Below are 60948 nucleotides of genomic sequence, written 5' to 3' on the forward strand. Positions count from 1 at the left end.
ATCAGCATCCCCCATGGGAAGATGGGGCCCACTCACTCACCTTAATGATAAAGAGAGCCTCCACGTTGTTCTGGTACCGTCTCAGGATCAGGGTGGCATTTGTTATATACCTGTTCATGCAGGTCCGCAAAGGGTAACAGGAGACTGAACATGGGAGAAATGGATTTCATCACAGCCAGATTGACTTTTTACAAAAGAAAGAAAAAAGAATGTAGGCATCCTTTTTCATTTGCCAAGACCAAGATAAAGTCTGGAAGGAATAGAAGGACAGGCAGCAGTTAAAGCAGGAACACCTCAGTAGGCAGAAGAGTAAAAGAAGGACAAAGGGAAAGAAAAGGAAAAAGAGAAGGAGACTAGAAGGTGACAGGATAGGAAGAGACAGGACAGGGGAGATAAGAGAATGGGAAGGAGAAAGAGGACAGAGATGGAGGAAAAGGACAGAGAAGGAGGAAGAGAAGACAAAAGAAAGAAGAGAGAAGAGCATCCAGAAGAGGCAGCCTAGTGACTATACAGTCACCTCAGTCTTCTCACTCTGGAGCCACACAGGAACAGACTATGGATCTATCACAGCAACATTTTCTTCATAAAAAGCTCACCTGTCATCAGGGGATACACTGTCCTAAGTCAAACAGGAAATGTTTCCACTGTTGTGTAGTAAACAATGCAGAAGGGAAGGAGGGCAGTGTGGAAGAAGGGGAAGAAGAAGCCAGTGTCTTCCTCAATGAGATTTTCACACTCAGAAATTGCCATGAAGCTCCAAGTCTAGCTGTAAACAACCAGGGTCACTGCCAGAACAGCAGTGACAGTACAATAGAGCAGTGTTGTATAATCCTCCACCTTGCCATCCACCTAAACTTTAGAGGGCACATCCATGAGTATTTAAAATTGGGGCCCTAACAAGTCTTTAGCCTCAAAGAACTTTCATAGTAAAATGAAGGACCCAGTAATTCCATGTCATGTAATCCCCAGAAACAGTCCCTCTGCCCAGGATGCCCCATTCCAAGTAATGTACACCTGTTGAAACCCTACCTATCCTTCAAAATTCAACTCCAATGACCCCTACATCTTATCTATTCTTATTCCCCAGGAAAAATTTTGTCTTTCCTTGCCCTGAACTTAGAATCTTGTTGGGAGCTTTCTGTTACTTGTGGTTTTGTCTGATTCATTCACTCTGTTGCCATCACTTACCCAATATGATCTCATTTTGGTCCTGTGACGTATATTTTAACAATGAGCAAACTGTGGAGAATGAAGGTCAGTGACTTGCCCAGACTCATACTACCACAAATGCCTGATGTCAGATTTCAGTTTCGATCTTCCTGATTCTAGGCCCAGATTTGACATGCCAAAGTTGCCTTCAGCCTCAGTTCAAGTTAAATTCCTCCCTAGCATCCTGCACAATGACAGGAACTCAGTGCTGCTTAATCTATGGGTGGATAGATAGATGGAGGGATGGATGGATGAATGGATGGATGGATGGGGGGATGGATTGATGGGTGGGTGATGATTTCAAAGCTAGACTTCTTAGCCCTAACCCTGAATGACCCTGGGGAGCTTTAGACTATCAAAAAGAATCTCACCAGTACAGAAGACCCAGCGAATCTTGTTCTCCATGATCAGTCTCAAAATCAAGATGGTGGTGGTTAGTGTGATCCCCATGTAGGGCATAAATTCCAAAACTCTAAGAGTGACAGTATGAGGTAGAGAAAGTGAGCATGAAGGAATCATCGCCACTGCCTTCCAAACCCCCCAGTCCTCCAGACACACCCCACCAAAAACAGTCTTTGGCTCTTCTGCACTTGGAGGGTTGGGTACTCAAAGAAAGGGAAAAGGTGGGCTATGGTGAGAGAGAGAAGAGAAGCAGATGAGGAAGGGATAGAATCTCTGGAGGAGATAGAAGTTGTTCAAGGAGAGACATGAGAGAGTAGGAGAAGAGGGAAAAGAAGATGGAAAAAATGGCATGTAGAAGGGGTGAAAGGACAAGGGGTAAGACAAAACAGCCTTACCATTATTACTGGCTATATAGGGAAATGTGAGGGAAACATATATCCGTCCATCAGGATCAGTGTTTTGAAATGGTGCTGCAGCTCATACATGGAAGTTTAAAGTGATTTCTGTCCATAGCCCCAGTGTGCCATTGGCCATCTCTCTCAGTAAGCAACTGTCAATCAGCAAAAGAGAAAGATATAAGCTACCACATCACACTAAAAGCAAAGCCTTCTCTGTTCTGTTCCTCCTCTTCCTTGTTGCCCCCTTCTGCCTCTCACTCTTACTCTTTTAGCACTTTGTCTACTCCTTCCTCATCACCTTTCCCCCTTTCCTTCCTTTCTCTCCACCATACACTTTCATACTTTTTCCCCAAGCAACACTGTTCAGCCTCCACCTCCTCCGTCTCCTCCACATCCTCCTCCTCCTCCTCCTCCTCCCTTCCACTTCCTCTACCTCCTCCTCTACTTCTTCTCCCTTTTGACACAGTCTCTCAGGAGTCTCTCACTCTCTTCCAAAAAGTAGTTCTCTACATGAAAACTGTGAGGGTCACCTCCTGTCCTGATGGCATTTCCTGTTACCTTCTACCATTAGAATGGAACCTCCTTGGACTATGAAAAAGAAATCTCATAGGGTAATAGAATAGGGTAATAGCAGAAAGAAAACTTAAGCAAACTGCATGACTCACAGTTACGGTAAGTAGACGGTTTCCAGAAACTTTCAAGAATCTCTCATATAAATAGATTTCTCTCAATGAAGAGAAATAGTGGAAGATGTGAGCATCTACACAGATGGAATCAGTAAGGGAGGAAGAAAAACAATGTCAGAGGAATATAGGCTTAGATCAATGGGTGGAGCAGCTCAATAACATGTTGGAGTCACTGAGGAATGGAATTCATCCACTGGAGGACCCAAGACATCTCATTTAAACCAAGGAGAAGTTAGAATTATGAATCAGCACAATGAGGAGAGGATTCAAGTAGCTATCAATGAAAGGACACCCAACTGCAATGCATGGTAACGTTGAACTGTCCATATATTGTCATCAATTCAAATTCAGTCTGAGAGAGGTAAGATTCCACTAGACCAAGTTGAAAGACACCATGGTTTTTAAAATACCTACATAAATCATGCAACAGTTCTTATCCAGAAGGAGAATGATAGAAATTTGGGCAATACACTGTGAATCCAGAAAATGAGACCTATGTTCTGCACTTATTCTGCTAGAAAATACCACCTGAATTTATAAAACAAAGTCAAATATTACGTCAAGCAAGGAATTCAGATTTTCCCAAAGAGAAAGTCTAATGCATCCAGGATCTTTGATCTACAATTTCAATATAAAATAGTCAACATGTTAAAGTGATTTTCAACCAAGGAACGACTGTTTTCATTTAGGATCTGTTGAGAGCAGTCTTCAATGTCACTCTGATGACCCAGATCGTAACAGCAGCATGCCATAAATGAATGAATAAACGCCATGAAAGAGAAATGAAAACAAATCAGGAACCTAGGGGAAGAGGGAGGAACAGAATAAAGAATGATATGATTACCATAAGAGTGGACCATAGAAATGAAAAGAATTTGTCTTCTGGAGGAGGTAGGAAGAAAATTTCAGCAGGCAATCAAAGGCAAAATAGGAATCCTTTCTGAGACTCTAGGTAGGACAACAAAATGTTGTAAAAAGCTTCTTCAGGAGTAACACAAAGTTGGGAATTGTTGAAGCTTGTTAGGGAGAATTTAGGGTATAGGTATTGAAGCTTTGGCAGGGTTAACTTACAAATAGAATATTTATGCAGCCCATTTTGGAAAAAAAAAACTAGACCCTGATAACCTTGTGGAGATGAGAAGTTCATCCTTGTGAATGAAGACAGAATTTCAAAACTGGTTTAGACAGCAGAGTGAGATTGCTATCATCTGGAATAAATGAAAAGTGCACCCTTGTGATTGGAGAAAGAATTTCAAAACTGGTTTAGAAAGCAGAGTCCAACCAATAGGAAATATACCTGAGTTATTAAGATACCAAAATGTTTAGAACAACGGTCGGCAAATTATAATCATATACGTGAATCCTTCTGAGTTATTCATAGTGACTTAGAACATCTTATATTAACATTATCTATGTTCTTTTGTGTTATATACTTCTCAAATACAGGATCAGCTGTGTGGCAAAGAGGATAGATGATCAGTCTGGGAGTCAGCAGGATCTGAGTCCACATCCAACCATAGACACTGTAGTTGTGTGACTTTGGGGGAAAGTCACTTAACTCTGATTGACTCAACCAAAAAAATTACTCTCTTGTATTTGAGTAATCTATATGTTTGGATCACAAGCTTATCTCCCATTAGGCTTCCTCCAGGGGAATGGAAGCTACCTACAGTCAAGGATTATTTCATTTTTCTTTCAGTCCTCAGCCCCTAAAACAGAGAAAGCTGTAAATCTTACAGAGTATCACACAGCTGCTAGTAGGTGGAATGACCAAGACTTAATCTAGATTTTCTTAACTCTGGGTCCTTCATCTCATTCTATTGAAAAACTATTCCAGGGGCAGAAAGGTGGCACAGTGGATAGAGCACCAGCCCTGGAGTCAGGAGGACTTGAGTTCAATTCCAGCCTCAGACATTTAATAATTACCTATCTTTGTGAGCTTGGGCAAGTCTCTTCACCCAAATGCCTTGCAAAAACCAAAAGAATAAAGAAAAACTACTCCAATTCTTGCACACCTAGAAGAGACTTCTGATAACTATCTATGCAATATCTTAGGAATATTCAGTGGAAGCCCCAAGCACCTGACTAAGAACTTCTGTACATCATCAAGGATCTTGGCCACAAGACAATGGAGACACCAGAACCCCCCACAGGAAGATGGGGCCCAGTCACTCACCTTCATGATAAAGAAGGCCTCCATGTTGTTCTGGTACCGTCCCAGGATCAGGGTGGCGTTTGTCATATACTTGTTCATGCAGGTCCGCAAAGGGCAACAGGAGACTGAGCATGGGACAAATGGATTTCATCACAGCCAGACTGACCTTTCATAAGGAAAGAAAGAAAAAAAGTAGGCATCCTGTTCCATCTGCCAGGACCAAGATAAAGTCTGGAAGGAATAAAAGGACAGGGAGCAGTTAAACAGGAATACCTCATTAGGAAGAAGCATAAAAGAAGGACAAAGGGAAAGAAAAGGAAAAAGAGGAGACAAGAAGGTGACATGATAGGAAGGGAAAGGACAGGGGAGATAAGAGAAAGGGAAGGAGAAAGAGGACAGAGAAGGACGAAAAGGACAGAGAAGGAGGAAGAGAAGACAGAAGAAAGAAGAGAGAAGAGAATCAGGAAGAGGCAGCCTAGTGACTATATAGTCACTTCAGTCTTCTCACTCTGGAGCCACACAGGAAGAAACTATGGATCCATTACAGCAACACTTTCTTCATAAAAAGCTCACCTGTCATCAGGGGATACACACTGTCCTCCCAGTGCTTTAAGTGAAACTGGATCACCTCAGGAAATGTTTCCACTGTTGTGCAGTAAACAAAGCAGAAGGGAAGGAAGGCAGTGAGGAAGAAGTGGAAGATGAAGCCAGGATCTTCCTCAATGTGATTTTCATACTCAGAAATTGCCGTGAAGCTCCAAGTCTAGCTGTAAACAAACAGGGTCACTGCCAGAACAACAATGACAGTATAACAGAACCATATCCTATAACCCTCCACCTTGCTATCCACCTAAACCTTAGAGGGCACATAAATGAGTATTTAATATCAGGGCCCTAAAGAATCTTTACCCTCAAAGAACTTTCATAGTAAAATGAAGGGCACAGTAATTCCATATCATGAAATCTCCAGAGAGTGTCCCTCTGCCCAGGATGCCCCATTCCAAGTAATGTTCACCTATAGAAACCCTGCCTATCCTTCAGAATTCAGCTTCAATGACCCCAACATCACGCAATCTACTCTGATTCCCCAAGAAAGATGTTGTCTTTCCTTGCCCTGAACTTAGAATCTTGTGGTTTTGATTCCCTCATTCTGTTGCCGTCACTTACCCAATATGATCTCATTTTGGTCCTGTGAGGTAAATTTTAACGATGAGCAAACTGTCGAGAATGAAGGTCAGTGACTTGCCAAGACTACCACAAATGCATGATGTCAGATTTCAATTTTGATTTACCTGATTTTAGGTCCAGGTTTGAGGTGCAAAAATTGCCTTCGTCCTCAGTTCAAGTTAAATGTCTCCCAAGCATCGTGCACAATGACAGAATCTCAGTGCTGTTTAATTGATGGATCGATAGATAAATGGAGGGAGGGATGGATGGATGGATGGATGGGGTGATGGATGGATATGTGGGTGATGATTTCAAGGAGAGACTTCTTAGCCCTCACCCTGAATGCCCCTGGCAATGTTTCAGACTATCAAAAAGCAACTCACCACTTCAGAAGACCTGGTGAATCTTGTTCTCGGTGATGAGTTTCAAAATCAAGACAGTGGTGGTTAGTGTGATCCCCATGTAGGGCATAAATTCCAAAATTATGAAAGAGTGATATTATGAGCTAGGGAAAGTGAGCATGAGGGAATTGTCCCCACTGCCTTCCAAAGTCCCCAGTACTCCAGACACACCCTACCAAACGTAGTGTTTGGCTCTTCGGCACTTGGAGGGTTCGGTACTCAAAGAAAGGGAAAGGGTTGGAGATGGTGAGAGAATGATGAGAAACAGAAGAGGAAGGGATAGAGTTTCTGGAAGAGATAGAAGTTTTTAAAGGGGAGACATGAGAGTAGAAGAGGGAAAAGAAGATGGAAAAGATGGCATGTGGAAGGGGTGAAAGGACAAGGGGTAAGAGTAAACAGTCTTACCATTATCACTGGCTACATAGGGAAATGTGAGGAAACATATATCCATCCATCAGGATCAGTGTTTTGAAATGGCGCTGAAGCTCATACATGGAAATTTAGTGATTTCTGTCCATAGCCGCAATGTGCCATTGGCCATCTCTCTCAGTAAGCAACCGTCAATCAGCAAAAGAGAAAGATATAAGCTACCACATCACAGTAAAAGCAAAGCCTTCTGTGTTCTGCTCCTCCTTCTTGTCACCCCCTTCTGCCTCTCACTCTTACTCTTTTTAAAATTAATTAATTAATTAATTCTTATTTTGTACAAATATTTTTTCATTACTAAAATATTTTTGTTTAAGAGTAAACATAATAACCCCTCCCACCAAAAAAAATATAGACCCACAGAAGAGGGTAAAGTAAGGGAGAGAAAAAATTAAAATTAGAAATAATAATAATAATAATAATAATAATAATAATAATAATAATAATAATGATAATAGTAGGTATGGCCAGGTTGAGCAGTGGATGGAGCACCGGCCCTGGAGCCAGGAGCACCCAAGCCTAAATCTGGCCCCAGACACCCAATAATCACCCAATTGTGTGACCCCATGCAAGTCACCCCAATCCCATTGCCCTACAAAAACCAAAAAAACCACCCAAAATAAAAGAATAATAATAATAATAGTAGGGGTAGCTGGATGGCAGACAGATCAACTGGCCCCTGAGCCAGGAGCACCCAGGTCCAAATCTGGCCTCAGACACCCAACAATCACCCAGCTGTGGGGTCTCAGGGAGGCCACCCAGTCCCATTTGCCTTGCAACTCACCCCATAAAATAATAATAATAATAAAAAATATGCTTCAGTCTGTGTTCCAACACCACCAGCCCTGTTGTGGGTGGATCACATTCTTTAGTATAAGTCCATCACAAAAGTTACTTCCATATTTTTCCACCATTGCCATTGCTGATTGCAACTCCTTCTATTCATACTTCTCTACTACCATGAACTATATTTTCTCTCTCCTTTCACTCTTTCTCTGCTGTAGGGTAGTTGAGTGGTGGCACAGCAGACAGATCCCCAGCCCTGGGGCCAAGAGGCCCCGAACCCACATAGCACCTCTTTCCCAGCATCTACCTGGCCCTATAGTTCTGGACAGGCCATCTAATCCTAGCCCCTTGCAAGAAGTAAAAAAGAAAATGTGTTATATCTGACCACTCTCCCCCCATGGTGCATCCTCTCCTCCATCACTCACATAACACCCCCCTTCCCCCTGTCCCCCTTCTCTCCTTCTTACTACAGATGTCTATACCCCATTGAGTATATATGCTGTTTCCTCTCCTAGCCACCTCTGATGAAGGCAAAGATTCCTTTATTCCCCTTGCCTTCCCCCTTCCATATCACTGCAATAGCTCATTGTAATAAAGAAAAATCTTAGTATATGAAATATCTTAGCCTATTCCTCCTCTCCTTTTTCTTTCTCCCATTATATCTCCCTTTTATCTATTGACTCCATTTTTATACCACAATATATCTTCAAATTCAGCTTTCTCTTGTGCTTCAACTATAAAAGCTCCTTCTACCTGCTCTCTTAAATGAGAAGGTTCATATGAGTATTATCAGTGTCATTTTTCTATACAGGAATATATGAAGTTCATCATCATTAAGTCCCTCATATTTTCCTCTTCTCCTCCACTTTCTATACTTTGCCTGAGTCCTGTATTTGAAGATCAAACCTTCTGTTCAGCTCTGGCGATTCCAACAGGAGCATTTGAAATTTCCTTGGTTCATTGAAAGTCCATCTTTGTACCTGCAAGAGGACATTCAGTTTTGCTAGGTAGTTGGTTCTCAGTTGCATTCTAAGCTCTTTTGCCTTCCAGAATATTATATTCCAAGCCCTACGAGCTTTTAATATAATTGCTGCTAAGTCCAGTGTGATCCTGACTACAGCTCCATGATATTTGAATTGTGTCCTTCTGGCTGCTTGTAATATTTTCTCTTTGACTTGGGAGTTCTGGAACTTGGCTATAATATTCCTGGGGGTTGTTTTTTTGGGGGGTCTCTTTCTTGGGGAGATCGATGGATTCTCTCAATGTCTATTTTTGCCCTCTGCTTCTAGGATATCAGGGCAATTTTCCTGTAATAATTCTTTGAAAATAACGTCAAGGATGTTTTCCTGGTCATGAATTTCAGGTATTCCAATAATTTTTAAATTATCTTTCCTAAATCTGTTTTCCATATCAGTTATTTTTTCAATGAAATGTTTCACATTTTCTTCTAATTTTTCATTCTTTTGTTTTGAAGTATTGAGTCCTGATTTCTAGTAAAATCAGCAATCTCCCTAAGTTCTATTCTTTTTCTGAAGGATTTGTTTTCCTCAGAGAGCTTTCTTATCTCCTTTTCCATCTGGCCAATTCTGTTTTTTTTTTTTTTTAGATTTTTCAAGGCAATGGGGTGAAGTGGCTTGACCAAGGCCATACAGCTAGGTAATTATGGAGCTGGATTTGAACCCAGGAACACTCCTGACTCCAAGGCCAGTGCTCTATTCACTGTGCTAGCTAGCCATGCTTAATTCTGATTTTTAAAGCATTCTTCTCCTTCTCAATAACTTTTTGAACTGTTTTATCCATTTGACCTCTGCTGGTTTTTAACATGTTATTTTCTTCAGCATTTTTTTTTTCTGGATCTCCTTGACTAAGGTGCTGACTTCATTTTCATATTTTTCCTGAATCTCTCTCATTTCTTTTACCAATTTTTCCTCTATCTCCCTTACTTGTTTTTCAAAGTCTTTTTTGAACTCTGTCATGGCCTGAGCCCAATTTCTGTTGTTCTTGGAGTCTTTAGATGCAGGAGCTTGTACCTCCTCATCTTCAGATTGAGTATTTTGATCCTTCTTGGGGTCACAGGCAAAGTATCTCTCAGTTGTGTTCCTCTTTTTTCTCTGCTTACTCATTTTCCCAGCCTGAGCCTGGTTTTGGAGTGCATCCTGAGTTTTTGGTACACCCCCCCAACAAGGATCTCAGTGTTTGAGGCTCTGTCCTCCCTCCTGATCTGTGAATGACCATAGTTGTCCCCCTCTGCCATGGGGCTGAGGTGGGGGGGGGGCCCTGCTGTTCTATGGGGGGCCTAGACTGTGATCAGGATCTGAATGTGGTCAGAACCCCAGAGTCTTGTTTTGGGGCAGAGGACAGAGCTCTGCAGTCTCTCTCTCTGCACTCACCTCCCTAGGTTCAATGGGCTCATACCCTGTGGGCTCCTGCTTACCGACTATGCCTGCTTCTGTTTCCTGAATCTGGGCTTCCTTGGCCACTCTGCTTGCTGTGTGCCCTGAGGGCTGGGCTTCACCTGCTCGATCTAGCAGAGGTACCCTCCCCGCCCCGTTCCCCCAAGTTTTGTCTGGTTCTCCCTGGGGTGTATGTCAAGAAACTGTCTGCGTTGCTGTGAGCCAAGGTTCCCAGTGACCTTGGGCTGCCTCTGGGAGGGTGAAGTTCCTTCGCTCTGCGGTCCACCTCTCTGGTGGGCCACCCCTCCAATCCTGTGGAGCTGAGTGTGCTCTTTTCCGGGTTACCTTGGGTTGGAGAATTGCCTCACTGTATCCGTCTGTGGCTTCTGTCTCTAAAAAATCTAGTTAGAGTCCTTAGTTTATAAGTTTTGCTCCAGAGCAACCGAGAGAAGGTCCTCTCCTGTTGCGATCTTGGCTCCCTCACTCTTACTCTTTTAGCACTTCGTATTCCCCTTCCTTTTCTCCTTTCTGCCTTTCCTTTGTTTCTCTCCACCATACACTCTCATCCCTTTTCCCCAAACACCACTGTTCAGCCTCCACCTCCTCCTCCACCTCCTTCTCTTCCTGCTCCTCCTCCTCCTCCTCCCTTCCACTTCCTCTACCTCCTCCTCTACTTCTCCCTTTTGACACAGTCTCTCAGGAGTCCCTCACTCTCTTTCAAAAAGCAGTTCTCTTCATGAACATTGTGAGGATCACCTCCTGTCCTGATGGCATTTCCTGTTACCTTCTACCATTAGAATGGAACCTCCTTGCACTATGAAAAAGAAATCTCATAGAGTAATAGAAAGTAAGACAGCAGAAAGAAACCTTAAGCAAATAGCATGAATCACAATTACAAAAAGGAGACAGTTTCCAGAAACTTTCAAGAATCTGTCATGTAAATAGATTTCTCTTAATGAAGAGAAATAGTTGAAGATGTGAGCATCTACACAGATGGAATCAGTACAGGAGGAAGAAAAACAATTTCAGAGGAATATAGGCATAGATCAGTGGGTGGAGCAGTTCAGCAACATGTTGGAGTCACTGAGGAATGGAATTCATCTACTGGAGGACTGAAGACATCTCCGTGAAACCAAGGAGAAGTTAGAATTATGAATCAGCACAATGAGTAGAGGATTCAAGAAGCTATGAATGAAAGGACAACCAACTGCAATGCATGGTAATGTTGAACTGTCCATATATTGTCATCAAATGCAAATTCAGTCTGAGAGAGGTAAGATTCCATTTGACCAAGTTGATTTTAAAATACCTACCTAAATCATGCAAGATTTCTCATCCAGAAGGAGAATGATAGAAATTTGGGGGATACATTGTAAATCCAGTAAATGAGACCTATGTGCTGCACTTATTCTGCTAGAAAATACCACCTGAATTTATAAAACAATATCAAATATTAGGTCAAGCAAGGAATTCAGATTTTCCTAATGCATCCAGGGTCTTTGATCTACAATTTCAATATAAAATAGTCAACGTCTCAAAGTGATTTTCAACCAATCTTATTGGGAACTTTCTGTTACTTGTGGTTTTGCCTAATTCACTCACTCTGTTGCTGTTACTTAACCAATATTATCTCATTTTGGTCCTGTGAGGTATATTTTAACAATGAGCAAACTGTGGGGAACAGAATATCAGTGTTTTGCCCAGAGTCATATGACCACAAATGCCTGATGTCAGATTTCAATTCTGATCTACCTGATTCTAGGGCCAAGTTTGAGGTGCAAAAGCTGTCTTAGTCCTCAGTTTGAGTTAAATGCCTCCCTAACAACCTGCACAATGACAGAATCTCTATGTTGTTGAATCAATGGATAGATGGATGGGTGGATGATGATTTCAAGGAAAGAGTTCCTACCCCTAACCCTGAATGGTTCAGACTATCAAAAAGAAACTTGCCACTTCAGAAGACCTGGTGAATCTTGTTCTCTGTGATCACTCTCAAAATTGAGATGGTGGTGGTTGATTTTCTTCCCATGCAGGGCATGGAGGAGGAGCAGTAGGATGAGGAGGACGAGGAGGAGGAGGAGGAGGATGATTCTGAAAAGTGATCTTTTGCAAAATGGGATGAGTGTGTCTTTACCTTCAAAGAGCTTTCATAGTAAAATGAAGGACACAGCAATTTCATATCATGTCATCACCAGAGAGGGTCTCTCTGCCCATGATGGCCCATTCCAGGTAATGTTCATCTTCTGAAATCCTCCCAATCCTTCATAATTCAGCTCCAATGACCCCTGCATTACACAGTCTACTCAAATTACCCCAGAAAATATAAAGGAAGTGAGAGAACAAGGAAAATAAGGAAGGAAGAAGGGAGAAAAGGAAGGAGGGAGGAACAGATGAAGAGAAGGAGAAAGGGTGAAACAGTGGAAGAGAATGAGGAAGGAAGGAAGGAAGGGAGGGATGAAAGAAGGATGGAAGGGAGGTAGGAGTGAAGGGTGGGAGGTAGAGAGAATAAAGGAGTGAGAGGGTGGGAAGAAGGAAAAAATTGGGAGGGAGGGAGACCATCAGGGCTGGCCCCAGAATTGTCAAAGTTCCTGTGTTCAAATCACCTCCCTCCATGCTGGCTGTTCTGATGCCATGGACAAATCACTTTCTCCCTTTAGGTCTCTGCATCCCCATCTATCCGACAAGGGGAACTCTCCCATCAGACCCCCAGCCTCCTCTTTCCAGACAAGTTTTCCCCCAGGGCTGTCCTTCATGGACTTCCTCCTACCTGGGGCCAGGTTGCTCAAAGACTCCTTTTGCTTTGGTTGTTGCCTTATCCCACAAGCTTGCTGGTCTCTGGAACACCTAGGCTTTCCTCAGATAAACTGTTGCCTCCCTCCCCCCTTCATCTTTGTCAGGTTATTTAAAAAGAAAAAAACACTTTACTTTCCCCCCCTGAACTTATGTCATTAACAGGGAGAGTTTCTGGTGAATCCCCTCCTTCAACCAAAACAAATGATAAGTGTTATAGTTTATCTAACCTCTTGGTGTCCAGACAACTGTCTCTGTCAACCTTTCACCTAGGGCTTAGCTATCCCCTGATGAAGTATCTCAGATCTGTCAATAGTTAAATTGATAATGCTAAGCAAAAAGGAGAACAATCACAGAGCCCTGGGACACTCCACCAGGCAGCTAGTTGGGGCAGTGCATAGAGTACTGGCCCTGGACGCAGGAGGACCTGAGTTCAAATCTGCCCTCAGAAACTTAATTACTTAGCTTTGTGACATTGGGTAAGTCACACAAACCCCATTGCCTTAAATACATTTTTTTTTAAAAAAACCTGGGACACTCAACTAAAGACCTCCTTCTTAGGAGATATTAAACCATATATGAATTTAGGGTCCTACAATCCAACCAATTCTGAATCTGTCTAACTCTTGTCATCTAGCCCACATCCTCCACAGTGGGAGAGACTTTGTCAAATGATGTTCTAAAACCTTGATAAAGTGACCATTCTAGAAAATCTAGAATGACCTTTTCTTGGTAAAAAATGGAATTCAATAGACTCCTTGTGATCATAACTTCCCTTTGTAAATGGTCACCAGTCATCCCTTTAATCATCTCATCCTTTCTATACACTCTACAGCCTTGTTCTGTGAATCAGCAACAAAAGTTTACAGGGTCAGCTTTTTCCCCCAACTTCTCCACAAATAACCTATATTTTGTTTTGGAAGAGGAAGAATTCCAGAAATTTGTTCTTTAATCCTGTAGTGGCTCAGTCATTCTTCAAGTTCTCCAGTAATCAGCTTCCTCAGTATTCTGGATTGCAAAATGTCTAGACATGGAAAATTAACCTTATCAGATGAACAGACAGACAGACACAAATACAGAGACAGAGAGGTGAGAGAAGGAACCAGAGAGGTAGAGGGAGAAAGAGATACATAAGGGAGACAGATATGCAGAAAAGAAAAGGTGAGAGAGAGAGAGAGAGAGAGAGAGAGAGAGAGAGAGAGAGAGAGAGAGAGAGAGAGAGAGAGAGAAATGAAGGAATGGATGATAAAAGGAATACAAGGAAAGATTCAATCATAAAATATTTCCCAAATAAAAGACAATCAGTTCAGCCATCTAGCATGATAGGCTGGTGGAGATGGTGCTTCCTACTAACCCCCCCACAGCCAACTCCCACTGTTTTATTGGAGAGGAGACCCTCATCTCCTGATTGTCACAAAGCATGTCTTTGTGACTCATTTTCACTCTTGAGCAAATAATGATTTTCTCCTTTTATGGCAGAGGTGGACTATGGGAACTGAAGCCCTGTCAGACTTGGTTAATATGTTAGTTAATTTTAACAACCTGCCCATCTTTATTAAAAGTGATAATTTGCTAGGGAAAGGAAGAGAAGTCATCAGAATTCTAATAACAGCTAGCACTGGAAGATGCTTTGCATATTTCTGCTATTGTATTCACTCCTCACAATATCTCTCTGATGTAGTATTAGGATTTTCCTCATTTTTCAGATGAGGAAATTGAAGTACATGTAGTGTGATATGCTCAGGGTCACAAGGTTTAATAAGTCTATGAGGTAAAATTTGGAAATAAAAGGAATGGCTTTTTAAATTTTTAAAAAATATTTTAATTTACAAAAATTTTCAAAATAACAGTAAAATAAAATGAATGCTCCAATATAATTGGATGGTACAAATAGAATTCAGTCAATTTGGGAAGTTCCCAGCATTTAAGTCTCTTGGAATTCAAGCTTTTTTTCCCCCTTTTTTTGGCAAGGCAATGGGTTTACCCGACTGGCCCAAGGACACACAACTTGATTATTACCAAGTATTGACGCCATATTTAAACTCCTGACTCCAGGCCTGGTGTTCTCTCCACTGTACCACCTAGCTGACCCGACTTCAAGCTCTTTTCAGAATACACACTCCAATTTCTATCTTCATATCTCCACCACTTAGTAGAATGACTGGCACTTAATGAATTACTGTTGGTTGACTGATTCCTTGAGAGGTTCTAAGTGATTGAAAAACATTTCCTCTCCACCAGAATGTTTGGCTTGTGGGCATATAAGCAGGTGTGCCCCCACACACATATAGACACACACACATACACACATGCACACACACACACACACACACATAGACACAGACAGTCACTTCAAACCTAGTAATCTATGAAACTTCTATGATGGAGAGGAAGAAGTAGTATTTAAGCAAAGGACTTGGAAAGCATCCTTTTAACACCAGTTTCCTGAGTCTAGGAAGCTTTAATCTTGGATAGTTGGCTACCTGTCCCAGACTTAGGTTGGTTCCCATGGGGACAAAGAAGACACTGAAAGATAAAGTAGTAGGAAATCCTATTGAGTCAAGATGAGGCAGAAGAAAAAGACAAAAGTCTCTGAGGTTATTATGTTTCAGGAAAAAAAAGACTAATAGGTTATGATTTATGTGAGCTTCAATGTCTTCCAAGGTTTTACATCAACTGACTTGGGCATCAGCTGTCTTTGGGGTTCTTACCTTTCAATCCAAGTTTTCTGAGTCAATATTTGCACATTTAATAAGTCAATTAGTTTCATTAATTCTGTTAATGAGGTCAAGGACCCTGGTAGGCTCCCTAGGTGACTTTCCCGAAGAAAAACCCATTCTGACCAAAGACTGCACCAAGAAAGTTTGCCTACATTGACTTCCTCAGGGCAGCTATCTCTAAGACATCAGCAGATGAATGATAGGACCATCAATTTAGCACTAGAAGGTCACTAGAAGCACTTAGAGATCACCCTTGGAGCTACTCATTTATAGCTGGGGAAACTGAGTTCCAGAGAAGAGCAAGTATGATTTGCCCAAGATCACCCAGTCAGATAGTAGATGGTCAAGACTCCATCAACACTAATGCTGCTTTCTCAATGACAGATAATATATTTATGCCAGATCTTGCAATGGCCTTCCCCATAAAACCAAGGCAATACAAAAGAATCATGGAGTTGGGTCTACTATGGGTGGAACCACCCACCTTTGAGAAGCAAACTGAGACCTAGAGAAGTGACAAGATGACTATAAGAATGGAGAGAGTACTTTCTTTCCTTCTTCTATTACCTGCTTTCTTATGTTAAGGCTGTGGAACAAACATCAAGTCAGAAGAAATGTCCAGCATGACTAAAGCAGAGAAACAGACATTTGAAGGGGGCAGAGCAGAAGAGGAAAGACAATCTGGTAGCCTTCTGTTTAAATACCTTGCTCTTGCTAAGGAGGAACTAAGCTTTATTGTTTTGGGTTTCAGGAGTCCAGGGATCCTTAAAGACCTCTAAATGGCAGTGTCCTGAGGAAAAACTCCCTGCACCTTGTCAGGGTAGGTGTGGCCAGCATTGTTAGAGGGACCTCAGAAAAAAGGCAAACCACAAATTACAGATTCAAAAGGGTGGAGAAATGTTAACAATATAAATGAAACTTAATAGCATGTCACATGTGCACACACATGTGATTTATGTATATGAACTTACATGTTTAGGAATGCACACATATATGTGCATGCATGCACCAATATATGTATATGTGTTCAGGCAATTCACACACATTTATGTCCTGTGTGTTGTGCACACAGTGTACATGTATGTGTGTACCTATATGTGTGCACACATGTGCAAATGTACTGTGTGCATGCACATGCATGTGTAATGTACGTGTGTGTGTGTGTGTGTGTAGACCCTCTGGGTATTAAACATGTACTGTCCCATGCTACCTGAGAAGGTTCTTTCTAAAGGAGCCACTGACACCAAGACTTATCTTTGGGACCAGAAATATGAGAAACACAACACAAACTGAAAACAGCAGGAGCAGTTTCCTCTTTGTAAAAGTAGATTATTGGTCCTAGGTGGAGTTATTCACAGTTCTGGTATGGGGAGGATGGGGGTATGAGACCTTGCTGTCAGATTGGCTTGGGCAGAAGACACCCAACAGATATGTCTCACAAATCGCAGCAATGTGAGGCCCAGGGAGAAGGGCCCTCTAAAAGGGTCCTCTCAGGTGGCTTCAAAGAGGACACTTTCCCAGTAACACCCCAACAGAATATGCACTACCTGCTCTGCACAGGACCCTGTCGATACTGTCCTAACCAAACTCAGGGTCCTCAAACAGGGCAATGCTGTGTTTCTGGCAACATAGAGCAAAGATCTTCATCTTGACCTGTCTGAAGGGTTTTTGCAGGCACCTCCCATAAGAGGAGCACTGAAACCTGAGGGAGAGAAGAATCAACCAATCTATCTAGAGAGGTTCCAGAATGGTAGGACTCCAAGGAACCATTAAAAACATCTAATCCAACCCCCTTATTGTTCCAAGGAGATTCATGGAATCCCACAGTTTGATTTGGGATAGTTTCAACTAAGAAAAGTCCATGGCAGGATTGGAATCAAGGTTTTCATGACGCATTGTCTATATCACTAGTCTGCCTCTCAAGTTGAGACACAAGGTTCCATAACCCAGATTTGCATCCTGTCTCAGATGCATATTGTCAAGGCTCTTCACCTGTCTTCCTCAGTTTGCTCATGAGTAAAATATAGATAAGTCAAGCACCTACATCTTAGAATAAGATGGTCATATCTGAACTTCAGGAATATCACTAGGGCAGCTTTGTGGAGGGGGAGGGGCAGGTCTTGCAGAATCCCTGAAAACAGCTGCAAAACCCCTCAAAAACTTGGGAGTGTGACCTCCATCCTGGAAGCACAGCCCCGCCTTAACAAAGAGATAAAATCAAGTCATAGGCTGGGAAAATGAACAAACACCAGAAGAAAAAAAGTCTGACCGTAGATAATTACTTTGGTCCCGTGGAGGATCAAAATATATGCTAAAATATATACTAAGAAGAAGATAAAGTCAAAGCTTCTGCATCCAAAGCCTCCAAGAAAAATATGATTTGGTCTCAGGCTATGCAAGAGTTCAGAAAGATATTGAAAATTAAGTAAGGGAGGTGGAGGAAAAATTGGGAAGAGAAATGAGAGTGATGTGGGAAAATCATGAAAACTAAATCAGCAGCTTGGGGAAGGAGATATCTTTAAAAACCAGTTTGGGTCAAATGGAAAAAGTAGACCACTTAGGAGAAGAATACCTCAAAAAACAGAATTGGTCACATGGAAAAGAAGATACAAGCTCTCTGTTTTTCATGGATACACATTTTTGAACCTACACCAAGTCACTTGCTTTCCAATGGAAGGGAGAGAGGTGGAGGGAAGTGAGAAGCTTTGGAGCTCAAGGTTTTGCAAGTAAATGTTGAAACTTGTTTTTGCATGTAGCTGGAGGGGAAAATTTCTTTAAAATAAAAATAACTAAATAAATAAAAATGTGAAACCATTTTAAACGTAATTGGAAAAAATAAAATATAATCCAAAAAGATAAAAAATTTCAGGGAAATGGCAGCAAGTCTCCCAAAGTACAACTCAGTTGACCTAAGTTGAGTATCTACTGAATAAAGCAAAAATCATATGGTCATGATCAATTCAAACCAGAAAGGCACAGAAAGATGTTCATTCTGTCCTACTGCAGATTCTCACTGCAGGGAGCTCTGAAGCCAGCACTCCTCACTCTGCACTCACTCTGGTGCAGCAGAGTTATTTCACTGCCCCCTTCAAACCATTCCCAGTGATCCCTGGGCTGGGCTGCAGCTGCAACTTTTTTCCAAAACCCAGTCCTGGTGAAACCCAATTTTCCTGTGGAACATCTATGTTGTCTTGGACTGGGAAATTGTATCACCCAGTCCTTCTGTGGGTTCTAACCTTCTAAATTTTGGCTAGAGTCATAATTTGAAGGCTTTTGGAGATTTTGGGGAAAGGAGTTTCCAGGAAATGCTGCCTTCATGCTGATATCTTGGCTTTGCCCCCACTCTTTGGCTCCACCCCCTCTTTTTCAGTTCCTCCCCCTCTTTTTATAGAAATTATTTCAAAACAAAGGCAAGGCTCTTTTCCTGATCATGACTTTCAGATAACCCAATAATTTTTAAATGATCTTTCCTGGACCTGTTTTCCAGATCAGTTGTTTTTACCTCAAGAGATTTTAAATTTTCTTCTAATCTTTCATTCTTTTTGTGTTGAATTATTGTGTCTTGGTTTCTCACAAAATCATCAGTTTCCTTTACATCTTTCCTTCTACATCTCAAGAATTTGTTTCCCTCAGAGAACTTTCTTATTTCCTTTTCCATCAGGCCAATTCTGCTTTTTAAAGCATTTTCCTACTCAATAACTTTTTGAACTATTTTATCCATTTGACCTAAGCTCATTTTTAATGTTATTTTCTTCAGCATTTTTTTGGATCTCCTTGACTAAGCTGATGACTTTGTTTTCATATTTTTCCTGAATCTCTCTTATTTCTTTTCCCAAATTTTCTGCTACCTCCCTTGATTTTCAAAATCTTTTTTTTGAGCTCTATCATAGCCTGAGCCCAACTTCTACATTTCTTGGAGTCTTTAGATGCAGAAGCTTGGACTTACTCATCTTCTGAGTTTATGGTTTGGTCTTCCTTGGGACCAAAGTAATTTTCTATGATCAGGTTCCTTTATTTTCTGTTTACCCAATTCCTCAGTCTCTGCCTGGTTTTTGGGTGTTTCCTGAGCTTAAAGAAGGCATGAGATAGTTAGTGGAAAAGTATTAATTTAAATTAAGGTGAAGAGTCAAAACTCTGTCCAAGTGTTGGGAATGTTCCTAACTGAGGATTCTAACTCATGACCTGAAGGGCCATTACTCAGCTCCACAATTTAAAAAAAAATCTAATTTTTAGAACACATGGTAGATGATTAACATTCCAGAGACAAAGTAGGTAAGTAGGAAATGATGATGCAACCCACTTTCCTCATCAGATACTCTGAGATGCTACATATAAACTTTCTGCTCTAAATGTTCTAAAACAGAGAGCTGAGATTTCCACCCATATGTAGGGGTTCAAATGAATATTTAATCTTAGTACAACAGCAATTCCTCTAAGCCTGACTTTTCTTAACAGAGTGTGGTAAGACTAAAACTATTGTCAAATGGCCTTATGCTCTAATGACTAGACCCAATGATCAAGATTACAGGTAGATAATCTTGAACACATGGCCCAAAATGGTAAAAGGCAGCAAGGTCTACTTGAGACTACTTGCCTCATAGTTAGAGAAGCAAATAAATAAGATATATATATTTTTTAAATTAAGTAATATAGGGGCAGGTAGGTGGTGCAATGGATAGGGCACCAGTCCTGGAGTCAGGAGAACCTGAGTTCAAATCTGACTTCAGACACTTAATAATTACCTAGTTGTGTGACTTTGGGCAAGTCACTTAACCTCATTCCCTTGTAAAAAACCTTTTTTTTTAAAAAACCCTAAAATTAAACTTGATTTCTGACTCTCCTGTCTCTAGTCTGCTTTGTTTGGTTCTGGCTACTCTCAGGGATGGACACCTGCCCAGTTGACAGAAAGTGAAAAGGTACCATACCAGGAAAAAGAAATGATTAAAAAAAATTCATTTACTTCACAATTTTTTCCTAAGCTTGTCCTGAACCTGAGATATTTATATCTATTGCCTCCTCTCATCAGTACATCACCATGTTCTATTTGTTGTAAATATCTGTGCTGCATAATTCTATACTACTACATATCTCAATGATTTTCCAGGGATTACAGATAGCAGTAGAAATACTACATAATAATTATAAGGGGGAGAAGTAGCAATTTCACACAGGCCCAATGCCACCTGAACTATCTAAATAATTGCAGGATATCTATTTTTGGGGTGTGTGGTGGTTGTTGTTCCTTTGACTTTTAAATTAGATTACCTCATTCCCATTTCTTTTAGTATATGAAGACACAACGTAATCACTCAGTGATTTAAGTTTTTGAGATCTCTGGATAAAGATTAGTCAAGTGTAGGAGAGAAGAAGGCTTTATTTTTATAGCTTAAGAAGCAGCTTGGGGAGGCTAGGTGGCACAGTGGATAGAGCACTGGCCTTGGAGTCAGGAGTACCTGGGTTCAAATCTGACCTCAGACACTTAATAATTACCTAGCTGTGTGGCCTTGGGCAAGCCACTTAACCCCAATGCCTTGAAAAATCTTAAAAAAAAAAAGAAACAGCTTAAGAGCATCTGTTAGATTTGAGGGAAAGGGAAAGACCATCTGGAAAGTAAGAGACTAAGACAGCAAAAGGAGTGGATGAATAAAATCTCTTTTATGTCCAGCTAGGGTTTGTTTACACATGAGGACCCTGAGCAACAGGGATGCTCCAGTTGCCTGGTTTGCCTTTCCCTTCCCCCACACCTCCTCCTAAGCACAAGGTCTTCACTTTCCTCCAGCTAATCAGAGGTCCGGGCCAGCCATGTGAGGCTAATGTCAAGGGTGAGGTGACTTCTGACCTTCAGCTAACAAATTGTTACTAGCTGGATTGTTGGCTTCTCTTCTTTCTGAGGTGGCAGTTCCCTCATTTCTAAGCTTTGGTTGATGCTTAGAGTATTGTGAAGTTTATTATGATCTTAAGGGCTTTTCCCAGAGGTCCTTCCTCCCCCTTAGTAGTCTTCTTCAATAACCCCCTTCCCCCTTTTTTTACTTTTATTTTTGTTTGTTTGCTTGCTTGTTTTGGCTTCCAGCTTCCTCCCTCCCAGGAGAAATGAGCAGACTTTTACCTTCCTTGACCAGTGGTTTCTGTTGCCTGAAAAGGAGACCAAAACCCATCAGGTAGGAAGGGAGAAGGCTAGGGGTCCTGCCTCCACCTATAGGGTCTGCTGCTAGGTAGAAGCTCCTTGGGTGGAGTCAAGATGCAGGTTTTGTTGAAATCTTGTATCCCTCTGGACCTGTTTTCTCTTGGGAATCCCCAGTTCCAAAGAGGGAAAATCTAATTCTTAATAGAAATGACCCCTGAATTTTTGCCAATTGTCTGAGAGTTTGTAAAGAAAACTTTTTTTGTTTTCCCAAATTGGGACCACTTTTTAATTTGGAGAGGTTACAATTCTAAATTGAAAAAGATACAAAAAAATGGAATAGCTTTTTAAATAAGTATTTCTTTTTTTTTGGTTTTACTTTGATTTTTTTGTCTAAATCTTGTTCCTAGTATGGAAGACTAAATAGACACTACTATTTGTCCTAACTATGAAGATGTCTTGAAGAAATTTTAGATATTTTAGATCACAAATAAAAAGTTTATTATACTTTTCTATGCTTCTACCCTGGTTTCACTGAAGCCTGTTTTATCACACCCTCCTGATGAAAGAAAGGACAAAATGTGAGCTCAAAGTATCAGGAGGACAGCATGGGAATGGAGGTGAAAGCAAAGGTGTGTATTGAAGGAACAACTAGCTGGGTCAGAACAAACTCAAGACCTGGAATGTTGGCAGAGCTTCCCTTTTATAGGGGGGAGTGCTAAAGGAAAACATGAGATTGTGGTTTCTATGGGGTTTGACTTTTGTTTGGGGTCTCCATAGAGGATGTGAGTTGATTGGGATTTCATTGCAGATTAAGATTCATTTTCCTCTTCTAATGTTTTCTTTCTTCTGTTTGGATCTGATTTTTCTCTCACATTATGATCAATGTGGATCTATGTTTAGCAAGGTTATATATGCAAAGTCTATATCAGATTGCTTTCTGTCAGGGGGAGGAGAGAGGGAAGGGAGAAAATGTAAAACTCAAAACATTGCAAAAATAAATGATTGGTTAATATTTTTGCATGTAGTTGAAAAAACAAAATTAAAAAAATTGTTTTTTCAGGAAAGGATACTCAACTGGGTTCAACTGGCAAGAGTAAAACCCAGGCCTGGATCCAACATTTCAGACTTTTGTTTTAATTTTTTGGGATTAAGGTCTGTTAGACTTGAGGGTGGGTTAGGTGGTAGAAGAACTTGTCCACCAAGACTATGGGAGATTGGTTCAACAGTCATCTCTGGACCATGAGGAGGATGCCCAGCCTTTGGTGGCTACTTTCTGCTGAAAAGGAGTGATGCAGGGTGAGCAGGAAGGTCATAGATGCCTTGTGAATCAAGAGGTGGCAGCTTAATCTAGAAAAATAGGGCACGAAACAACAAAATTATATTATGAGGCAGTAATTTTGAGCAAACTGAGTAATTTGGAAGGGCCTAGGGAACCTTTGGATAGTGTGACTATGGACCAAGAGATGCAGGTGATCCCAGAGGACTACCATAGGTAGGGGCTTTCCTGGTCTAAGGAGGAAGAGATAAGTTCAGAGAGAAGAGATACATTTTTCAACAATAGTACCTCTGGAAGAAGTCTGGAAACAAAGGACCTTGAGTATGCTGACATGAGGGTGGGTAGAGGATGTCAGATTAAGAAGATGAGGATGAACCATGAAATGTAACTCCTGTTTTAGCTAGTTTCTGAGCAATCTTTATTCATAGGTTCACAGGGAGTTTATTAGGAAGATACCTCATTACTGTGGTCTTTGACTCCCAGTTTGTCACCATGCAGGTTACACAAACACAATTAGGGTCTCCAAGGCACAGTCATTAGGAGGTTAGGCTAAGTAAATGAACAGAATTATTAGCAGCCAGAGAAAGAAGTGAAGGGAAAGCAGCATAAGGAGTAACTGGGAGGACATGACCAAGGGATATATACAAGGACCACATGTATCAATGGTTTTAGAGAACAAAGCAGATGACAAACAAGAACAAGCAAAAACAGAAGCAACAGGGGGCACTTAGTAGAGGTCATCAAAGGTAGCCATTTAAATTCCTCTTGAAGAGAAAGTGAAGGTCTTCAACATGTGGTCTTTTCCATGATACACAGAGTTCAGAGTCTGCACTATTTGAGAATTGATAATATGCATGAAGCAATAGCAAAAAAGAAGAGCAATGATAGTAAAAGAGATGGATCACAAAATAGTATCCCATGACTCTGGTAGTTGATAGTTGAATCAAAGCATTTGTCATATATCATAAGATAATTATGCAATCTAGACAGCATTGGTCATTTCTATATGTAGGGGAACACTGAATGGTACCAGGACATTCTGTGCAAGCACTCATGTCTTTCATTGACTTCTTGCTCTGATTGTGGAAATGGACTATAGAGAGAAAAAATTGGGACTTCATTGAAACAAAATCAAATTAGTCCTTGGTACAGTAGGAACAAATATCCTTAGCTCTGTTTGAGGTGGGAAACACTCCTTTTCAAGGAGCACAATGGGGAAATTGAGCCAGAAGGAAACTGTTTTGAACCAAGACCAAAAAGTGTCCTTTGAGCCTGTTTTCTGGACAGCTCCATCTATGATAGTCTTAGATGCACATTTGCTCTAACTTGTGGCATTCATTAGCTTGTAGTAGTTCTTCTAAATGGTAGAATGTCAATGATCCACCAGACAATGACACCTAAAATCAAAAACCTAAAATAAAATTTATCATGGTCTCAAAGTCTTTTTACCCCAAATTGCAAGTTCTACCAGTTGTAGCTTAAGGCTAAATGCCATTGTTTTCTCTTATGGGTTGCCACAAGCAAGAAAAATTTACCAGTTAATAACAGCTAACAAATGGACAAATTTGAAATCCATTTGCCTTTACCTTTATCACTAGAAATAATGCCAAATTAGATCTCAAATTGAAAACTTTTGATGATGTTTGACTAGATGTTCTTAACTATCCCTAACAATCTTATGAATTCCAAAAGTCATCTTGTTTTCAACAGTACAATCCTAATTTTCTAATGATCTAGTTTATGAATTTGTCATTCTTTGTAAAAAGATCATGTGAATTATCTTACCTGAGATTTGCCTAGAGAAAATTTCCCAAAACAGAAAATCATAATAGACTTCTTGAAAGGTAGTCTGCAGTTACATATAAATAATGTTGATTTTTCTTTCCATATCCATTTGGAACCAAGAAGATGATAAAATATGGTAAAGGTTTTTAAGAGCTTCATTCAAACTACATGTTTTCCTTCTAGTTGAACTGTATTTTAACTCTTTAACTGTACATTTAACTCTTCATGAACTTTTTTTTTGGTAGGCTTAGCTTCTTGGCAAAGATATTGGAGTTGTTGGCTATTCCTTCTCCAGTTCATTTTACAGATGAGGAAACAGGCAAACCAGTTTAAGTGATCTGCCCAGGGCCACACAGTCAGTGAGTGTCTTGGGCCAGATTTGAAATTGGGTCTTCCTGACTCCAGACCCAGCACTCCATGCACAGTGACACCAGCTGTACATGGGATCATACAGTTCAGGGCTATAAGAGGTCTTAGAGATTAAACTACTCTAGCATCATCAAGTGAAAGACAGGGAACTGAGACCCAGAAAGGCTAAGTGTTTAGATTAAACAGAGAAGAAAGGGCAGAGCCAGGATATGAACCCCCACTGTGTGGCTCCAAGGCTCCATTTCATCACAACTACCCACCTCTGGTCCTGCAGTTCCTTAGATCCTGGACTATCTGGAGGGGCCACTTTCCTACCCCACCCTTGCAAAACCCCTCTCCCCTCCTCCTGTCTGTGAGGGGAGTGTGAGGGGAAGGGATCAGTCCCACCTCAGTCCAGGACCCTCAGACACTAACTGGATCAAAAATAAACTTCTGAGAGTGGAATGTGAAAGTTGTGGTGACTACGTGCCATAGGCCGGCAAAGTGCGGTTCTGTGCAGGCCTGGAAGGCCAAGGGCAAGCCTCTCAGTAACACAAAGAAGTCAGGACGGGGAGGGGAGGGGAGAGAGAGGGGGAGGGGAGAGAGAAAAGAGAGGGAGGGGAGAGGGAGAAGAGAGTGAGGGGGAGGGGAGAGAGAGAGAAGAGAGGAAGGGGAGAGAGAGTGAGGGGGAGGGGAGAGAGAGTGAGGGGGAGGGGAGAGAGAGAAGAGAGGGAGGGGGAGGGAGAGAGAGAAGAGGGGGAGGGGAGAGAGAGGGGGAGGGGAGAGAGAGGGGGAGGGGAGAGAGAGTGAGGGGGAGGGGAGAGAGAGAAGAGGGGAGGGGGAGGGAGAGAGAGAAGAGGGGGAGGGGAGAGAGAGAAGAGAGGGAGGGGAGAGAGAAGAGGGGAGGGGGAGGGGAGAGAGAGAAGAGGGGAGGGGGAGGGGAGAGAGAAGAGGGGAGGGGAGAGAGAAGAGAGGGAGGGGGAGGGGAGAAAGAAGAGAGGGAGGGGGAGGGAGAGAGAGAAGAGGGGGAGGGGAGGGGAGAGAGAATGAGGGGGAGGGGAGAGAGAGAAGAGAGGGAGGGGAGAGAGGGAAGAGAGGGAGGGGGAGGGGAGAGAGAGTGAGGGGGAGGGGAGAGAGAGAAGAGAGGGAGGGAGAGAGGGAAGAGAGGGAGGGGGAGGGGAGAGAGAGTGAGGGGGAGGGGAGAGAGAGTGAGGGGGAGGGGAGAGAGAGAAGAGGGGAGGGGGAGGGAGAGAGAGAAGAGGGGGAGGGGAGAGAGAGAAGAGAGGGAGGGGAGAGAGGGAAGAGAGGGAGGGGGAGGGGAGAGAGAAGAGGGGAGGGGGAGGGGAGAGAGAAGAGAGGGAGGGGGAGGGAGGGAGAGAGAGAAGAGGGGGAGGGGAGAGAGAGAAGAGAGGGAGGGGAGAGAGGGAAGAGAGGGAGGGGGAGGGGAGAGAGAGTGAGGGGGAGGGGAGAGAGAGAAGAGGGGAGGGGGAGGGAGAGAGAGAAGAGGGGGAGGGGAGAGAAAGAAGAGAGGGCGGGGAGAGAGGGAAGAGAGGGAGGGGGAGGGGAGAGAGAAGAGGGGAGGGGGAGGGGAGAGAGAAGAGGGGGAGGGGGAAAAAGAAGAGTGAGGGGAGGGGAGGGGAGGGGAGGGGAGGGGAGGGGAGGGCAGAGAGACAACGGGGTGGGGGAGGGGCAGCGAGGGAGGCCGGAAGAGGAAGCGCCCAGGCCGTACAACAAGATGGCGGACGCGGCAGACACGTCCCGCGGCCTCGGGCCTCCGCGCCCCCAAATGACAATGTGGAGATGCGGGAGGAAAAGGCCCCCACGTGGTCCCCACGGGCCGCGGCCCAGGCCCCGCTGCGAGGCGGGGCTTGGTTACTAAGAACCGGAAGTGGCCCCGCCCCGCCCCGCCCCCGCTGGCCCAGGTTAGCGCCCGAATGGCACGAGGGGTCGTTCCTCCCGGGGGGTCTTTCTTCCAGTCTTTGTCTCCGCTTCTCTCCCTCTACTCCCCCCGCCCCCCCGTGGCTCCTTCGGCCAGCCTTCCTCTCTCTTTCCCCCTCCTATCTCCTCTGTCTCTCCCTCCGCGTCTCTTTTTCCAGCCTTCTCTCCCTTCTCTCCTCCCGCGGGTCCCACTCCTTTTCCCTCTGGGTTAGAAGAGGGACGTGCGGGCTCCTGAGCTGGCTGGCAAAGCGGAGGCTCCGGAGCGGGGACGGCAGACTTGGGCGGGCAGCCCCCAACCCAAGAGCCCCAGGTCTGTGCCCCGTCCTCCAGGCGCCCCTGGCTCGGCCCCCTCACTAAGGACCAGCCCGGCAGCTCACCCAGCAGCTCCAGTTCTTCTCCCGCACCAGGCGGCACCTCAGACACGCGGTTCTGTCTGCAGGTTTCATCCTCTTGCAGATGGAGCAGTCTAATATCTGCCAAAAAAAATCCCCACAAAATGAGCAGGGGCAACTCAGTGTCGGTACAATTAGAGCATCGTATCCGAAGTCGGGAAATACAGGACCTCACGTCCTTCCTAGGTGTGAACTCCTGGGCATGTCATTGAACTTGTCTGCCTCAGTTTCCTTCTCTGCCAAATGAAGATAATGATAACGCTACCTCCCTGTTTATTGTGAACATCAAATGAGATAACATTTTAAAGGCCAGGGGCCTGGCAGATTTGAAGTGTTATATGAAAATTAGCTATTCTCATTATTATTAATCTGTCATGACCTATTTTTGACAAAGTGATGCTGGTACATTGTTTCCTTCTTTAGATGTTAAATGACCGAGCTTTACCTCTAGAATCCAGTTAAATTAATGTCAAACTTATTAAACAATAAGTTTGTCAAGCTGAATAATTTGCAGACCTCATTCTCCTTCATCCATTGATAGAATATTCTCTCATCCATGAAGATGAAATAAGCCTTTTAAAGATCCCTAAGAATCATTCAGCATCACATCTACCTTTTTTTCCAAGGTATAGTTTATTTGAATTTGATTATGTTAACTCAGAAAGTATAGATCAATATTCTTGGGTATTTTTATTTTTTATTTTTTAGTTGTTTTAAAGCCTATATTTCTGTCTGACCTTTTGAGTCAAAGTTCAATAATCATTCTCCTCATCAGGAAAACAAATGAGTCAACCAGATTTGCTCTCTCTCTACTATCTATTCATTATCCCTACCCATACTTAACAACGACCTTATTCTTTCTTTAATTCTTCCTTTTCCTCCAATAGTTTTTCTTTTTTTAATTTATTTTTATTTTCTCTGTTAGCAAATATGGTTATCCCTCTTGTTATCTCATGTTCCATTGAGAAAATTAAGAATGAAAACAAAGTCCTCACTACATAACTGCAAAATCCAGCAAAATAAATTTCCATGTTAGCCATATCCAAAAGTGCATATCGCTACTCTGTAAATTCATCTTTTTTAGGACAAAAATGGCTTATTTCATCTTCACTGTTCTTTGATTTATTTGTCATTGTGCTATTCAGAATTTTTAAAATAGTTTAGAATAGTTTTTCTCCATGATGTTATCATTGCTTAAATTGTTCTCCTAGTTCTGTATCAGTTCACAGACACCTTTCTATTTCAGTGAGTCTTATGACACAGTAATATTCTATTATATTCATATTCAACAGTTTAAGCCATACTCCAATAGGGCAGCCACTCAGTTTCCAATTTTTAACTAGTGTAAAAAGAGGTGTCATAAATACTTTTGTACAGATTCTGTCTAGAAGTTTTTTCGCTTTCATTGATTTTTTTTTTGAGGAAATAATGCCAAGTAGTGGTATACCTAAGTCATAGTATATGCAAAGTTTGATAACTTTTTAGACATTATTTAAACTGGTTTCCAGAATGACCAGATGAATTCATAATATCTACTAATAGTCTTGTTGTCCCATGAACCCTCCAACAGTTGTCATTTTCTAGTTTTGTCAACTTTGCCAATCAGCTATGAGGTTGAGCCTCAACTTTGCATTATTTTTCATTTCTCTATTATCAATTTAAATCTTTTTTCATATGTTTGGTTAATATAACTTTTTTAGATTTTTTTTGTGAGACAATGGGATTAAGTGGCTTGATCAAGGCCACATAGTTAATTATTAAGTGTCTGAGGCTGGATTTGAACTCAGGTCCTCCTGACTCCAGGGCCAGTGCTCTATGTACTGCACCACCTAGCTGCCCTAGTTAATATAACTTTAAAAAAAATTCTTTTTACTATCCTTAGTATTCTCACTCACCTAAACTCATTCTATACTCTAACATTCCTGACACTGTCTTTCTTTCTTTTTTTTTTAAAGGGAGGAATGGTTTATTTACATGTTTCATTTTCTTTCATGGTTCATATAATTCCTCATGCAGATTCCAGTGAAGGACATCTTTCCCTAGGGGTGTCTGTTTCCCAAGAAGATCCTCTGACATTTGAAGTGTCACAGTCTGTAGAGAAGATAAACTCTTCAGAAGCCTTCCCAGTTCCTTGCAAAGCAGCTCACTCACCCTGTCCTAGGTCCAGGGTGGGCTCACCTCTTGGGATCCAGAAAAGTCATTATCTTTGCTACTATCCACATAAGTCCTGTTTTCTTCCTCCCACTCTTTATGACCATTGTCCTGAAGTTAGAAGACCATAACCGACTGTTTAGAACCCATTCCTCATCACCAGGCAGTGTCCCCAGGTTGAGTCAGTACCAACACTCACGTTGATCTTCTGACATCTGAAGGGTAAAAAGGATGAGGATGAGATATGTGAGCAGATGCTCAGTTCCTTGCTGTTTGGAGGAGGCATGCAACATTATCTTGGGTCCTCCTCAACTTTATGATCCCAGGAGAAATTTATATCCAGTCACACCCTTGATTTTGAAGCAGATGGACATCATGGAGACAAGAGTCAAGTTCCCAGTGTCATGGTGGACCACAATCATGGCCCTTGTGTCCTGTAATGATCTCAGAAAATCCATTCACAAAGAAGAAATAATCTTTGGAAAATAGTATGAGTGCTGCTTCACAAAAGACTTAAGAAATCTTTAGTCACATATATGAATTAAAAATTATTCACATGCAAAAATATTCTGTATAGGAAACAGTTTCAGTTTCCCTAGTAGTCACCTTCAGGTACCTGGAAAATAAGTCTCTGGATGTTAAATGCCAGATCAGATGGGGAAGAAACCAGGAGAATGGGACCTTCTGTCCTTACTTGGTAGAGAAGGGATGTAGTAAATATCCAGACTCTTAACTATTTTCAAACCTCCTGAGGATTGATGGGTGATGGCTGATCACAGATAGTCCTGGTCAAAGTGTGTGTGTTCTAGATTTAAAGAGGGGGAAAAAAAAAGATTTAAAGAGGAAGAAGTTCAAGTAGGTAAGCCCAGGTGACCATACTCAGGTCTTCAATGCTGTTAGTCATGATAGGTTCCAGTGTTTTGGGAAATGAGGTATAGTCCAGTATTATGTACTTTGAAGCAGACATCACAGGGAAGTTCATGGAGCCCTTGTATATCTTGGTAGTGGCCATTGACCTGTATGTGTATGTGCCAGCCAACTCCATCAATTCTGAGTTTCTAGTTGAGGATGTTACCAAACTCTACTCTGGCCCAGGAGTTCTGTTCTTACTGTCCCTTCTCTTGCCAGGGGGCAAATCCATTCCACATATGATCCATTTGGTTTATAGGCAATGGAGCCATAGAAGTCTTTGGGGGGTACATGCACCTGACTCCCCCAGTAATGAGAATTTCTCCTTTAGGGAGGCATGTTTTTGATGGTTTTGTTATCCATATTCATAGGAATAATTCCTTATGAGGATTCCAGTAGATCATGTCTTTCCATAAATGTGTCCTGCTTCCTGTGGGCATCTTTATTGGATGTTGTAGCCTGTCCATATGATAGACTCTTCAGAGACCTTCTTGGCTTCTTCGAGGGAGTCCACCTGATTTAGACCTAGGGGAAACTGTTCAGAAAGGTGCAGTTTTACCTCTAGGGAGCAAATTATCCAGAAGTGGAAACAGTGTGGAAAGGGATACACCATTCTTTTTTTATTAAATTCTATTTATTTAAGGAATACACCATTCTTTACCATTTTTGTCTACTCCTCAGAGGGCGGTATATCTCAATATCCCCAGCTCAGGAGGTCAGCACTAGCCCCACCCAAAATGTTCCTCAAGTCCTAGAGCCATGGAGTTGATTCTGTGAGAGAAAAAGAGGCAAGTGTCTTATAGGTGTCTTTAAAGGTCAAGTATCACATCCTTTTCATGGGTGCTGGAGCATAGTACAGTCAGGGCTGCAAGGGGCAGAGGGAGATGGAGTGTCCTGCTACCACCTCCCTGGTAGCAGATATTCAGAGTTCATTGAGTGAAGGTACTTTAGGCTGTGGCTATTTTTTGAGAGGGTTCGGGGAACCTTGTCTTGCACCTCTAGGTAACATATCTCTTACTCCAAAAAAGTCTGAGGGCATTCCTGCTTCTCTCAATAAGGGAGAAAAGTGGGTCAGGACCCCTCAATCCTGACTTGGCTCTGACAAGACAGGGATGTGGTTAAGAGTGAAATGTATAAAAGACTAAAGAGTACTTCAGATGATCTGGCAGAGGCAGAGATATAGAGGGAGGGCTTGCCAAGGGACCAAGTCCTCTTTTCTAGGCTGTCCGCAAAAGATGCAAAATCTTGGAGATCATTTTCCTTGCCACCTTCCACATATTTCTGTTGGAAAGGAATGTGTTTAGGGAAGGCCTGGATCTGAGAATGGCTAGCAAGGCAAAGGACAAATCAGTCCTTTCCAATATTGACCATGAGATGAGATTTAAGAGGCAGAACTCCCTCGGTCCTTTCCTGATAGGGGAGATGACTTTCAAACAACCAACCTGGGAATAGCAGGGATCTGTGGAGAGCTAATCATGGAAGGTCCTGGTCAAAGTCTCTCTTCTAAAGTTTCAAAAAGGATCAGCCAAGGAGCTGTAAACATTTTATTCTTAATGTTAGGGAAGTGAGTTATAGTCCATATCATATAGTTTGAGGCAGATAACATGGGAATGTCAAAGTCTAGGTGGGTAGCAGCCTTCATCCTGTAGTGGCTCATGCCAGCACCATTAATTCTCCATCTTTAGTGGAGATGATTGAACTTCTGAACCAAGAGTTGTTGACTCCTCCAGTGACTCTTCTCTTGACAGAGGTCAGACCCATTCAAATGGCACACCCTGTCCATTGTCCTTGTGGAGTCCTCCCAGAGGGCTGTGCTTAGACTATGCCTTACCTAGGGACTGTTGGATAGGACAGGAAGGAAAAAAAGGTAGGCAGGGGGATTTTCATCTCCTGAGTTAGGGGACTTTGGACCTGCACTTATTCCCTTTCTCATGCTGCTGCCCTGGCACCCCATCCATCTGATTGCCCTATAAGATAACTACTTTCTGTCACTTTTTAAGGGCCATTCCCTGTGAATTTTTATCCTTTTGGATCTGGAACCAGAGACCTCCAAACCACAAGCTATATTGGACTGGCATTGCCAATGCAATCTCAGGCAGGACTAGAAATTCAATAAATCTAGGAGTTTTTTAGAGTTGAATTAATTAAATGTTTGACCACATGTATTCTGGGAATGATATCATAACTATCCAAATGGCCCTTGGCTGAAAAATTGTTCCCCACCCCCATTTTAGAGAACAATATAAGAACTTAGTGTTTAAATAGTATATATATATATGTATATTGCAAAGCCTTCCATACCTTCTGGTCTTTTCAGTTTATAGTCCATGTCTTCCTAGAAATGATCCACAAGAAGACTACTTCTGCTTTGGGGCTGCCTCCAGATTTCTTTATAGTATGTTTTCTAAAATAGCTGAAAAGCACCATGAATCCAGTAATTCCTTTCCTTTGTTATTGATTCACTTACTCTGTTTAGTCCTACATCTTTTATGATGATGTTTTCCCTTGTGCAGTTTCTATTGCCTTAAAATTTTTTTTTTATTTATTTAAGGCAGTTGGGGTTGGTTAAGTGACTTGCCCAAGGTCACACAGCTAGGCAATTATTAAGTGCCTGAGTCTGAATTTAAACTCAAGTCCTCCTGACTCCAGGGCTGGTGCTCTGTCTGCTGTGCCACCTAGCTGCCCCCCCTTCTATTGCCTTTTGAATGACTTCCAACTCTTTGGGAATCATAGTATTCTATGCTCTATATTGCATCATAAGAAGACTTTTAAGCTATTTAATGTAAACAAAAAAGTAAAAACCAGTTGTGATATGGAAATATGTTCAACATGATTGTGCATGTATGACCTATATCAGATTGCTTGCTATTATGGGGAATGGGGAGGGAAAGAGAAAGAGGTAGAAAAAGGTGGAACTCAAGTCTTACAAAAAGATTGTTGAAAACTATCTTTACATGTAATTGTAAAAAATAAAAGAAAAATTTCAAATCAAAATAAAGCCAGATGCTGAATAATTGTTATAACTTTAGAAGATGGAAGAAGAAGTGGAAACCAGTGAGGAATAACTGTATACACTATCACATAGTGAAGGTGTTGGTTTGCTTAATCATTTGTTTTTGTTACTCCTTTGGTGGAAGGAAGGATTAAGAGATTCAAAAAACATGTTATACAAAAATAATAACTAGAACTTTTAAAAAAGATTCATCATTTTTTAAAAATGGATTTTTGTCTCAAGAAGAAGCTTGGGGTCATTAAAAGTACAGAGTAAGGGGCAGCTAGGTGGTACAGTGGCTAGAGCACCAGCCCTGGAGTCAGGAGGACCTGAGTTCATACACTTAATACTTACAGCTGTGTGACCTTGGTCAACTCACTTAACCCTTTGCCTTGCAACCCCCCCCCCCCCAAATACAACAAAACACTTGAGCAAATTCCCAAAGGAAGTTCAGCTTCAGTAGTAGGCCCTGCACATAGCCCTGTCTAGTGTCTTTGCAAGAGACATGTATCAATAACACCAACTTTACTGATTGTCTATCTGACTCTAAATTCTTGTTATATTCTCATTTAATAGATAAAGAAACAGATAGCACTGGCAAGTTAAATGGCACAACAACTGTAATATATCTTAGGTAGAATTTGAACTATAGGATCTTGATCAAAGGCTTATCTACTATACTATACTGCTTCTCAATTCTTTTTTCTTCCTTGGTTAAAATGCTTAGGAAGGTATCCATAAAATTCTGCTAGGATAATTAATTTGTTTTAAGCTTGTGGAGCAGCTAAGTGGCACAGTGCATAGAATGATGGTCTTGGAATCAGGAAGATGACCTCAGGCACTAGCTATGTGACTCTGGGCATACCCGTTAACCTTGTTTGCTTCAGTTTTCTCATCTGCAAAATTATCTGGAAAAGGAAATGGTATAATACTCCAGTACCTTTGCCAAGAAAACCTTGGCAAATGAAATCACAAAGAGACAAACAGTACTGAAAACAACTGAACCAAAACAGCATATTTAGGGGAATCATTCAGGTCTCTCTCTGGCAGCTTTAGGAAGTTGATTTTAGAAAAAAAAAGTGGAGAGTATATGACAAATACCCTGAATCCCCCATTAGCAAAATTCTTTATATTAAGGGAGAAGTTGGACTCACTGTCTAACTTTATATTTTATATCTATCTCTAACCCCTGTCCCTCCTTGTATTTGAGGGAAGACAAATTGTATTACAGAGTCTGTTAATATTCAGGTACCAGAAGGGAAAACTGGAAAAAGTAGACTTTTTTTCCTGGTTTCTGCCTTCCATCCTTGAGTAGATGGGTACAACCGGTGCCATCAGTACAAGTTTTCTGAAACAGCCTGACAATGACCTTTCTTAATGCCTACTTTGTTTACCCCATTTCAATCCTACCTTCTATTTCTCATCTTGCTGGTTGTGCTAGGGCTATTAATTTATTTTTTATTAGTTCTATATGATAGTACTTCCCTTCCACTCCCAAACTCTTTTGAGTTTTTGATCTGGACCTGAGATAGTTCCTCTAATTCAAGTTCCTTGGGGCCTGTGATCAAGTCTTTTATGTGGTTTTGATTCAAAGAGATCTACAATCCCTGTTGTCTTTAAATAATTTGTTAGAATTATGAAATCATGTGTTAGAAGAGGAATCAGAGGTGGAAGTTGAGGTGGAGGTGGACTTGAAGCCAGAGGTTGAGTGAGTTTGAGTAGGAGATGGAGTGGAAAAATAAGGTGGAAGTGGAAGTGTGAGGTAGAGGCAGAGGCAAATGAAGAGGTCAAAGGGGAGTTTCAATAGATGTCACTTAAATTTTGGTGAATGTGAATTGTTTAGGGTTGAATTTAGATTAGAAACCAGTCTTCTAGTCTAAGGATTTCAGTGATTGGGGTTAGATTGGAATGGGAGGCTAAATCTTGGAGTACTCTATTTAGCTGTGGGTTTGGAGTGGAAAATAGAGGTTTCTAAACAGTGGAAGTTTAGAATTCCAATGGCTAGGTTAAGGTAAGAATTTAGGGTTACTGGTTACACTTAGGGTTTACACTGATCCCTAAGAGTTCTAAAATTAGAGTTGGACTGTATGACTAGGGATAACTTGAGAGTCAAATGCTTATTCGATTTTAGGGTTAAAAACTAATTTAAAGTTAGCATAGGAATACTTGGAATTTAGATTAGGGCAAGGGTGGGGTCAGTGTAAATTAAGGTTAGGTTATGAGCAGAGGCAATTAAGGTTGGGTTAGGGAAAGAGCCTAGGCAGAACCCTAGGTAGATTTGAAAATGCAGATGCAGCCAGAAGCTGAGGTGTGGTTTGAGTCCAAGGTGGAGTTGGAAGTATGAGGTGGAGGCAGATTCAGAGGTTCAGATGGAGGGGCAGACATTTAGGATTAGGATTAGGGTTATAGTTGAAGTCACTTAGGTTTTGGTGAGTGTGGATTGCTTAGGCTTGAATATGGAACTAGAGGCTTCTAGTCCAAGAATCCAAAATTGAGAGGTTGTCTTGGAGGGTTAGTTTTAACATTAGGGTTAGGGTTTGGATTTGGGATTAGAGGGAGTATTAGGTTTCTAGAGTATGGATTGGAAGATTTAGGTGAAAGGAAGGTTAGATTTACTATTAGTTTTAGGATTCATGTCAAAATCATTTAGGTTTTGTTGACATAAGCTTCTTATCATTGGATTTGGATATGGGATCACAGACTTCTAGGGTGAGAATCAGGAGGGCAAGTTTGGAGTGGTGAGATTGGGGTTAGAGTTAAGGTAAGGGTTGAAGTCATTTAGGCTTTGGTTGGAAGTGAATTTAGGGTTGGATTTGGAGTGGCTAGAGGAGTCTGTTAGGATAAATGTCAGAAAATTAGAGTTAGAAGATTACTGTTAAGGTTTGGATTAAGGTTAGAAGTTCATGTAAGGATTAGGTATTGGTCATGTCCTGAAGTCATTTTGGCTTTGGTTGGAGTGAGTTGATTAGGGTTAGATTTGGAGTGGACAGAAAGGTTTATAGGCTAAAAATCAGAAGCTTGGGGTTAGGGATAGCATTCCTACTGAAGACATTTAGGTATTGATGAGTCAGTTGTTTAGGGTTGAATTTGGAGTGGGAGGTGGAGGTTTCTAGGTTTAAGAATGAGATGATTAGGGCTACAGTAGAAGGGTTAGAGTTAGGGTTTGTGACAAAGTTCATGTCAAAGTCACTTAGGCTTAGGTTGAAGTAAGTTTCTTAGGGTTGTTTTTGATGTTGAGCAGAGGCTTCTGGGGAAAGACTTGTATGGATAGGCTTAAAAAGATTGAGTTAATTAGAGATAGAATTTGTGTTGCAGTCATGTAGTCTTTGGTTTGAGTCAAATGCTTAACATTCAAATGGGAATGGTAGGCAGAGGTTTCTAGGGTAAGAATCAGAAGGTTAGGCTTAGAGTAGGAAGATTAGGGTTAAGACTAGCATAAGTGTTTGAGCTGAGGTTATTGTGGGGTTAACTCAAGTATTTAACTTGGACTTTAAAATGAAAGGGTTAGGGGCAGCTAGGTGGCACAGTGGATAGAGCATTGACTCTGGAGTCAGGAGGACCTGAGTTCAATTCCTTAGTTGAAACTATCTCATATCAAACTCTGGGATCCCATGAATCTCCTTGGAACAATAAGGGAGTTGGATTAGATGTTTTTAATGGGTCCTTGGAGTCCTAACATTCTGGAACCTCTCTGGATAGACTGGTTGGTTCTTCTCCCCCTCAGGTTTCAGTGCTCCTCCTGTGGGAGGTGCCTGCAGAAACCCTTCAGACAGGTCAAGATGAAGGTCTTTACTCTATGTTGCCAGAAACACAGCATTACCCTATTTGAGGACCCTGAGTTCAGTTAGTACAGTATTGAGACGGTCCTGGTGGGGCAGCGGGGGCAGATTCTGTTGGGGTGTTACTGGGAAAGTGTCCTCTTTGAAGCCACCTGAGAGGGCCCTTTCAAGGGCCCTTCTCCCTGGGCCTCATGATACTGTGAGTTGTGAGGCATATCTGTTGAGCATGTTTTGCCCAAGCCAGTCTGACAGCAGGGTCTCATACTCACATCCTCCCCATACCAGAACTGTGAATAACTCCACCTAGGACCAATAATCTGCTTTTAAAAAGAGGAAACTGGGGCAGCTAGGTGGCGTAGTGGCTAAAGCATCATCCTTGGAGTCAGGAGTACCTGGGTTCAAATCCAGTCTCAGACACTTAATTATCTAGCTGTGTGGCCTTGGGGAAGCCACTTAACCCCCATTTGCCTTGAAAAAAACCTTAAAAAAAAAGAGGAAACTGCTTCTGCTGTTTTCAATTTGTGTTGTGTTTCTCATATTTCTGGTCCCAAAGGTGAATCTTGGTGTCATTGGTTCCTTTAGAAAGAACCTTCTCAGGTAGCATGGGACAGTACATGTTTAATACCCAGTGGCTTACACACACACACACACACATGTACTTTACACACATGAGCACACATGTACATGTGTATGTACACACACTACACACACCACACAGTACATAAACATGCATGCATTGCCTAAAAGCATATACATACACTGATGCACACATGCACAGATATACATGCATTCCTATACATGCACGTTCATATACATAAAGCACAAATGTATAAATATGTGACATACTATTAAGTTTAATTTATATTGTTAACATTTCTCCACCCTTATAAATCCTTAATTTGTGGTTTGCCTTTTTCTGAGATCCCTCTAACCATGGTTGGTGCTCCTACCTTGACAAGGTGCCTGGAGTTTTTCCTCAGGAGGTCTTTGAGGAACCCTATACTCTTGAAACCCAAAACAATAAAGCTTAGCTCCTCCTTAGCAAGAACAAGGTATTTAAACCGAAGGCTACCAGATGGGCTTTCATTTTCTGCTCTGCCCCTCTTCAGATGTCTGTTTCTCTGCTTTAGCCATGCTGGACATATCTTCTGATTTGATGTTTGTCCCACAGCTTAAACATGAGAAAGCAGGTAACAGAATAAGGAAAGAAAGAACTCTATTTTTTTTTTTTTTTTAGTTTTTACAAGGCAACAGGGTTAAGTGGCTTGCTCAAGGCCACATAGCTAGGTAATTATTAAGTGTCTGAGGCCAGATTTAAACTCAAATACTCCTGATTCCAGGGCTGGTGCTCTATTCACTGTGCCACTAGCTGCTCCTCTCTCCATTCTTACAGTCATCTTGTCTCTTCTCTAGGTCTCAGTTGTGTCTGGTTCCACTCATAGCAGTCCCAACTCCGTGACTCTTTTGTATGGCCTTGGTTTTATGGGGAAGGCCATTGCAAGATCTGGCATAAATATATTATCTGTCATTGAGATTGGAGTCCTGACCATCTACTATCTGACTGGATGATCTTGGGCATCTTCCAGCGCTAGCTGTTATTAGAATTCTGATGACTTCTCTTCCTTTCCCTAGCAAACTGTCACTTTTAATAAAGATAGGCAGTTTGTTAAAATTAACTAACATATTAACCAAGTCTGACAGGGCTTCAGCTCCCATAGTCCACCTCTGCCATAAAAGGAGAAAATCATTATTTGCTCAAGAGTGAAAATGAGTCACAAAGACATGCTTTGTGACAATCAGGAGATGAGGGTCTCCTCTCCAATAAAACAGTGGGAGTTGGCTGTGGGGGGTTAGTAGGAAGCACCATCTCCACCAGCCTATCATGCTAGATGGCTGAACTGCTTGTCTTTTATTTGGGAAATATTTTATGATTGAATCTTTCCTTGCATTCCTTTTATCATCCTTTCCTTTCTCTCTCTCTCTCTCTCTCTCTCTCTCTCTCTCTCTCTCTCTCTCTCTCTCTCTTTCTCTCTCTCTGTCACCTTTTCTTTTCTGCATTTCTGTCTCCCTTATGTATCTCTTTCTTCTTCTCCCTCTACCTCTCTGGTTCCTTCTCTCACCTCTCTGTCTCTGTATTTGTGTGTGTCTGTCTTTTCATCTGATAAGGTTAATTTTCCAGGCCCAGACATTTTGCATTCCAGAATACTGAGGAAGCTGATTATTGGAGAACTTGAAGAATGACTGAGCCACTACAGGATTAAAGAACAAATTTCTGAAATCCTTCCCCTTCCAAAACAAAATGTAGGTTATTTGTGGAGAAGTTGGGGGGGCGGAAAGTTGACCCTGTAAACTTTTGTTGTTGATTCCCAGATCAAGGTTGTAGAATATATAGAAAGGATGAGATGATTAAAGGGATGACTGGTGACCATTTAGAAAGGGAAGTCATGGTCACAAGGAGTCTATTGAATTCCAATTTTACCATTCTAGACTTAACCTTAGTTTCCTAGAATGGTCAGTTTATCAAGCTTTTAGAACTTCATTTGACAGTCTCTCCTGCTGTGGAGGATGTGGGTTAGATGACAAGAGAGTTAGAAAGATTCAGAATTGGTTGGATTGTAGGATCCTAAATTCATTGATGGTTTAATATCTCCTAAGAAGGAGGTCTTTAGTTGAGTGTCCCAGGTTTTTTAAAAAAAAATGTATTTAAGGCAATGGGGTTTGTGTGACTTACCCAAGGTCACAAAGCTAAATAAGTTTCTGAGGGCAGATTTGAACTCAGGTTCTCTTGACTTCAGGGCCAGTATTCTATGCACTGCCCTAACTAGCTGCCTGGTGGAGTGTCCCTGTGATTGTTCTGTGATTGGCTCTGTGATTGCTCTCCTTTTTGCTTAGCATTATCAATTTAGCTATTGCCAGAACTGAGATACTTCATCAGGGGATAGCTAAGCCACTGAATGAGAGTCACATCTCCCTAGGTCAAAGGTTGACAGAGAAAGTTGCCTGGACACCAAGGGGTTAGATAAACCATAACACTTACCATCTGTTTTGGTTGAAGGAGGGGATTCACCAGAAACTCTCCCTGTTAATGACATACGTTCAGGGGGAAAAAGTAAAGTGTTTTTTTTTCTTTTTAAATAACCTGACAAAGATGAAGTGGGGGAGGGAGGCAACAGTTTATCTGAGGAAAGACTGGGTGTTCCAGGGACCAGAAAGCTTGTGGGATAAGGCAACAACCAAAGCAAAAGGAGTCTTAGAGCAACCTGGCCCCAGGTAGGAGAAGTCCATGAAGGACAGCCCTGGGGGGAAACTGGTCTGGAAAGAGGAGGCTGGGGGTCTGATGGGAGGGGTCCCCCTTTTTGGACAGATGGGGATACAGAGACCTAAAAGGAGACAGTGACTTGTCCACGACATCCATGGAGGGAGGTGATTTGAACACAGGAACTTTGACAATTCCCTGGCCAGCCCTGACGGTCTCCCCCTGCCCACTTTTCTCCTTCTTCCCACCCTTCACTCCTACCTCCCTTCCATCCTTCTTTCATTCCTTCTTTCCTTCCTTCCTTTCTTTCCTCCCTCCATTACTTTGTTCCCTCCCTCCTACCCTTCCCTCCCTCCCTTCTTCCTTCTCTCCCTGCATGCTTCCTTCTCTACCCCTGTTTCTCCCTTCTTCCTTCACTACTTTCCTACTTTCCCTTTCACCCGTACTCCTTTTCTTCCCTCTCTTCTTCCTTATCTCCCTGCCTTCTTCCTGCTCTAATACTTCATCACTTCTTCCTTCTTTCCCTCCCTTTTCGTTCTCTACCTCACCCCTCCCCTCCATCCATCCTCCCTCCCTCCTTTCCTTTCCTTCTTTCCTTCCTTCCTTCCTTCCTTCCTTCCTTCCTTCCTTCCTTCCTTCCTTCCTTCCTTCCTTCCTACCTCCTTCCCTTGCTGTTTCTCCCTCTGTCTCCTCTTCCTCTGTTCCTCCCTCCTTCCTTTCCTCCGTTCTTCTCTCCCTATTTTCATTGTTCCCTCACTTCCTTTAGATCTTTCTGGGGTAAATTAACTAGATTGTGTGATGTAGGGGTCATGGAGCTGAATTATGAAGGATTGGGAGGATTTCAGAAGGTGAACAGTACCTGGAATGGGCTATCATGGGCAGAGAGACCCAATGGAATTACTGAGCTTTTCATTTTGCTATGAAAGCTCTTTGAAGGTAAAGACACACTCATCCCATTCTGCAAAAAAACACTTTTCAGACTCCTCCTCCTCCTCCACCTACTCCATGATCTCACTCTGCTTTCTAAACCAGTTTTGAAATTCTTTCTCCAATCACAAGGGTGAACTTCTCATTTATTCCAGATTATAATGATCTCACTCTGCTGTCTAAACCAGTTTTGAAATTCTGTCTTCATTCACAAGGATGAACTTCTCTTCTCCACATGGTTATCAGGGTCTAGTTTTTTTCCAAAATGGGCTGCATAAATATTCTATTTGTATGTTAACCCTGCCAAAGCTTCTATACCTATACCCCTAAATTCTCCCTAACGAGCTTCAACAATTCCCAACTTTCTCCTATTCCTGAAGAAGCTTTTGACAACTTTTTTGTCCTTCCTAGAGTCTCAGAAAGGATTCCTATTTTGCCTTTGATTACCATCTGAACTTTTCCTGCTACCTCTCCCAGAAGACAAGTTGTTTCCATTTTTATGGTCCACTCTCATGGCAATCCTATCATTCCTTACTCTGTTCCTCCCTCTTCCCCTAGGTTCTTGGTTGGTTTTCATTTCTCTTTCATGGAATTCATTCATTCATTCATGACATGCTGCTGTTACAAACTGGGTCATCAAAGTGACATTGAGAACTGCTCACAACAGACCCTAGATCAAAACTCTTTCATTCCTTTAATCCCATCAAGGTGATCATAGCCCCTGTTTCAGTTAGGCTGTACAGTGTTTTTCTGGTTCTGCTCATCTCACTCAGCATAAGTTCATGTAAATCCCTCCAGTCTTCCTGAATTCCCATCCCTCCTGTTTTCTAATAGAACAATAGTGTTCCATGACATACATATACCACAGTTTGATAAGTCATTCCCCAGTTGAAGGACATTTACTGAATTTCAAATTCTTTGCCACCACAAACAGGGCTGCTTTTAATATTTTTGTACAAGTGATGTCTTTCATCATCTCTCCAGGGTATAGACCCAGTAGTAGTATTGCTGGATTAAAGGGTATGCTCATTTTTGTTGCTCTTTGGGTGTAGTTCCAAATTTCTCTCCAGAAAGGTTGTATGAGTTCACAGCTCCACCAACAGTGTAATAGTGTCCCAGATTTCCCACAACTCTTCCAACACTGATCATTATCCTTTCTGGTCATATTGGCCAGTCTGAGAGGTGTGAGATGGTACCTCAGAGAAGCTTTGATTTGCATTTCTCTAATAATGATTTAGAGCAATTTTTCATATGACTATGGATTGCTTTGATCTCATCTGTAAAGTGCCTTTGCATATCCTTTGACCATTTATGAATTGAGGAATGGCTTTTTTAAAAAAAGATATGGCTCAGTTCTCTGTATATTTTAGAAATGAGTCCTTTGTCAGAAACATCAGTTGTAAAGATTGTTTCCCAGTTTATTACATTTCTTTTGATCTTGGTTACAGTGGTTTTATCTGTGCAAAAGCTTTTTAATTTAATGTAATCAAAATCATCTAGTTTGTTTTTAGTGATGTTCATCATCTCTTCCTTAGTCATAAACTGCTTCCCTTTCCATAGATAGGACAGGTAAACTAGTCCTTGATCTTCTAATTTGCTTATAGTATTGCTTTTTAAGTCTAAATCCTGTGTCCATTTGGTATATGGTGTGAGGTGTTGGTCTAATCTAAGTTTCTTCCATACTAATTTCCAATTTTCCCAGCAGTTTTTATCAAAGAGAGAGTTTTTATCCAAATAGCTGGACTCTTTGGGTTTATCAAACAGCAGATTTCTATAATTGTTTCCTCCTATTGCAGCTAGTCTATTCCACTGGTCCACCACTGTATTTCTTAACCAATACCAGACAGTTTTGACGACTGATGCTTTATAATATAATTTTTAGATCAGGTAGGGCTAAGCCCCCTTCTTTCATACTTTTTTTCATTAAGTTCCTGGAAATTCTTGACTTTTTAGTTCTCCATATGAATTCACTTACAATTTTTTCTAACTCATTACAGTTATTTGTAATTTTGATTGGTAGGGCACTAAATAGGTAGTTAATTTTTGGTAGAATTGTCATTTTTATTATATTAGCTCTTACTTATCCACGAGCAGTTGACATTTGTCCAGTTATTTAAATCTGATTTAATTTGTGTGGGAAGTGTTTTAGAATTGTTTTCAAAAAGTTTCTGAGTCTGTCTTGACAAATAGACTCACAGGTATTTTATATTGTCTGAGGTTACTTTGAATGGGATTTCTCTTTCTAACTCTTCCTGCTGTATCTTGCTAGACATATATAGAAAAGTTGAGGATTTCTGAGGGTTTATTTTATAACCTGCAACTTTGCTAAAATTGCTAGTTGTTTCCAGTAGTTTTTTTGGATGATTTCTTGGGATTCCCTAGGTAGACCATCATGTCATCTTCCAAGAGTGAGAGTTTTGTCTCTTCCTTCCCAATTCTAATTCATTCAATTTCTTTTTCTTTAACTGCTGAAGCTAACAATTCTAATATGATATTGAATAGTAGTGGTGATAATGGGCACCCTTGTTTCACCCCTGATCTTATTGGGAATGCCTCTAGCTTCTCCCCATTGAATATAATGATTGTTGATGGTTTCAAATAGATACTGCTGATTATTCTAAGTAACAGTCCATTTTTTCCCTACACTCTCTAGTGTTTTTAGTAGGAATGGATGCTGTATTTTGTCAAAAGCTTTTTCAGCATCTATTGATATGATCATATAATTTCTGATAGGTTAGCTGTTGATATAATTGAGTATACTAACAGTTTTCCTAATATTGAACCAACCTTGCATTCCTGGGATAAATCCTACTTGATCATAATGCATTATCTTAGTGATAACATAATCATTTTGCTAAGATTTTATTTAGGATTTTTGCATCTATATTCAACAGAGAAATAGGTCTATAATTTTCTTTCTCTGTTTTAACTCTTCCTGGTTTAGGTATTAACATTATATTGGTTTCATAGAAAGAGTTATGCAGAGTTCCATCTTCCCCTATTTTTCCCAAAGAATTTATATAGAATTGGAACCAAGTGTTCCTTAAATGTTTGGTAGAATTCCCTTGTGAATCCATCAGGCCCTGGAGAGTTTTTCTTAGGGAGTTCAATGATGGCTTGTTGAATTTCTTTTTCTGAGATAGGGTTGTTTAGGTATTTAATTTCCTCTTCATTTAACCTGGGCAACTTATATTTTTGTAAATATTCATCCATTTCACTTAGATTGTCAAACTTATTGGCATAGAATTGGGTAAAATAATCCCAAATTATTACTTTAATTTCCTTCACCTTTTTCATTTATAATAGTAGCAATTTGGTTTTCTTCTTTCTTTTTTAAAATCAAATTGACCAGAGGTCTGTCAATTTTACTGGTTTTTTCGTAAAACCAACTTTTGTTTTTATTTAGTAACTCAATAAATTTTTTGCTTTTGATTTTATTAATTTTTCCTTTAATTTTTAGAATTTCTAATTTTGTACTTAATGGAGTATTTTTAATTTGTTCTTTCTCTAATTTTTTAGTTGCATATTTAGTTCATTGATTTCTTTCCCTAATTTATTCATGTAAGCATTTAAAGGTATAATATATCCCCTGAGAGCCGCTTTGAGTGAATCCCATAGATTTTGGTATGTTGTTTCATTATTGTCATCATCTAGGATAAAATAATTAATTCTTTCTATAATTTGTTGTTTGATTCACTCATTCTTTAAAATGAGGCTATTCAGTTTCCAATTAGTTCTGGGTCTATATCTCCCTGGCCCAATATTGCATATGAATTTTATTGCATTATGATCCGAGAAAGATGTATTCACTATTTCTTCCTTTCTGTGGTTGATTATTAGGTTTTTGTGCCCTAGTACATGGTCAGTTTTTGTATAAATGCCATGTACTACAGAGAAAAAAGTATATTCCTTTCTATCCCCATTCAGTTTCCTCCATAAGTCTATCATATCTAGTTTTTCTAACAATCTACGTACCTCCTTAACTTCTTTCTTGTTTATTTTGATTCAATTTATCTAGATCTGAGAACAGGAGGTTGAGGTCTCCTACCAGCAGGGTTTTTGCTGTCTTCCTGTAGTTCTTTCAGCTTCTCCTCTTAGAATTTGGATACTATCCCATTAGTTGCATATATATATTCAGTATTGAAATCATTTTATTGAAATCACTATGCACCTTTTTGGAGGATAAAGTTTCCTTCCTTATCTCTTTTAAGGCTATCTATTTTTGCAGCTGCTTTATCTGAGATAAGGATTGCTACCCCTGCTTTTTCACTTCAGCTGAAGCAAAAGATATTTTGCTCCAACTTTTTATCTTTATATGTATCTCTCTGTTTCAAATGAGTTTCTTGTAAGCAGCATATCATGGGATTCTGGTTTTTAATCCACTTTGCTATTCACTTAAGTTTTAAGGGAGAGTTCATCCCATTTATGTTCAAAGTTATATTTAGTAACTCTTTACTAGCCTCCATGATATCTTCCCTCTGCTTGTATTTTTCCCCTTCCCCAACCCTTCATCCATATTCCCCAGTATTTTGTTTCTGAATACCACCCCCTTCAGTGTGTTTGCCCTTCTACATCCACCCCATCCCCTTTCTTTCCCCTTTCTCTTTTCCCCTTTTTCCCTTCCTTCTGTTAATTCCTCTTTTTTCTCCCCCTCCCTTTCTCCATTCCCCCTCCCCCTTTCCCCTTCAATACTCTAAAGGTTCCATTTTTTTAAGTTAACTAAGTATATGTGTAAGTTAACTTTAAGCCAAGTCTGATAAGAAGAAAATTCAGGTGTTTCTCATCTCCTCCCTTTTTCCCTTCTATTAGCATAGGTCTTTTGTACCTCTTAATGTAATGAGATTTACCTCATTCAATCCCCTCTCTCCTCCCATCTCCTTCCCATCCCCCCTTTTTTTTGCAAGGCAACGGGGTTAAGTGGCTTGCCCAAGGCCACACAGCTAGGTAAGTATTAAGTGTCTGAGGCTGGAATTGAACTCAGGTCCTCCTGACTCCAGGGCTGGTGCTCTATCCACTGCACCACCTAGCTGCCCCATCCCCCTTTTTAAGGAGGAGGTGTTTTTAAATCATTCTGAGTCATAGAAAATTCTGAGTATTCATCACTTCTAGCTAAGTACACTCTATCTGATAGATTTACAGTTCTTGAGAGTTATTAGAGTCTTTCTCCCAAGTAGGGTTAAAACCAGTTTCATCCCATTGGATAGCAGTCTCATGGATAAGTCACGAGTGTCCGTCACTTCTGGCTAGTCATATTCTCTCTGTTAGAGTTACAATTCTCAAGAGTTATGAGAATCTTTTTCCCCATGCTGGGATATAGCCAGTTTCAACTTATTGGATAAGATTTTTTTTCTGTACCCCCTTTTTTCTTTTTTTTAAAAAATCTTTTCATGTGTCTCTTGAACCTCCTGTTTGATGGCCAATTTTCTATTTAGCTCTGGTCTTTTCATCAGGAATTTTTGGAACTCTTCCATTTCATTAAATGTCCATCTTGTCCCCTGAAAAAGAAGGCTCAGCTTTGCAGGATAGTGTATTCTTGGCTGCATTCCAAGCTCCCTTGCTCTTCAGAACATCTCTAGCATTTTTTTGGATTTCCTTGACTAGGCTGCTGAGTTCATTTTCATGTTTTTCCTGTATCTCATTTCTTTTCCCAGTTTTTCTTCTAACTCCCTCATTTGATTTTCAAAGTCTTTTTTGAGCTCTGTCATAGCCTGAGCCTAATTTTTGTTTATATTGGAGTCTTTAGATGCAGGAGCTTGTGCTTCCTCATCTTCAGACTGAGTATTTTGATCCTTCTTGGGCTCATATACAAAATATTTCTCAATGGTCTTCCTCTTTTTTTCTCCGCTTGCTCATTTTCCCAGCCTGAGACTGGTTTTGGGGTGCTTCCTGAGCTTTTGGGACATTCCCACAAGGGTCTCAGTGTGTGAGGCTCTGTCCTCCCTCCTGGTCTGTGAATGACCATATGCGCCCCCCTCTTCCATGGGGCTGAGGTAGGGGAGGCCCTGCTGTTCTATGGGGGGGCCTAGACTGGGATCAGGATCTGAATGTGGTCAGAGCTCCAGAGTCCTGTTCCAGGGACAGAGGACAGAGCTCTGCAGTCTCTCTCTCTTCACTCCCCTCCCTAGGTTCAATGGGCTCCTGCCCTGGGGGCTCCTACTTATCAGCTCTGCCTGCTTCTGTTCCTGGTACTTGGCTATGCTGGCCACCCTGCTTGCTGTGTGCCCTGTGGGCTAGGCTTCACGTGCTACGTGCTCTCTCTGGCAGGGGTCCCCTGCTGTTCCCCCAAATTGTGCCTGGTGCTCCCCAGGGTGAAGGTCAGGAAACTCCCCTGCTTCTGTGAGCCATGGCTCCCAGAGCCCTGGGGCTGCCTCCGGAAAGCTGAAGTTCCTTTGGTCTGGCGGGCCACCCCTCTGGCAGGCCACCCCTCTGGCGGGCCACCCCTCCAACCCCAGGGAGCAGAGCCTTTCTGCTCTTTTCCAGGTTACCTTGAGTAGGAGAACTGCCTCACTGGGTTCTGTCTCTTGAAAGTTTAGCAACAAGAGTGCCTAAGACACAATCCTTTCTTGTCGCCATCTTGGCTTCACCCCCCCTATTTGGAATATCTTGTTCCAGGCCCTTCAGTCCCTTAATGTTGATGCAGCCAGATCCTGAGTAATATTTACTGAGGCTCCTTGGTGTTTAAATTGTTTCTTTCTGGCTGCTTGCAGGATTTTCTCTTTTATCTGATAGTTCTGAAATTTGGCCACAACATTCCTTGGTGTTTTCAATTTAGGATCTCTTTCTGTAGGAAATCTGTGTATTCTTTCAATAACTACTTTGCCTTCTGGTTCCATGATATCAGGGCAATTTTCCATCACTAGATGCTGTTAAGTCCAGGCTTTCTTTCCTCTTCAATATTTTCAGGAAGTCTAATAATTCTCAGGTTGCCCCTCCTTCATCTATTTTCGAGGCCAGTGGTTTTCCTGATGAGGTATTTTACATTTTCTTGTATTTTTTCTAGTTTTTGGTTTTGTTTAACAAGCTCTTATTGTCTCAGAAAGTCATTAGACTCTGCAGACTCCATTCTTTTTTTTAGAGAGGAGTTTTTTTCATTTACGTTTTGAAACTCCTTTTCCAATGGGTCAATTCCATTTTTGAAAGAGCTTTCCATTTTACCAATTGAGGTTTAGAGAGAATTATTTTCTTTTTGCATTTAACCAATTGAAGATCTGAGAGAATTATTCTAATTTTGTATTTGTCCATTTGTATTTTCCCATGATTTGATTTCTTTTTTGCAAGGTGTTAATTGACTCTCCCAAATTTGCCAGTTGATTTTTAAACTCTGCCTTATTTCTTCAAGGAAGTCTTTCTGTGCTGGAGACCAGATCATATTTTCCTCAGAGAATCTAGGTCTCTCTGAGTTAGGGTTTTTCCTTACAAAAATATATCTATAGATCCACCTTTCCACTGACCTTTCTTCATTTTGCTAAGATGTTGAGTTGGGGAGGGGCTGGTTCACAGAGGTTTGGTGTTGGGATCCCTAGAGGCATTACTCACTGAGTGCAATATCTTCAGCTGGCAAGGAGGGGGTGCTAATTGCATTCTCTGGAGTGTCTGTGACATTAATTGAGACCTTCTCCTTTAGCCAAGGACTCCTTTAGCCAAGGACTGTGGAAAACCAATCCTGAGGTAGAAGTTCTTTCTCTGGGCTTTTCATTCTGGCTTTTGTTGCTCAGATTTCAGTTAAGAGGTTTGGTTAATATCATAGATGATGAAAGATCAGGAGACTTTAGAACTGTGCCTGTCTTCTCTCAACCATCTTGACCAGAAGTCCCCCATTGATAGCTTCATGAATACTATCCTCATTGTGCTGATTCATAATTCCAACTTCTCCTTGGTTTAAATGAGAATGTCTTGGGTCCTCCAGCAGAACAAGTCCATTCCTCAGTGACTCCAACATGTTATTCAGCTGCTCCACCCATTGATCTAAGCCTATATTCCTCAGACATTGCTTTTCTTCCTCCTTTAATGATTCCATCTGCGTAGATGCTCACATCATCCACCATTTCTCTTCATTAAGAGAAATCTATGTGACAGATTCATGAAAGTTTCTGGAAAGCATCTCCTTTTTGTAATCATGATTCATGCTATTTGCTAAAGGTTTCTTTCTGCTGTCTTACTTACTATTACTCTATGAGATTTCTTCTCCATAGTACAAGGAGGGTCCATTCTAATGGTAGAAGGTAACAGGAAATGCCATCAGGACAGGAGGTGATCCTCACAGTGTTCATGAAGAGAACTGCTTTTTGAAAGAGAGCAAGGGTCTCCTGAGAGACTATGCCAAAAGGGAGAAGAAGTGGAGGAGGAGGTAGAGGAAGTGGAAGGGAAGAGGAGGAGTTTGAGGAGGCAGAGGAGGAGTTTGAGGAGGAGGAGGTGGAGGCTGAACAGTGGTGTTTGGGGAAAAGGGATGAGAGTGTATAGCCTACAGAAACAAAGGAAAGGCATAAAGAAGAGGAAGGGGAAGATGAAGTGCTAAAAGAGTAAGAGTGAGAGTCAGAAGGAGGCAACAATTAGGAGGAGGAGCAGAAAAGAGAAGACTTTGCTTTGACTGTGATGTGGAAGATTATATCTTTATCTTTTGCTGATTGATGGTTGCTTACTGAGAGAGATGGCCAATGGCACACTGGGGCTATGGACAGAAATCACTTTAAACTTCCATGAGCTGCAGCACCATTTCAAAACACTTATCCTGATGGACGGATATATGTTTTCCTCACATTTGCCTATATAGCCAGTGATAATAGTAAGACAGTTTCCTCTTACCCCTTGTCCTTTCAGCCCTTCCACATGCCATCTTTTCCATCTTCTTTTCCCTTTTCTCCTACTCTCTCATGACTCTCCTTTACCAACTTCTGTCTCCTCCAGAGACTCTATCCCTTCCTCTTCTGTTTCTCTTCTCTCTCTCACCATCTCCCACCCTTTCCCCTTCTTTGAGTACCCAACCCTCCAAGTGCAGAAGAGCCAAAGACTGCTTTTGGTAGGGTGTGTCTGGAGGACTGGGGAGATTGGGGAGTTTGCAAGGCAGCGGGGACAATTCACTCATGCTCACTTTCCCTAACTCATACTGTCGCTCTTTCATAGTTTTGGAATTTATTCCCTACATGGAGATCACACTAACCACCACTATCTCGAGTTTGAGACTGATCACCAAGAACAAGATTTGCTGGGTCTTCTGTAGTGGTGAATTTCTTTTTGATGGTCTGAAAGCTCCCCAGGGCCATTCGGGGTTAGCGCTAAGAAGTCTCTCCTTGAAATCATCACCCACCCATCGATCCATCCCCCCATTCATCCATCCATCTGTCCATATATCCATCCATCCATCCATCCATCCATCCATCCATCCGTCCATCCATCAATCCAACCATCAATTAAACAGCACTGAGATTCTGTCATTGTGCAAGATGCTCGGGAGGCATTTAACTTGAACTGAGGCCAAAGGCAACTTTTGCACCTCAAACCTGGGCCTAGAATCAGGTAGATCGAAATTGAAATCTGACATCAGGCATTTGTGGTAGTATGACTCTGGGAAAGTCACTGACCTTCATTCTCCACAGTTTGCTCCTTGTTAAAATATACCTCACTGGACCAAAATGACATCATATTGGGTAAGTGATGGCAACAGAGTGAGTGAATCAGACAAAACCCCAAGTAACAGAAAGTTTCCAATAAGATTCTAAGTTCAGGGCAAGGAAAGACAACATCTTTCTTGGGGAATCAGAGTAGATTGCATGATGTAGGGGTCATTGAAGCTGAATTCTGAAGGATAGGCCGGGTTTCTACAGGTGAATATTATGGGAAATGGGGGATCCTGGGCAGAGGGACCCTCTCTGAAGATTATGTGATATGGAATTACTGTCCCCCGTTAGGGCCCCGATATTAAATACCTGTTTATGTGCCCTCTAAAGTTTAGTTGGATAGCAAGGTGGAGGATTATAGGACACTGTTCTGTTGAACTGTCACAGCTGTTCTGGCAGTGACCCTGTTTGTTTACAGCTAGACTTGGAGCTTCACAGCACTTCACGGCAACTTCTGAGTGTGAGAATCTCATTGAGGAAGACCCTGGCTTCATCTTCCCCTTCTTCTTCACTGCCCTCCTTCCCTTCTGCTTTGTTTACTACGCAACAGTGGAAATATTTCCTGAGGTGATCCAGTTTGACTTAAAGCACTGAGAGTACAGTGTATGTCCCCTGATGACAGGAGAGCTTTTTATGAAGAAAGTGTTGCTGTGATGGGTCCATAGTTTGTTCCTGTGTGGCTCCAGAGTGAGAAGACTGAGGTGACTGTATAGTCACTAGGTGACTGTATAGTCACTAGGCTGCCTCTTCCTGATTCTCTTCTCTCTTCTTTCTTCTGTCTTCTCTTCCTCCTTCTCTGTCCTCTTTCTCCTTCCCTTTCTCTTATCTCCCCAGTCCTTTCTCTTCCTATCCTGTCAGCTTCTTGTCTCCTTCTCTTTTTCTTTCTCTTTCCCTTTGTCCTTCTATTACTTCTCCTCCTACTGAGGTGCTCCTGCTTTAACTGCTGCCTGTCCTTGTATTCCTTCCAGACTTTACTCTGGTCTTAGGAGGTGGACATGTTCCTGCTGTAACTGCTCCCTGTCCTTCTATTCCTTTCAGACTTTATTTTGGTCTTGCCAGATGGAAGAGGGTGCCTACTTTTTCTCTCTCTTTCTTTCTCTCTTTCTTTCTTTCTCTCTCTCTCTTTCTTTCTTTCTTTCTTTCTTTCTTTCTTTCTTTCTTTCTTTCTTTCTTTCTTTCTTTCTTTCTTTCTTTCTTTCGTGAAAGGTCAATCTGGCTGTGATGAAATCCATTTGTTACAAGCTCAGTCTCCTGTTGCCCTTCCTGGACCTGCATGAAAAGGTATATGACAAACACCACCGTGATCCTGGGATGGTAGCAGAACAACGGGGAGGCCCTCTTTATCATGAAGGTGAGTGACTGGGCCCCATCTTCCCGTGGGGGATGCTGATGTCTACATTGTCTTCTGGCCAAGATACCCGATGATGTATAGAAGTTCTTAGTCAGGTGCTTGGGGCTTCCACTGAATATTCCTAAGATATTGCATAGATAGTTGTCAGGTGTCTCTTCTAGGTGCATGATTTGGAGTGGTTTTGCTTTTTGCTTTTGGTTTTTGCAAGGTATTTGGGTTAAGTGACTTGCCCAAGCTCGCAAAGGTAGGTAATTATTAAATGTCTGTGGCTGGAATTGATCTCAAATCCTCCTGACTCCAGGGCTGGTGCTCTATCCACTGTGACATCTTTCTGCCCCTGGAATTGTTTTTTTTTTTTTTTTTTTCTTTAGATTTTTCAAGGCAAATGGGGATAAGTGGCTTGCTCAAGGCCACACAGCTAGGTAATTATTAAGTGTCTGAGATAGGATCTGAACCCAGGTACTCCTGACTCCAAGGCTGGTGCTTTATCCACTACACCACCTAGCTGCCTCCCCCTAATAGTTTTTCAACAGGAGATGAGGGACCTAGAGTCAAGGAAATCTGGATTAAGTCTTGGTCACTCCCATCTACTAGCAGTCATGTGATGCTCTGTAAAATTTACAGCTTTCTCTGTTTTAGCAGCTGAGGACTGAAAGAAAAATGAAATAATCCTTGCCCTTAGGGAGCTTCCATTCCCTGGGAGATAGCCTAATGGGAGATGAGCTTGTGATCCGAACATAAATTACTCAAATACAAGATAGTAATTTTTTTTTGTTGAGTCAGTCAGAGTAAAGTGACTTTCCAACAAGATCACAAAACTACTGAGTATCTAGGGTTGGATTTAGACTCAGGTCCTGCTGACTCCCAGACTGAACATCTATCCTCTTTGCCACCCAGCTGATTCTGTATTTGAGAAGTATAGAACACAAAAGAACATAGATAATGTTAATATATGATGTTCTAAGTCACTATGAACAACTCAGAAGGATTCATGCATATGATTATACCTTGCTGGCCATTGTTCTAAACATTTGGGTATCTTAATACCTCAAGTATATTTCTTATTGGTCTGACTCTGCTTTCTAAACCAGTTTTGAAATTCTTTCTCCAATCACAAGCGTGAACTTCTCATTTATTCCAGATTATAATGATCTCACTCTGCTGTCTAAATCAGTTTTGAAATTCTGTCTTCATTCACAAGGATGAACTTCTCATCTCCACAAGGTTATCAGGGTCTAATTTTTTTTCCAAAATAGGGTGCATAAATATTCTAATTTGCACCCTGCCAAAGGTTCTATACCTATACCCCTAAATTCTCCCTCATGAGCTTCAACAATTCCCAACTTTCTGCTATTTCTGAAGAACCTTTTTACAACTATTTTTTGTCCTTCCTAGAGTCTCAGAAAGGATTCCTATTTTGCCTTTGATTACCCTCTGAACTTTTCTTCCTACCTCTCCCAGAAGACAAGTTCTTTTCGTTTCTATATTCCACTCTCATGGTAATCATATCATTCCTTATTCTGTTCCTCCCTCTTCCCCTAGGTTCCTGGTTTATTTTCATTTCTCTTTCATGGCATTCATTCATTCATTCATTCATTCATTCATTCATAGCATGCTGCTGTTACAAAGTGGGTCATCAAAGTGACACTGAGAATGGCTCACAACAAACCCTAGATGAAAACTCAGTCGTTCCTTGGTTGAAAATCACTTTGACATGTTTTATATTGGAATTGTAGATGAAAGACCCTGGATGCATTAAGACCCTGGATGCATTAGACTGTCTCTTTGTAAAAATCTGAATTGCTTGCTTGACCTACTATTTGATTTTGTTTTATAAATTCAGGCAATATTTTGTAGCGGAATAAGTGCAGAACATAGGTCTCATTTTGTGGATTTACAGTGTATCCCCCAAATTTCTATCATTCTCCTTCTACATGAGAAATCTTACATGATTTAGGTAGGTATTTTAAAATCCATGGCATCTTTCAACTTGGCCAAGTGGAATCTGACCTCGCTCAGACTGAATTTGCATTTCATGGCAATATATGGATAGTTCGATGTTAGCGTGCATTTCAGTTGGGTGTCCTTTCATTCATAGCTTGTTGAATCCTCTCTTCATTGTTCTGATTCATAATTCCAACTTCCCCTCGCTTTACCTGAGATTGTTTTGTGTCCTCTAGTGAATGAATTATATTCCTCAGTGACTCTAACATGTGATTGAGCTGCTCCACCCATTCATCTAAGCCTATATTCCTCTAACATTGTTTTTCTTCCTCCCTTACTGATTCCATCTGTGTAGATGTTCACATGTTCCACTATTTCTCTTCATTGAGAGAAATCTATTTACATGACAGATTCTTGAAAGTTTCTGGAAAGCATCTCCTTTTTGTAATCATGATTCATGCTATTTGCTAAAGGTTTCTTTCTGCTGTCATACTTTCTATTACTCTATGAGATTTCTTTTCCATAGTGCAAGGTGGTTCCATTCTAATGGTAGAAGGTAACCGGAAATGCCATCAGGACAAGAGGTGATCCTCCAGTGTTCATGAAGAGAACTGCTTTTTGACAGAGAGTGAGGGACTCCTGAGAGACTGTGTCAAAAGGGAGAAGTGGAGGAGGAGGTAGAGGAAGTGGAAGTGAAGAGGAGGAGGGGGAGGAGGAGGAGGAGGAGGAGGGAGAGGTGGAGGCAGAGGAAGAGGAGGAGGAGGAGGTGGAGGCTGAGCAGTGGTGTTTGGGGAAAAGGGATGAGAGTGTGTGGCGGAGAGAAAGAAAGGAAAGGCAGAATGGAGAAGAGGAAGGGGAAGATGAAGTGCTAAAAGAGTAAGAATGAGAGTCAGAAGTTGGCGACAATTAGGAGGAGGAGCAGAATAGAGAAGGCTTTGCTTTTACTGTGATGTGGTAGATTATATCTTTCTCTTTTTCTGATTGTTGGTTGCTTACTGAAAGAGATGGCCAATGGCACACTGGGGCTATGGACAGAAATCACTTTAAACTTCCATGAGCTGCAGCACCATTTCAAAACACTTATCCTGATGGACAGATATATGTTTTCCTCACATTTGCCTATATAGCCAGTGATAATGGTAAGACAGTTTCCTCTTACCCCTTGTCCTTTCAGCCCTTCCACATGCCATCTTTTCCATCTTCTTTTCCCTCTTCTCCTACTCTCTCGTGACTCTCCTTTACCAGCGTCTATCTCCTCCAGTGACCCTATCCCTTCCTCTTCTGTTTCTCTTCTCTCTCTCACCATCTCCCACCCTTTCCCCTTCTTTGAGTACCCAACCCTCCAAGTGCAGAAGAGCCAAAGACTGCTTTTGGTAGGGTGTGTCTGGAGGACTGGGGAGACTGGGGAGTTTGGAAGGCAGTGGGGACAATTCACTCATGCTCACTTTCCCTAACTCATACTGTTGCTCTTTCACAGTTTTGGAATTTATTCCCTACATGGGGATCACACTAACCACCACTATCTCGATTTTGAGACTGATCCCTGAGAACAAGATTTGCCGGGTCTGCTGTAGTGGTGAATTTCTTTTTGATAGTCTGAAAGCTCCCCAGGGCCATTCAGGGTTAGGGCTAAGAAGTCTCTCCTTGAAATCACCACTCACCCATCCATCCATCCATCCATCCATCCATCCATCCATCCATGTATCTATCCATCCATTGATTAAACAGCATTGAGATTCTGTCATTGTGCAATATGCTAGGGAGGCATTTAACTTGAATTGAACTTTTGCACCTCAGTCCTGGGCCTAGAATCTGGTAGATCGAAAGTGAAATCTGACATCAGGTATTTGTGGTAGTATGACTCTGGGCAAGTCACTGACCTTCATTCTCCACAGTTCGCTCCTTGTTAAAACATACCTCACCGGACCAAAATGAGATCATACTGGGTAAGTGATGACAACAGAGTGAGTGAATAAGACAAAATCCCAAGTAACAGAAAGTTCCCAATAAGATTCTAAGTTCAGGGCAAGGAAAGACAACATCTTTCTTGGGGAATCAGAGTAGATTGCATGATGTAGGGGTCGTTGAAGCTTAATTCTTAAGGATAGGCAGGGTTTCTTCCGGTGAACATTACATGGAATGGGGCATCCTGGGTAGAGGGACCCTCTTTGGAGATTATGTGATATGGAATTACTGTGCCCTTCTTTTTACTATGAAAGTTCTTTGAGGGTATAGATTTGTTAGGGCCCCGATATTAAATACCTGTTTATGTGCTCTCTATGTTTAGGTGGATAGCCAGGTGGAGGATTATAGGACACTGTTCTGTTGAACTGTCACAGCTGTTCTGGCAGTGACCCTGTTTGTTTACAGCTAGACCTGGAGCTTTACAGCAATTTCTGAGTGTGAGAATCTCATTGAGGAAGACCCTGGCTTCATCTTCCCCTTCTTCTTCACTGCACTCCTTCCCTTCTGCTTATTTTACTACGCAACAGTGGAAACATTTCCTGAGGTGATCCAGTTTGACTTAAAGCACTGAGAGTACAGTGTATGTCCCCTGATGACAGGAGAGCTTTTTATGAAGAAAGTGTTGTTGTGATGGGTCCATAGTTTGTTCCTGTGTGGCTCCAGAGTGAGAAGACTGAGGTGATTGTATAGTCACTAGGTGACTGTATAGTCACTAGGCTGCCTCTTCCTGATTCTCTTCTGTCTTCTCTTCCTCCTTCTCTGTCCTTTTCCTCCTTCTCTGTCCTCTTTCTCCTTCCCTTTCTCTTATCTCCCCTGTCCTTTCTCTTCCTATCCTGTCACCTTCTTGTCTCCTTCTCTTTTTCCTTCTCTTTCCCTTTGTCCTGCTTTTACTCTTCCTCCTACTGAGGTGTTCCTGCTTTAACTGCTGCCTGTCCTTGTATTCCTTCCAGACTTTATCCTGGTCTTGGTCTTGGGCAATGGAAATTTTCCTGCTCTAACTGCTTCCTGTCCTATTCCTTCCACACTTTATCTTGGTCTTGGCAGATGGTCTTGGCAGATGGAATAGGACGCCTACTTTTTTCTTTTTTTCATTATGAAAGGGCAGTCTGGCTGTGATGAAATCCATTTGTCCCATGTTCAGTCTTCTGTTGCCCTTTCCAGACCTGCGTGAACAGGTATATTAGAAACGCCACAATGATCCTGTGATGGTGCCAGAACAACATGGAGGCCCTCTTTATCATGAAGGTGAGTTACAGGGCCCCATCTTACCGTGGGGGACACTGATGTCTCCTTTGTCTTGTGACCAAGATCCTCAATGATGTAAAGATGTTTTTAGTCAGGTGCTTGGGGCTTCCACTGAGCATTCCTATGATATTGCATAGACATTGCGTAGATAGGTGGCAGGAGTCTCTTGTAGGTGCAAGCATTGGAGTAGTTTTTGTTTTTTTCTTTTAGTTTTTGCCAATTGTGTTAAGTGTGTTGCCCAAGCTCACAGCAGGAGGCTCTTGTAGGTGCAAGCATTGGAGTAGTTTTTGTTTTTTTCTTTTAGTTTTTGCCAGACAATTGTGTTAAGTGTGTTGCCCAAGCTCACAAATCTAAGGCAATTATTAAATATCTCAGGCCAGAATTGAACTCAAGCCCTCATGACTCCAGTGCTGTTGTTCTATCCACTGTGCCTCCTATATGCCCCTGGTATAGGTTTTCAACAGAATGCAATGAGGGACCCAGAGTCAAGAAAATCTGGATTAAGTCTTGGTCACTCCACCTACTAGCAGATGTGTGATGCTCTGTTACATTTACAGCTCTGTAAGATTTACATCCTAATGGGAGATGAGCTTGTGATCCAAACATAGATTACTCAAATATAAGATAATAATTTTTTTTTGTTGAGTCTGTCAGAGTTAAGTGACTTTCCCCCATGTTCACGCTACTACTGAGTGTCTATGATTGGATTTGGACTAAGGTCCTGCTGACTCCAGACTGATCATCTATCCTCTTTGCCACACAGCTGATCCTGTATTTGAGAAGTATATAACACAAAAGAACATAGATAATGTTAATATATGATGTTCTAAGTCACTATGAACAACTCAGAAGGATTCATGCATGATTATACTTTGCTGGCCATTGTTCTATACATTTGGGTATCTTAATACCTCAAGTATATGACCTCAAGTCTGACTCTGCTTTCTAAACCAGTTTTGAAATTCTTTCTCCAATCACAAGGGTCAACTTCCCATTTATTCCAGATTATAACGATCTCACTCTGCTGTCTAAACCAGCTTTGAAATTCTGTCTTCATTCACAAGGATGAACTTCTCATCTATACAAGTTTATCACAGTCTAGTTTTTGTTTTTACAAAATGGGCTACATAAATTTTTATGAATTTACAAACTTGCAAATATTTCCTTCAGGAATGTTAACCCTGCCAACACTTCTATACCTATACTCATAAATTCTCCCTAAGAAACTTCAATAATTCCCAAGTTTCTGCTATTTCTGAAGAAATTTTTTCACAACTTTTTTTATCTTTCCTTCAGTCTCAGACAGGATTCCTATTTTCCTTTGATTACCCTCTGAACTTTTCCTTCTACCTCTCCCTGAAGACAAGTTGTTTTTCATTTCTGTGGTCCACTCTCATGGTAATCCTATCATTCCTCATTCTATTCCTCCCTCTTCCCCTAGGTTCCTGTTTGGGTTTCATTTCTCTTTCATGGCATTCATTCATTCATTCATGACATGCTGCTGTTATAAATTGGGTTTTCAAAGTGACATTGAGAACTGCTCACAACAGACCCTAGATCAAAACTCATTCCTTCTTTAGTTGAAAATCACATCAATGTTTTATATTGGAATTGTAGTTCAAAGACCCTGGATGCATTAGACTTTCTCTTTTGGAAGATCTGTATTCCTTGCTTGATGACATTTGTCCTTTTCTTCTACTCCATCCTGGCTCTGTCAAATTTCCTACTTCTTCATCCTTCATTGTTTTATTTATCTCCCTGGGAACCACACCAGCTCTTGGACAGCCAACTATCCAGGATTAATGCTTCCTTGACTCAGGGTATTGTTTTTCAAAGGATACTTGCCAAGCCCTTTTCTTAAACACCTCTTCTTCCTCTCTATCAGGAAAGTTTCTAAAACTACTTTACTAGGTTCAACTGTTGTGTGTGCGTGTGCATGTGGGTTTGCTTGAGCAGTGAGGGGGAAATGCTCTTCATTCGACTGTAACCTCTCAGTCAAAGGAATTTACCAACAACCAGTAATTTACTAGTGCCAATCAGTCTCTTAAGTGGTGGAGATATATGGCAAGAATTGGAATGTCTACTCTCAAAAGAGCTTGAATTCCAACAGTTTTAAATGATGCTAGGAGCTTCTCAGATTGAATTTTATTTGTACCCTCCTGAATTTTATTTGTACCATCCCATTACTGGGAGAATTTATTTTATTTTATTTTTCATTTGAAAATTTTTGTAGCCATTTCCTTTATTTCCTAATTCTTCTTCCTAGACTTAATAACCTTGTGAACCTGGGCAAGTCAAACTACAGGTACCTCAGTTTCCTTATCTGAAAAATGGGGAAAATCATAATACTGCATCAGAGATATTGTGAGGAGTGAATAAAATCATAATACTGCATCAGAGATATTGTGAGGAGTGAATAAAATAGCCAAAATATGCCAAACATCTTCCAATGCTAGCTGTTATTAGATTTCTGATGATTTCTCTAGATTTATGATGATTTCTCTTCTTTTCCCTAGCAAATTGTCACTTTTAATAAAGACAAGCAGTTTATCAAAACTAACATGGCTCCAGCTTCCACAGTCCACCTCTGCCATAAAAGAAGAAAATGATTATTTGTTCAAGAATTAAAGTGAATCACAAAGACATGCTTTGTGACAATCAGGAACTGAGGGACTCCTCTCCAATAAAACAGTGGTTATTGAGAAATGAGTGATTTCCAAATAAGTGAGTGTCTCAAATATAATTATTCTTTTTAAAAAGAAGTTTGTATTATCAAGAAAGAGAGAAAAAAGAAGAAAATTGAAGATAACTCCACAAGAAGGCTTAGTGGGAAGCACCATCTCCATCAGCCCATTCTGCTAGAAAGCAGAACTGATCGATTCTTTCACTTGGGAAACATTATATGCCTGAATCCTTTCTTGAATTCCTTCTCTCTCTCTCTCTCTCTCCTTTTATAGTTCACTCTCTCACCTCTCTGACTCTCTATCTGTGTGGCTGTCTGTTTATTTGTTTGTTTATTTGTTTGTTCCTCTGATAAGATCAAATTTCCAGCCCAGACATTTTCGAGTACTGACAAAACTGAACTGGAGAACCTGAAGAATGACAGAACCACTACAGTATTATTGAACCACTACAGGATTATTTGTGGAGAAGTTGGGGGGGGGGGGGGATTTTGACCCTGCAAACTTTTGATGTTGCTTCCCAGAGCAAGGTTGTGGGATGTATGCAAAGGATGAGACCATTTAGAAAGGGAAGTAATAATAACAAGGAGCCTATTGAACTCCATTTTTACCAATAAGTCATTCCAGGGGCAGCTAGGTGGTACAGTGGATAGAGCACCAACCCTCAAACTTTTGATGTTGTTTCCCAGAGCAAGGTTGTGGGATGTATGCAAAGGATGAGACCATTTAGAAAGGGAA

The 60948-nt window shown here is 41.4% G+C and overlaps 2 long non-coding RNA genes across 22 annotated transcripts in view; one reads left to right on the plus strand and one right to left on the minus strand.

Annotated features, from left to right (window-relative positions):
- The window catches only part of LOC141506399 (uncharacterized), a 20842-nt gene extending 12838 nt beyond the window's left edge, over positions 1-8004 (minus strand). For 8 of the 17 annotated variants that reach the window (XR_012473843.1, XR_012473848.1, XR_012473855.1 and 5 more), the window contains exons 1-8: positions 5424-8004; positions 4872-5016; positions 2675-2769; positions 2007-2161; positions 1581-1681; positions 1189-1325; positions 597-785; positions 1-250 (exon numbers count right to left, since the gene is read on the minus strand). The exon at positions 1-250 is cut by the window's left edge. This is a non-coding gene — a long non-coding RNA (uncharacterized LOC141506399). The remainder of the gene's footprint in view (positions 251-596; positions 786-1188; positions 1326-1580; positions 1682-2006; positions 2162-2674; positions 2770-4871; positions 5017-5423) is intronic. The other 9 variants (XR_012473854.1, XR_012473845.1, XR_012473842.1 and 6 more) reach the window with 8 other exon arrangements.
- Positions 8005-39093: 31089 nt separating this feature from the next.
- Positions 39094-60253, plus strand: LOC141506401 (uncharacterized). 5 transcript variants are annotated; one of them, XR_012473858.1, is made up of 7 exons: positions 39094-39528; positions 41288-41419; positions 50531-51054; positions 51443-52375; positions 54846-54996; positions 55322-57529; positions 60046-60253. It is a non-coding gene; the product is annotated as an uncharacterized LOC141506401 (long non-coding RNA). The 5 variants fall into 5 exon arrangements; XR_012473859.1 differs by lacking the exon at positions 41288-41419 and having other exon boundaries at positions 51443-51725; positions 52063-52375; XR_012473860.1 differs by lacking the exon at positions 41288-41419 and having other exon boundaries at positions 51443-51725; positions 52231-52375.
- The last annotated feature ends 695 nt before the right edge of the window (positions 60254-60948 follow it).

The sequence above is a fragment of the Macrotis lagotis genome, chromosome 1 (genome assembly GCF_037893015.1).
Source record: "Macrotis lagotis isolate mMagLag1 chromosome 1, bilby.v1.9.chrom.fasta, whole genome shotgun sequence".
Taxonomy (NCBI): domain Eukaryota; kingdom Metazoa; phylum Chordata; class Mammalia; order Peramelemorphia; family Peramelidae; genus Macrotis; species Macrotis lagotis.